This window comes from Carassius auratus, chromosome 22 (assembly GCF_003368295.1).
Source record: "Carassius auratus strain Wakin chromosome 22, ASM336829v1, whole genome shotgun sequence".
Lineage (NCBI taxonomy): Eukaryota > Metazoa > Chordata > Actinopteri > Cypriniformes > Cyprinidae > Carassius > Carassius auratus.
Window position 1 is genome coordinate 20,061,981 of NC_039264.1, and position 72,089 is coordinate 20,134,069.

Genomic DNA, 72,089 nt, shown 5'->3' on the forward strand with positions numbered 1-72,089 from the left:
CAGACTGTAGAAGGCCCTGCTTAACAGAGATGCAGCATACGTGTTATGAAATTTCCCTTTTGTATTCCAGAAACACTTTTAACAAGTTTCCAAATGAATCCTGTTCTCTGGTTTCTTTGGATTAGGCACAAAAAACTTACTGTTTTTGTCATTTAGGGAGCCACTGGGGAGATGAGGTAGTGGTGTTTCTGTGGAAACAAATCAACACAGTCACATGGCTTCATACTAATGAATATTCTCACTGGCTCTTTCCAGACCAGGCAGTTTGTTGGTCACTTTTGGCCTATGCCATCGCCAGCATGAGCCTAACGGGAATCGATCTGTCTCTTAACGGGACGGCCTTATTGAAACCAAATGACACAGGAGCACAAGCTGCTCTCTATGGTGAGTAAACTGTGTTTTAACTCATGAATGTGATCCATTAGCATTTGGCAATCATGGCATGTTTTCTTGAACAGTATATTTGAAACCAAGATAATATGTTTACGTTATCTATTTTTCACTTTCCTCACACAGAAGTCAGGGTGTTCAACATCACCCTTTCGTCGATAGCTCTGTGCGTCCTGACAGTGACAGGAATCATCAGCTGTATGTCGTACAGAAGACACAGAAGGTGAGTGAACAGACGTACAGTGTGACAGAAAAAGTGCTGGACACTTAAGCCAGAGTTAGATAATGTTTTGCTTAAATGTCCCTCTGTCAAAAGAATAATTAAAAACCTTGAATAATTTGGCAATGATACAGCGCAAACACTTTATTTTTGGCAAAATATTTCACATAAAGTTTCATAAAGGTTTCATTGTAAAACTATAGATATATTGTTCAAAATTAAAACAAAAATTACTTTTGAAAGAAAGAAATATGTGAGATGGGAAGAAAAATTATATTTCAGTGATATTAAGTTCTCTCAAAAAAGTATTGTGTCCTCTGAGAAATTTTTGCATTCACTTCCAAAAGCAGTGAAATAGTTTTGCAAGTGAATTCAAAAGCATTGAAATATATACTTTGTCATTGCTTTGAGTTTTTTTTTTTTGCAAAAGCTTTCAAATCTTATTTCCTCCTACCTAATATTATTTACAATCACACAAGTTTTGCAAATCAATGCAAAGTTTCTCAGGGGACACAAAATCACTGAAATATAATTTGATTCAATGCTGTGTTTGCTCACAAAACTTTTCAAGCTAACAAAGTTTCACAGGAAAACAATAGTTTTGCGTAAGAATGCAATGTTTCCCAGAGAAATGCTATTTTTTTGCTAGCGTTTGGAAAGAATTTAAGAGAAAAACTTTTTTTTTTTGCGAGCTAACAGAGTTTTTCAGGGAAATGCAATACATTTGAAAGTGAACGTAACTTTTGCGAGAAATGCAATGTTTTTGAGGAGAATGCAAAACTTTTACGCGAGAATGCAAACTTGGAAATGCAAAACTTGTGCGAGCAAACACACCAAATTCTTTTTTAATGGAAACGCATTACTTTGGCAAGAGAATGCTAATTTTGAAACATAAAAGTTGTGTGCGAAAACGAGAAGGTTTTCATGGAAACACTACTTTTTCAAGATAATGCAAAGTTGGTAATGCAAAAGTTGTTGGAGCAAACGCGAAGATTTTCAGGCAAACACACTACTTTTGCAAGAAAATGCTCATTTTGAAACGCAAAAGTTGTGCAAGCAAATGCATAGATTTTCCGTGAATATCAATATTGTTTGGAGAGAATGCTAAGAGTTACCGGGAAACGAATACTTTTGTGAGCAAATGCAAAGTTTCTTGAAGTAATGCAACACTTTTGCTAGAGAACTCAAAGTTACACAGAGAAACACAATACTTTTTGCAAGATAACGCAAACTTTCCCAGGGAAAAAGGCAAAACTTCTGTAAGTGAACGCAAACTTTATCAGGCAAACGTAAAAATTTTGAGTGTAGTTTTGTGATTGAAGGCAAAAGCACTGAAATGTTATTTTTCTTTTTTGGTCAAAACCATCTTATTGGATCCTAAGTGGTGTCTAATAGCTGCAATGGTACGTGTCTTTGTGTAACAGGAAGTGTAAACGGGCGCGTGTCTATGAGAGCGCCGTGGCCAGTGAGGTTCCTGAAGAGCCAGTGGGTGTTATGTGTGTGAGGAAGACCCTTAGTTTCCGTAACCCACTCGCCCTGTTCAGAAGACAGGAGGGGCCGAAGGACAACTCACGCATCCAGTACATCTACACCAACCCTCTGCCTGTGGGCCACGAGGAGGACAGGGTCCCCCCTCACACCGTGTCTATACACACTCCACTCACGCTGCAGGACTACGCCAACAACCCCAACAGCGGCATCATCCTGGCTCCGCCCATCTTTTACATGCAGCTGTAAAAATTCAGTGTTTGAAGAACAGTTTGCACATTGTCATGTCATCCCAAACCCATATCATGCGCTTTCTTACTTAGACCACAAAAAGAGACGTGTTGAGAAATGCTGCCCATCTTTTTCCAACAGTTTAATTGTCATAAAACAGCTGTTTAAAGCGTGCTTTACAAAAGAAGCAGAACGTGAATTACATCCATCAGAAAAGCAGATAGAGATCGAGACTGAGAGAGAACGACAGGGAAAAATCACTGGCGATCGTTACGATGATGACCAATAAAGTCAGTCAACAATATCTTTACACAATCGGCTGAGTTTCTCGGATCAGCCAATCCAGAGCCTCCTTCCTGCCTTGCCTCTCGAGCTCCGCCCCAATCGTCTCCCGGCATTTCTTGTGGTAGTCATTCACCCAATCACGCTGCAGGAAGACAAGCATGTATTAGTAGAGCAATCCATGCTATAATGAAAGTCATTTCACAGACGTTTAATGGAGAGGTTTCACTTCAAGTTTTTAAGTAAACTCTCAAGTACCTGTATGCGAATGCAATTTGATGTAAATTACCTAATGTTAAAGTAATGATGTAAATACTGTTAAACATGTTTTGATTTTTTTTGTGCTAGCTAGTTTTTGGCCATAAGGTGGCAACACTAACCTCGGCCTGTGGTTCCACATTCAAAAACAAAAACAAAATCTATAAAGGCGGGAAAAAACGCCTATGCAACTGGAGTATTGCTTTGAAAGGTTGTGCGCTCTGCTACACGTGTATGCTAGCATCCGTTTCAATAAGTTTACTTTGAGGGGTAGATAGCTTAAATCATTTTTAGATAACTTATTAGATTTCTTAACAAAAAATAAACACTTTGTAACAAGCAATGTTGTTGTGATTTTCTTTTCCAGTTACAAACAGCCTACAAGCAGCCCTAATTGCTAAAAACAAAGCACGGTGTTAGCATGCTAACTAGGGGGGTTTATAAAACGCAATTTTTTAACTAAAAACCTAAAAAGTATACGTTTTAACCATTGATTTACACAACGGCAGTGGTTTGGGAGCCTGAAAATGCAAATTGTTGAAAAGGATTTACAAAGAGGAAGTTTCTGAAAGAAATATCATCTTAATGTAAAATAAAAATAATGTGATTTTGTAAAACCTGTGATTTTTCTCAATATATAGGTATCTATTAGTGTTTCACAACAAGGTGACATCAACTACTGGCCTGGCACAAATAATACAGCGTTTTAAGTAGCTTTCATTTTTAGCACATTGTTGTCACGTAAACATATCTTTATACTTAACTAAACCAAATTATATTTTAATATGAGAACATCTAAGGGTCTGCTTTTACCTCTTTCTGTGTGAGCAGGTCTGTGTTCATCATCTTCAGCTGGATGGGGACCAAAGTGAGGGGTTCAAACGTCAGACTACCACGGTTTCTGTAGTTATACTGAACGAAAGGAAAGGAAAAGCTGAAATATCATACTTTCGGTCTCTCAAAAGTACATGAAATAGTTTTTTAGTTTGTGCTACGTCTTCGACTCAATACTGACACTCATTGGTGTGGATGAAGCAACACACACATGCAACAACAAAACACAGGGACAAAAATGAACCCAGTGCATCTTTGAAATAAACTGCATTAGAAAATTAAAGTAGGCTATTTTTTCTACGTATAAATATGAAGAGATTAAGCTTTGGTTTGATGCAGGCTTTACCTTAGTTTTGGCGGGAATAACCAGGACAACATTTTCTATCCGAATGCCAAAAGATCCATCTTCATAGTATCCGGGCTCTTGAAACAAACAAAAGACTCACATTAACCTCAGAAGTAATTTACAATGTATGAGGTAACGATATCATTTAAATAAGGAGAGAAAATAGAAATGATTAAAGCACGTATGCGTTTCCGTACCATCGCTGACAATCATCCCAGCCTCCAGAGGTTCGTCTGCAAACGTTTTGTAGCTGATGCCACATGGACCTTCGTGCACATTAAGGAAACAGCCGACCCCGTGGCCGGTGCCATGAAGATAGTCCAACCCAGAGTCCCAGAGAGCAGCACGAGCAAACGAGTCCAACAGGTGACCTGAACCCAACAGCACAGCCCTCTGAGACAAAACATCTCTCTCTAAAACTCTTCAAGTGTCTGATTTTAATCCCTTACCTTTGGTTCCATTGGGAAAAACGGCAGCACTGACCGCGATGTGTCCCTTCAGGACATACGTGAAGCACTCCTGTGGAGATCAGAGGTGGAAGCACACAACTGTTAGCATCAGAATAGCGTTTTCAGACTGTAAAGTAGGAACAGAGTTTGATCTTGAAGTAAAATAATAAGAAAAAAGTAGTGGAAATGGCTAATCCAAAGGTTGTTGGAGATTATTTACCTTCTCATAATCCGTGGGTGTGCCGAAGTGCACTGTACGGGTCACATCTGTAGTTCCATCTCTGGAAACCAAAGATACAACAAAAATAAATAATAAATCCAATTTCATAGTAGATATTATTTGTATTTATTTTGTATTCATTTATGATTAAAAAAGCGGTGTCCGTGTGCTTACAAGTACTGAGCTCCGGAGTCAATAAGATAAATCTCATTTAGAGAAAGAGTCCTGTTGGTTTCTGGGAGAGGCCTGAAAGACAAGAACAAAAAGGACACTTCAAAATAAAACAAAACTTCAATATGAAATACTAGATTATTAGGAGAGCTCACATGTAATGTATTATGGCCCCATTTGGTCCCACGCTAGAGATGGTTGGAAAACTCAGCCCGACAAAGTCTTTCTGTTGACTAGATAGAAAGAAAAGGAGATCTTTTCAATTGAAAGTAGATGGTTTTGCTGCCTCGGTGTCTGCAGTTCCACAGATCACCACAAGAGGCTCCACAATCTCACAGAAGACAAAAACAGCAGCATGGTTTTTCAAGAAATATATAGACATTTCATTTATGTGGATGAATTCATCATTTGATTCTGGTTACAGGTCAAGTGCAGCATGTCTGACTCACCTTCGCAGTTCTTCAGCTTTATCTGCCACTGATATCTCTGTGACCGTACCTTTGGGAATCTGTTCAAAGGACAAACACAAGCTCATATTCATAAATAAAATAAATAAATTGCAGGCACGTTAAGAAAAACTCCTAAATATATTTCCAGTGAATATATTGTACACAAGCATACCTCTTTCTCCAGCCAAGCAAAAAGTTCACACAGCGCCACTGCGTCTTTGATCTGTGATAAACATATCGTGATCCATAAAGCAAAAGCGTTTTAAGATTTCTGAACTAGCGGTAGTTATGTGGACTTACGTGTGCCATCTTCATGCCTTGGATCTCTGTGGGGTTCTTGACGGCTTTAGCCAGACATAAGGGTGTGTACGGGATTGCAGATCTGTGGGACTGAACGCTTACCATTGTTTAATCAATGATATTTAATCATATTCAACCACTTTAGACGGAAAAAGTCAAATATCAAGACTTACTGAAGCAATAGTTCACCTCAAAATTTATATTTGGTGAAAATGTACTTTTCCACAGGTCATCCGAGATGTAGAGGAGAAATTTTGAGAAAATTTTGAGAAATGTAGCATTAGATCACTTGCTCATTAAAATGATCCTCTGCAGTGAATGGGTGCCATCAGAATCAGAGTCCAAACAGCTGATAAAAACATCGACAACTAATCCACATCACTCCAGTCCATTGGTTAACATCTTGTGAAGTGGAAGTAGCATATTTCTTAGAAACAAATTAATCAAGACGTTTGTACATCAAACTAAAATATGAGTCCTCTCTATAATATTGTTTTAATCCAGTTAAAAAGTTGTCTTGTCTGAATCAGGAGAGAAATATGCACAGATTAAACAAGTGAAAACCTCATGAAACTGTTCAGAAATAATATTTTGCTGGGTTTTGATGAGAGAGGACAACAAGGGATGGCCTTTTTCACTGGAAGAAGCGTTATCATTCATTATTAACTCGTATAATTGCCTAAGAAGGTTCAAAATTAACATTAATAATGGATTTGTTTCTTATGCAGCTTTCACAAGACATTAATTGATTGACTGGACTGGTGTGGATTGAGATTTTTTAATCAGCTGCTTGGACTCTCATTCTGACGGCACCCATTCACTGCAGAGGACACATTAAGTATTAGCAAGTGTAATGCTACATTATCCTAAATCTGTTCTGATGAACAAACAAACTCATCTACATCTTGGAGTACATTTCCAGCATAATTTTCATTTGTGTGTGAACTATTCCTTTAAGGTTTATGACACAATGTGCATTGCCATTTAACTTAAATAAAAGGACACATTTCTGAACAGAATATTCTGCAAGAAATAACAGTAAAAACTTACACAGTCTCCACAAGCACAAACGTATCTTGACTGACCTTGGGTATGACTTGTGTAAGAGCGCAGCTGGCCTTGTCACAAATCCACATCTTCTCTTTGGGTGCCAGCGCCGCACAGACCGCCTGCAGCTCCGTGTACACAGACTCGTACGGGAAACACTGTATGGTCAGTTCTGGTTTGCTCGGACTGTCCAGTTCCAAATGCTCCCGGACCGCAGGGTCCAACAGACGCTTGCTGTCCACAAACAACCTAAAACAAGATATGGACCGGAGGACAACTGTGAGTGTCACACTTCATTTGAAATCAAGAACATTTTCTAGAGGAATGCAGTTTTACTTTATGTTGCTCATGCCGATGACCGCATAGGCGAAAAACACGGGGTTGTACTCGATGTCTGACCCACGCAGGTTAAAAAGCCCTGTAGAGAGAAAGGAGGTTTTACTTTTATATTTATATCAGTATTAACTCATAAATCTTCTATCACGCATTAAAAATGCCAAAGAATGTGAATAACACATTGGTGCACATACACAAACTTACAGATATATACTAGCATTTAAATTCTAAATATTATTGCAATTTAAAATAAATACTTATTTAAATATATTTTAAAGTGTAATTGTATTTCAGTAACGGTAAAGTCACATTTTCAGCATCATTACTAAATCTTCCTCCTAAATATGGCAAAACGAGCTTGTCCCTCGTGCAATCATGTCCATAATTATCAACATCTGACACAAGAGCTCCTTAATAAGAAAGTGGAGAGGGAACAAGTGCTAAGTCGTGATCTGAGCACTAAACACACACACACACACACACACAAAGCGTGCTGTGAGGCGATACGTACATGCGATCTCATCTAGAGCTGTTACCACGAACCAGGAGATCTTCCTTTCAGACATTTTTCCTCTCAGAGCTGTAACTTTATCTTGCCAGGTGAGACCTTTGTGGAGAAAAAGCAACCGCAGCATTTTATCTTATTTTATGGTGGCACGATCCTGTGGATGCTTCATGACTGACCTGTAGGATCATATTTGTATACTGTAAATCATCCAGTGAGATGTGCTGACCGGTGTGTTTGAGGCCCAGGGCGATGAGTTTGGTGCTGGGCCGAGCAGGACGGTCCTGCCAGATGACGTCGATGAGATTGTCCTGCACCGCAACCAAAGAGTGTCCCGCGCTGCTCAAAGCCTTCGACATGTTCTTCCACTGGTCTGAAAAACACACACCACAGGCACATGATGCATCTGGGTGATGTCTGTATATCTGCATGACATTTTAAATGAATTAAAATAATTGCAATAATGCAAAGCTACATTCATCATGTTTTTGTTGTTGAATTCCTCACCGGCAGCAATGATCCAAGGATCGACTCCCACTTTGGAGTTTTCTGGAAGAACGCTGAGGAGCCAGTCCTCCTGAGACGGGGTTTCCTTCAGTCCTGACAATACAAAAGGTCATAATTATTTTCGGATTGCTCTTTCGAACACTGTTGTATATTTTACACTAATCAATGTAAAGCTCAAAACTCAAATCTAGGAATATATTCTAATAAACGTTTTGCAATGACTTATGGAAAGCAGCACTTTGGCCGACATGCTTTCACGATTATGTAACAGCAATCCGATAACAAAAGAAATGAGCTTGCAACCGCACGTCATAAAACTATGCTAACAGTCGCTGTACCCATTTTCATCAGAGTCCAGTTATTGTCCATCTGTTGGCTGGCCTGCAGGAAGTACCGCCCATCTGTCCATAAAGCAGCGTGCTGTTCTGTCACAATAGCAGTACCTGGAGCAAGCATGTTTATTAATTACAGCGCCTACTTTTATAAATCACAGATTCATTGTTTAAAAGGCTTAATGTTTATAAATTGCAGGGTGCATATTTACAAACCACAGGCTGTATATTTTTTAAGTTACAAATGTCTATACATCACAGGCTGTTGATTGCTTATAAAACAAAAGCTGAATGTTGAATATTTATGGATCACAGGATATACGTTTACAAATCACAGGCTGAGTGTTCATAAAATCACTGGCTGTATATTTTTTAAAAACATATTGTAGATTTACAAAGCACAGTTTGCACATTTATAAATTCACATGCTTCATATTTAAAAATCAAGGGTTTGAGAAAGCAGAATCTGTCAAAAACATAAGCTATGAACCTCAAACCCCAGTTTTACTCATCCCTTCTTTGAGTAAATGATATTGGGGTGGGGTGAACTGTACTTTCTTGTAGTGACACTGTCAAGAACGGTCAAGTTTTAGTTTTTTGGGGGGGATTATACTGTATGTTTATGATCTAGTTCTACTTCTGTGAGTAATCTCTCTTGTTATGAATGCCATTGTTCCTATGTATGTGTTCACCTATGAAACTGTATTTCTATAGTTGATAAATCTCCATTGTGATTGAGTAAAAGAGGTATTAAATTATACTGCTGTCATATCACAATTATATAAAAGTGAATACTTTGGAGTTACACACACCTGCAGAGCCGTTGAATCCGCAGATGAATTCACGTCTGCAGTCACAGGGCGCAATGTATTCACTCTGCAGAATGGATGGATGGATGCAGTGGGGAAAAAAAGAGAGATATGAAGGGAAAAAGTGAGATCAGCTCTGTCAGCAATCAGTCCTAATTACTGCTATTTTAACCAGCCAGCAGAATGAAGGAAACCAATTCAGGTCGTCACACACACACACACACACACACACACACGTAATCAGAGGTGACTTCATAATCGCAGAGCCAGAGAGGATGGGGTGTGTGAAGCCCATCACTCACGTCTCACACAATAGAAATGAAAAGGCACGACAAACACACACACAATTTCCCTGCAGCAGCTGAAGTCAATGATGTCATTTGGTTCTAGAGTGCGGAATGTTTAGAAGATGGAATGTTTATTCATCACAAGCTGTATATTTTTTTAATCACAGGCTCAATGTTTATAAGCTGGAATGTTTATAAATCAGTCAGTATTATTATTATTTTTTGACATAGTCTGTACGTTTATAAACCAGGTTGAATATTTATACATAACATGTTGCGTTTATAAATCGAAGGTTCAATGTCTAGAAATCACAGGTTATATAAATCACAGTCTTCATGTTTATAAGGATAAATGTTTAGAAATCACATGAAGTGTGAATAACACATTTATAAATAACAGGTTGAATGGGTTGGAGTTTAAATGCTTAAATCACATGCTATATGTTTGTATATCATGGTGTGTATATTTATATGCTTTACAGGCTGTTTAGTAAATCTCAGGCATTATGAAATGTTTATAAACGTACAAAACATTATTTATACAAATGACAGTCCATGGATTTATAAATCACAGACTATATCTTTGTAAATCACAGGTTGTATTGTCAAAAGGCTGAATATGTATCAATCACAATCAAGATGAGTCTGCATGTTTCTGAATGAGTGGAGCCCAGCTCAAAGGTTTCAGTGTGCTGATATATCACCTGATGTGCATCTCCTGATGGGACGATGTAGGCTTGGATGGGCTCTGTGATGTACTTGCTGTTCTTCATGACCTGGCGGAGCTGCCTGAGCAACTCCACTGTGATCTTCGGAGACATAGCGTCTGTTGAGAGAAAAAAGAAAGTTAGACTTGTTGTAATATTTCAATCAATATCTAATTCTTAGGAATATGACCTTTCACTTTCAGACCTATGTTGACCAAGACCAGAAAAAAAAAAACACTATTCTGTAAATTTGTTCAAAACATTGTAAAAATGCATCCTTGATATTAGATTATCATGAATTAAATCCGCTGCTAGTGAAATCAGATCAATGATTTCACAGTTAACAAGTTACCAAACCACTGAGAGATCAGACATCTACATGTTTCTGACTGTGCAAGTGTGTGCATAAGTGCAAAAAAAAAAATAAAAAAACACGAACAAGGCTTTTGTGAACATAAAGAATTACCTGCAGGCATTTTTCCCTCTGTGAACTAGAGAGCTTACTGGTAACGTGGAGCTCAAAGTTGGAAAGATATGAGATTGTTAACCTGTACCTTGCACAGACGGTCTCTCGAGTGGCATAAAGCGACCATCCCATAGTTAAAGATTTACTGTCTACTTCTTCTTGTTCTGTGATCATGCAACCATTTATCACCAAACAACCACAAAACCTTCTCTTTTTAAGAAAACATTTTCTGTCAGCGTTATCAAAGAATGAGGGAATCAAATTAATTCATGAATGAATTAATGTGTAAATAGATATTCCGATTCAAGTTTACACTATTCCTATGAGAGACTATATTAACAATAATCGCAGTAATGTTGTGGGAAAGCATGGTTCCTATATTGATTATAATTATTTATTTATTTATTTTAGATATTTCAAATATCTCTTATTAAAATTTAGTTTTATTTGTATTTATGTATACATATTGTAAAGAGATTAAAATAGATAGATAGATAGATAGATAAACACTGTGGCCTGAGCTTATTCATTCACAAAATAAAAGCTACAAAGCTCAAAAGCTGCAGCACAGACAGGCCAGTGTTGCATCATCCAATCACGTCCCTGGAATTATCATATCGACTGCTGATTGGATAGAAGCGCTTTACAGTTCAACAATATAAACAATCTATATTTAAACGGTCAGTTTTTAAGCATTAATTTAAACGGGAGATGTGCACTGTACGAGGACATAACAACGTATCAGTAAACTAAAGTTAAGCCCAAAGAAAATTTCGTTCAAATGTATTTTTATCATGTTTTGTCTGTTGTAGGTGTGGCAGTATCCCATTCCGTTCATCCAAATTCAATGCTTTAAAAAACATAATAGATATTAATCTGCAAACATATTTGTTTTTTATTTATGTTTCACTCACTATGTATTAAATACTTGCTATTCTTATCAAAGGAGAGAGCTCGTGTGATCTGCGCCGACGCTTCTCCATTCATCAAAACACACGCATGTTATTATGCAAGCAACAATAACAATAACACTCGTGCTGGCCTCACGAGCCACAATCCACGACTGTCTTCTGAGCGTGGAGCACACACACTGAACGACTGACATCAAACAGGCGACCAGTTACCTGACAGAAGCGAGCCTTGAGATGTAAACAATCGGTAAAACTCGGCTGTTCCGTGTGTTATTGTGCGAAGGAAGCTGCCATTACAGTGACGCTGACGAGTGCGCTCACGTGACAGACTGCCTCCTCCAGTCACATGGCGCGTGCGGAGACGCGCCCACTTTTAGTCAAAAACGGCAGTCTACTAGACAGCTGTTTTTGATTAATATTTTGAATTAGATTTTATTTCAATTTTGTTTTGTATTTTAGTTATTTTTTATTACGTGTATGTGTGTGTGTTAATAATTAGTTATTAATATCGCCTATTAATAACTACTGAACAAGGTATATGTGGGTTGAGTTAAGAAGTTTCATATGAGACTGCGTTTGTAGTAACAATTTAGTTTATAATAAAAAAATAACTATTTTGATTTTCATATATTTTAAAATTAATACGTTTTAAAAAAATTTTTTTGAATCATTACTCCGTTGTTCAGTGTCACGTGATTCCTGCTTGTTTTGGTTGCTTATTATCAATGTTGATATTCGTGCTGCTTTTCAGTATTCTTTGATATAAAGTTAATTTGAAACATGTATTTTTAAACAGTGTAAAAGTCTTTAAATCTTTGCTGAATAATTCATTTTATTTTAACACATATAGCCTCAAACATTTATATGAGTGACATTCTGGGTAAATCACCTGCCAGACACCCATGAAAAACACACAAACAGAGTAAGACGTAAGACTTCATTTCACAGGCACACATAACACATTATAGAGTCGTGTTGCATGAAAACAAGGGTTGTGTTGTATTCACACTGAATGCATCAATCAAAATATACAGAGAATAGAAATAAATCAGGGAAACAGTATAATACAGTATTAAGTTAGGCTTTTGAGCAATTTACAATGAATACATGTCCATGAATCCCATTCAGAACAGAGCAGTAAGATCCAGAAGATTGTGAAACATGATCATATCCTTTTCTTTTAAGGGCGTAGGTTTGAAACCTGATGAAATGAGAAATGTTCTTTAAGGTTTGGGTTGCAATATTGATCATTTGCCACATTCTTGGTTTTGGTGTTGAACATATCCTGGTTTATTATAGTAACAAAGTGAAGGCAGTGTTGTGATATATCAGACAAAGCTCCATCTAGTGCCTCAGTAACCCGAGCAGACAGACTGCAGCCAGCACTATGGACAGTAACATCCTGCAGGGGACCAGCATCAGTCCAGTGTTTCCAACTGAGGGACAAAGAAATTCCAGGTGATAAAGTGTAAAACACTTGTAAATAATATAAATAAATGTGGTTAAACACAGAATTCAGGCTTACTTGGAGTGCATGCCTTTGATTCTTCAAAAACACCCATCTTTTCACTCAACTTAACTGTTTTCAGCTTCTCTAGATTCACCTCACCTGGAAAACAAGTTGTTATAATAACATCTATTCAACTTTTGGTCATTTCAAAACTTGGTTAACTTGGTTTTACTTTGAGGAAGATAAATGAACAAACCCCTTGGTAAAAAACTTCAGAATAAAGACATATATTCAAATTATTAAGTTCAATATTAAGTTATTAGCTTAAAAGTGTGTGTGTGTGTGTGGGGGGGGGGGGGGGGGGGCAGTCTTTAAAGATATGTAAAGATATGTATTACAATTAATTTATTGATAAAGTGCAATTAAATAATCCCTTTTTTTTTGCATTTTGCTTTACACTAGTAAAAAAAAAAACATAAAAAAAACCCCAAAAAGGCTGGAAAGCCAACTCACCCGCCCCCCAACTCAAAACTCACAAAAAAAAAAACTAATCTAGCTGTAGGTGTACAACTTCAAAGTGATTTTTATAGAACACTCCATCAAAACTAAATAAATAATAAAAGAAAAATAAATAACTCATTAAATACAATGTTTCTGTTGTTTCCTCGGTTGTCCTGTGGTATAGAACTCGGTCATATACCACTCTCCTGTTTCACAGGGTCTCTATGCTCCAAACGCGCATCAGATTACGGTGCAATTTTTCCTTTTTTGTGTCTTTTGAAAGGAGGGGATTGTTCATTGTTTTGACAGACAAAGCATACAAAGTAAGTTCAGGAGAGGAGAGCAACAATCAAACATCCTGCAAAATATATAAAAGACACACTCAAACCCTCAAAAGATTTTACATAAGAGTGGCTCATTTCTGCCTGCTCTTGTACTGGAATATATGTATAATATTAATATTAATATTGTTAATATTGATGTTAATAGTACTACAGTATATAATATGGATATTGTCAGGGTTTTAAGCGGGGCATGCACTGCGCCAACACTCAAGTCCTACTCTCACTGTACAAATAAACTGCATGTGTTGTAAAGCCAAAGCTCAGGATTTATGTGCTCAAATCCATCGTCGAGCTGTAACTTAAGTGCTCACACTATACATAATTCTGTAGTACTTTGAGTTGGTTTGTCTCTGTCATTCATGGTTTGAGTTATCCTGTTAGTTTGCACTGTTTCTAAATCAATTTCCTTTGTCTGTATTTATCAGTTACCATGGTTCCTCACTGGTTCATTTAGTCACACCTGTCTTGTTTTACCTTTCATTAGTTTGTGTATATCTAGCCGTCAGTGTTTGCTAGAGTTTGTGCATTATTGTCACTGGTAATGTGGTAGTTCTGTTCGTGGTTTCAAAGATTGCTGCGTAACCTGTAAGTTCTTTCTTGATTTTGGTTTAGTTACAAATACAAACTGTTACACCATTTTATCCCTGCTGCAACCCATATGTCACAGAACAACGGACCAATAAAATGGATCTAGCAGCAGTGAAATTTCTCCTCCTCTCACAAGGGCAACAATTCCTCAAGAGACCCATTCAGGCTCTTCTAGATTTGCACAACCTTGTCCACTATAACAACGATAACTTGTGTGTTTTTCCGGACAGGACTCAGCACAAAGACAAGAGCACACCCCAGAAATATATATATATATATATTTTACAGTACTAATGTAACCTCTTGGGGCTAACTAGGACTTTAAAGACCATAGCCCCTAGCGTCAGTCGTATTGTAACACTTGAGATCAGGGGAATCCGGTTTACCTGTGCAGCAATTACCAACTGGACTCCATTACCCTCAACCCCCTAAACCTCACTCCCATCCGGGTCACGGCACCAACGTAAGCCCTCCAGTTCTAACCGCCTTGCACTACAGGTACACACCCAAGTGTGGGAGGGTCACTGAGTAGTGGCCTTTTAACTGACAATGCCACACCTTCTGATTTTGGCTAGACCGATTAAAAATGGTGTAAATTAAAGTGGGAGAAGTTTCTATGTTTGGAAGCTGGATCATTTGCATGATCAGAGTGGGCAGGCTGCTTTGTGCCCTTTTATACTGTGATTATTATATCAAACATACAATGCATGTTATGAGGAGCTGGATAGTGGACTATTTAATATTTCTTTTCTGATTTTGGTTTAGTTGCAAAAACATAAATAAAAAATTGCTGCACCTAGATCTGGTCTATATAGATATATAAATATTACACACATTATTTTTACATTTCACAGCTATTTTTAATTGTTAGTCAATGCGTCAGATGAGCATCTCACTGTTTTTTAAAGTATCTCACGATATGGGCCTCAAGTTTTTAAGATGTTTCGTGAAGATGAAAGCAATTGCTTAAAAAGTTAAACATTCAAATTCTGTGCTCTTTTGTGTTACCTGACACCAGGTAATTGACCTGCTGGCATTTCCCACCAGACACTTGTGAAGGAGATTCAGGTAAGATAGAAACTCTGGATATGTGGAGGTTCAACACATCTGCCACTCTCTTACGGAAATCATACCTGTAAACAACAGTAAGTGTGTCACAAACAAAAACGTTTTGCTTATGCAAAAATGTAGTTTATATATAGAATGTAATAAGTAACGACCTGCGATAATTCTGTTATGCTTTAAAGGATTAAAAAACACATTTTACAGCATGTACTAGAAACCATTACAGTAAGGTGAAACATTGTGTGTTATCTGAAACCAGGAGTCATCTGAATTATAATAGTCATTTACAATCAATTTTTTTTCCTTTGTTGTTGTTGTTGTTGTTGTTGTCTTTATGAAATTCAACCAGCAAGGGTTTAAACATAAAACGTTCAGGTATCTTTCTAAAGACGTTGATACAAACAATAATTCAAGTTATGAACCATCAAGACACTGGCAATGGCATAATATGTATAAAATTGGAAATTTAATTGTTATTTCTTATAGTAAAAGCATGCAGTTTTCACCTTTTTTTAAAGGTCTTTTTTGATACAGTTAATATTTCTGAATATTTAAACCAGTTAAAAGCATAAACATTTATGGAGCTGAAGAGTATACCTGCTGAAGGAGGCTATTTTGGGGAAGATCTGCGTGGCAGAGGGAGATTCTGGGAGAATATCTGCACACACGCTTGTGGTGTTGTTGAGTTTGAGAACTAATGACCTCTGGACAACTGCAGGTAAAACATTGAGACCATGTCTATGTATAAGATCAATTCCAATATCATATCACAAGTGTTACAGTTATTCATCTCTGCTACCTGTGAAGTCTCCGGCCAGTTGCAACAGGATGTCACTGTACAGTTGTCTCCTGGTGAGACTTATGGGTCCATGTCTTCCCATCAAATCTCCAACCATACAGGACAGAGACCTGACCTGAGAACAGCTGTTCATCTGAGAGAGAATGATTCGGTCTTAAATATTTTGGATAATATTTTAGCAATTTGATGAGAAAGTAGGCCTCACTCACATTTGTCATGTTGAATGGATTAAATATTTCATCTTCACCAGGACATGTGCCATCGGACCCCACTGGCTCATATGAGATGTACCAGGAAGCTTCTGTAAGCTGGAAACCAATAGCAGATTTCCTCTTATTCAATGGAATTTAATTGTGATAGCTTACATGACTAATAAAAAAGCTGATAAAATATTACTTACATTTGGTAATTTTGATGCCCGCACATCCACCTCCATTATAACGTCACCATAGCTGCCATCTGGAAAGGTTTGCTGGGACTAATAACATGTAGAGTTTATCATTAAGCATTCATTTATTACATTTGAGTCATTCCGTGTCAAATCAACCAAATTTCAAAAACTTCCCTAGCTCAAATTTAGGATTTTGAATTTCTACGCCTATGTAATTTGGCTCTGAAAACAACCAAAATGGAAGCATATTGAAAACGGTAGTATCTCTGGAACTAAACAATACAGGGCTTTGAAAATGAAGATGGCAAATGGAAAGTTTGTTAAGGCGCAATGTCTAAAAGGGCATTAAAAATATTTAATAGTTATAGACATGCAAACTTTGGAGGAAAAACTAGCAAAGTGCTCCTTCCACCATTGGTGATTTTCGCAGACCTACCAATCCCTGTGTAAAAAAATTATATGCTGCCATCTTTCTGAAGTCATTTTTACAGCACTGTAATTTGGCTCTTTTGCCATTTTAAAATGGCCATTTTGACTTGCCTCTACAAAACAGTGGATTACTCAGTAAATAATCATCTATGGAATTTAATATTTTGGCTTTCATCATTATACATGTTTAACTTTCTTCAGAAAAATATGAAAAAAATCCCAAATTAAAGGCAATGACCTCTGGTTGAGTTGACACGTAATGACCCATTTAATATTTGTTTATATACATAATAGAAATATAATATGCAAACATTATAAAGTACTGTATAAGCAATATTTCAGGACTGGGTGGAGGCAAAGATAAAAAAATAAAAATAAATAATTAAAGACATGCTTTGGGCAAGATGTAATAAATATACAATTACTACTCATTGCTGTAAATCATGTGTATCGTTCTTCTGCATCCAACACCAAGACCACAAGACAGCTGCTGGTTTGCTGTGTGGCATGTGACAGATCCATCTGCCTGCATACCGTCCCAGCAGGACAAGAGCTGTACCCCTCCACAACCACAGCCTCACCCAGTTACCCATCTCCTCTCTCCACCCCATCCTCCCCTATCCAGCATTATTAGCAGTGTCATCTTTTTGTGGCAGATTTAAAGTGACGGTAGATTTAAACCACTTTAGTGTGGGAGAGAGTAGAGATGAGGGAGATACTTATTTTTCACAATTCCCTCCCTCTAATTTAGCTACCATAGGAACAGTGAAAACAATTCAAGCAATTTAGCAACATGGCCTTGGCAACCAACCAGCAAAACCACAGAAGTTATAAACAGGCAAGCAACACCTATAAAAATCTGCTTAAATGATCTAATTTCCTTTTACCATCATCACTGTCCCAGTTACAGCACTACTAAAATTGGCCTCGGCCTTCACCCAGTTTCCATCTGGGGAGTCTTCTGCTGAGACATCTGCACACCGCATCCTGTAAATAGTGGAAGAAACCATTTTAAGTTGATAATGTTCAAGTAAGCTTATACTGTTTCCTCCCTCATTCCTGGGTGAGTCAAAGAAATCTGATGCAATACTTGCACAGATAATCAATAAATGATGTGTGTAGAGGAATGAGCTGTGTGAATCTCCCCACACATGGTTTTCATGACAGTTTTGTATTTAGGTATTTCAGATATCTGACAACTTAAAAAAAAAAAGTATCTAGTTGTCAGTCAAATGTGTCTAGAGCAGCAGATTACCAAAGAGGAACTGAGACAAAATGCAGAACTGGGAATCAATTATATCATAACCTGCACCTGCAGTTGTTTTCCTGTCTCACCTGTTTATGGTTCTGTTTCTAACAGAAGAGAAGCAAACTAACATCTTATATTTATTTCTTAAGGAACTAACCTTGAGGTGTTGGTGTAATGTATGACCAGAGAACGGCCAATTATGCTGTTTGGTCCTGAAAGTGGCATATTTCCATCCATGTACTGATTCTGAAAGTTAGTCTGACCGGCCAGGTCCCCAAACTTCCCACTGATGTCACCGATCTCATACTGGTCAACCGTGCCATTCCCCGGAGCTGGAGACGAGGATGTGTTCACAGAAAACGGGTTGAAGTGTCCCATGATGTTGGTGTCAGAGCAAGGTTCCTGTTTGCTTTTGATTGGAAGAACATGGATGTGGTAGCCAGCGGCTCTCGTATTAAGCCCGGTAAAGGAGATATTTAGGATTGTTGGTCCTTGAGGAGACACTTGGAAGAATCGGACTTGACCTTCAGAGGTTCCAGATCCATACCAAGAATCAGAACGAGCGGAGGGAAAACGGTACAATGTGAGGTTTGCACAAGCGATCCGTTGACTTGTTTGGTTTGGACCATGTATCACCACAGAACGTCCAATCATTCCAGACACCCAAGAAGTGGTGTCAGTAAAAAAGTTCTTGGTGACCACTGTTCCTATCTGAGACTGTAGGTCCACAGTTTTGTGCTTGCCAGAGATGTCCCCAACTTCACAAGCAAAAGGACTGTCGGGAGCACAGTTTACAGCGTATGCACTCACTGTGATGTCCATGTTGTACGGGTTCCAGTGATCTCCAGTGGACAGACAATACCCCTTGTCATTATCCATCTCTGTGCTGATGGGATAATTGTGGACATGCCAATTGTGATTCACCGTAGAAGGTGCAGAAAGTTGTCCGTAGGATAGGTCCATGAATACGGAGACATCAGAATATGGGTCACTACTGAGTTGGGCGAATAGGACCGTCCCCACAACCACACCACGAAAGTCAGCCTTGGCGACAATCACTTCGCCTGGGTAGCCGATACTTGCACAGGCAAATCTGGTTGAGTTGGGCATGTGTATCACGACAGAGCGACCCACAACGCTATTCCGCCCAAATAGGGGTAGGTTCCAGTCCGTGAAAGTGGCTTGAAAATTATTTGCATTCTCCAGAGACCCATGTCTGGCGCTCAGATCTCCGACCTCAAAGAGGTCATGAGTGGAGCCTCTCGGTGGTGGATATGCTGGTGCCTGAGTATTCAAATTAAAGGGGTTCCAGTGACCCCCAAGGTTGTTGTTACTGCAGCTGCTATCTGACGGAGATCTCATTTGGGGAAGAGGAAACTGATGAACGTGGTACGGCCCAACTCTTCTGTCCAGGTTAGTCAGGTTAACAGTGATGGTAGTGAGATCAAACGGAGACGGTTGACGGAAGGAGAAGGAGCCTTTTATCCCTTGCATGCTCACAACAGCACTAACCACCTTTATTGCGACACTTCGGATCTCCGCACACATGTAGCTTGAGGACAAGTCGAGAACAGCGAAGCGGGCAATAGAACTGAGATTTGATATTTCCAATCGAGATTTAACAGGTTCTAGAGGTGATCCCACATTCAAAACACCCAGCTTTGTGAGACTCTTGGGATCCAGACTACCAAGAAGCGCACTGCAGCTGTTGACAGAGCTCGGTGGGACTAAAATCGTGACGTTTGAAAAAGTCCGGTTCTGATTGACGTTTCTTAGATCTGAGAGAACCCTTGCTCCTGCTTCTCCCATCACTTGCCGGAGGTAGACATTTCCAGTCACGGGACTGAAAAACCGTGCCCGCCATGTTCTTACCTGGGACTCCGAAGTAAGTCCGGCACAAACCCTTGTACCATTACATGTGTTCACCAGCACAGAGAGGGCTTCCAGACTAATGTGCTGTTCAAACAGCTTGGACACGTTCACAGCAGCCTGAGGCTGATCCACAGTAAACGTGAACACACTGTCTCCTACGTGTAACTTTAGACAAGGTGAAGCAAAATGGCCATACATAACTGGGAATGTAGTGAGGGAGATATTGTATCGACATGTGCCAGTTCCTGTGAGATTAACGGTGGCCTTGGAATCTGAGGAGTCGAAGAGGATCGAACCAGTGACTCCCATCATATTGAAGTCAGCCCGATACCGCACACAAGATGCAGAACCTGAATAGAGTCAATGGAATAAACAAAATGCCATAGGAATTAATATAAACATTTAATTCTCCTCAGGAAGTCTACAATCTATTTCAAGCATTTAAATCATAGCAGATCACATGCAGATATATCATTTCAGATGCTGTGTTCTGTATCATTGAAATATTCATCGTATAATCTAAGAAGTGGAGTGTGTCATGTTTCCAGTGTAAGATTATACATTATTACTCATGTCAGCAGCTCATCTGTTATGTCTACACTTGTCAGACACCAATAATGCTGATTAAAGGACATAACTATCAGCTTTAGAAGCGCTCAGATGACGGGTAGTTTCAGGTGTCGGTGTGGCACCTGCAAACATGACATTTCTAAGAGATTCTCTACGAGGAACATTGATGGTTGTCCCGTTGAATTCAGGGAATTGTGAGGTTTAAGGCATGAATAAATAATGTCACAGCTGAGCTGAGTCACACTGAGTAACAGTGCCAGAATCAGTTAACTTTATTCAAAACTCATGGAAGCATGATTCATGGAAGCCATGGAAGTATGATTTTTACTTTCCTCAAGTAACAAGTACGAAGGTTAAATTTACCTCTAACTCATGCAGCTTAACTATGGATACACTTTAAATAAGTTGACTTAAAATTAGCAATATCTGAATGCTTTTACATGCAGTAAAAACTTAGCTTAGTACATTTTCTCACATACATCGACTTTGAAGTTTGTTCCTTGTATTCATTAAGCATTATGTTATTCCTTAAGTAACACCAGGTATCACATACAAACAAAAAATATCACTAGATCACTGAATAATTTAACCATTGTTAAGCAATTATAGACTGTCAAGTGCTAACATGCTAACTAATAATGTATAATCTTAAAACAGTTTCCAATAGAAGAATGTAAAATATCTTAAAGTGACACAATATGATGCAAATTCATAAATTTTTCCCTGTACTTGGCAACAGTTTTCCAGAAACTCAAACTTGATTGACCAAATGCTTTGGAAATGCAGTGTTGGGATGCAAATCACAATTTTTATGAAAAAAAAAACCATAATAATAAAAACAACTTACCCAACAGGATTAACAGGATCAAAGCTCTTGGCAGCAACATGTTGACAGCTGTTGCTTGTGTGTGTGTGTGTGTGTGTGTGTGTGTGTTTTCAAGCAAGAGGTAGACAGTGCTACAGGCAGTGTGTGAGTGGTTTCACAAGTGAAGCCCCTCTGTGTGTGTCTGTAACCCTCTGTACTGGAGCACGTCTATACTGATGTTGCTTGTCTGTGCGCATGTGTGTGTGTATGTTGTGAATTCCTAGCCGTCTCAGTCTGTGGCAGCTTTGAATGAGTCTCTGGCGTGTCTCTACTGTGGTCTTAAGGGAGGGCAGCAGAGGGAGTGGCTTCCCAACATCCTGTGTTCACACTTTTCTCAAACCACACACCGTTTAAAACCATTGAAACAGGGTTTGGCAAGATTTTCCTAAACAAGAATTTATGGAAGTGATACAGGATAATAAATACTCATTAACATTTTTGTAAACAAGCATAAATTAAAGTGCATCTTGTGAAAAGCTGTAAAAAACATATCCATTATTAAGGCATTTCAACTTTAAATCATCGCTTTTGACTAAAATACGAGTCCATAATCCATAATAACGTCCTCCTTCAGTTTTTTGGGTGAAGTATCCTATTAAGGACCAAATTTAGCAATTATATTTTATTATATTATTATATGTTTCTTGTTCATGTTTCTTGCTGTTGTACTGTTTCATTTCTCTTCAGTGTTGCAAAGACATAATATTTCCTTGCTAATTTCTTTTTTTCTCCTTGCTAAATTTAGGATCAGGGTATTTTGGCCCAAGCTGTTTCAAGAAGCTCTTGAAGTTCTTCAGTTGGTGCTATTTTAGAGAATGACTGTTGTGGCCTCAGCGAGGAGATGTGACGTAGACAAGAGTTGACTCAAAGACATAATTATAGCTGGTGTATGTAGAAGAAATACTGCGTGTGTGATTTTAAACGTGATCCACAGAAGCTGTGGATCAAATCTCTACTTTTTTACTATTATTAAAATGAGAGCAGGCATTTTTTTTCATCAGATGTCCGTTCTGTTAATTGTTTGTTAAATGACTCATCTGTCAACATAAATAAGCATATAAACACATTGAGACACAATCGTTTATATGCTTTAGAATAGTGATAGTGGTCTGTGCTTCACTTCACAATAATATACTTTATTGTGCTATACTTAATAAATAAGGATAAGGTTGTTTTTTGTGACATTTTATGGTTGCAAATCTTTCAGCAGTTCAGAGTGCCCAAGCAATTATGGATAGCCTGTACATTATCACTTTATGTGCATACTGTAAATACAGCATGTAACTGTATATTGTATTGTTTTGTGTAGCTGTATTTTTTTGGCTATATACATAGATGCTCACAGCATTCCTTATTCTCCTGAGCATGACGCAAGTCCAGCTCATGTTTTAACCGGGTGTCACATGTCATTATATTATCTTAACGAGTTAACCTGATGGTTAATGGGAAACAAAGTTGGCTTGCTGTTCTCAATAGAGGCTTGAACCCAAGGCTCAGCTTGAGTTCTGAGTTTAACCCTCCATGCTGTACTACATAGAGGGAGAATAACAGAAATAGAGGAGGAGATGGGGAGGTGGAGGGATGCCTGGGACAGTGCAATGACTGCTTATTTAGGCTTGTATTGCTGATTGACAGGACTTAATGATTAGGCTCTTCCCAAACCTAGGTTTGGAACTGTATTTAATATTCTTTTCTGGAAGGGTGAGGTTGTTTATCTTGAGAATGGTTTAAGCTCTAACACATTTGCTCATATTAGGATCAGACAAGCTGTCAATAGGCCACTGTCACTAATAGAAGTTTCTCCACTCATGTAAATCACAGATTCACTAATTTTACTAAAAAAGGCACTCATTTACAGGTATTGTTGATGTTGTTCCAGACTGTGTGGATTTGTTCAGATAAACATGATTATATATGAAGGATTCTGCATTTCTTGAAACTAATTGCTGAGTTAAATGACTGAGGATCTTTCTGGTTCTACATCTAGTGTAGTATCAATTAAATGAGTTGAGTTTATATCACAACAGAAAGTAGAAAATGTTTCCATCCTCAGATCTCTTGCACGCCCCCATACTGAATGAATGAATCATTTTTCCTCCACCGAACTTGACTGTTTTCTGTGTGAATCTTGGGTCATGGAGAGTTCCAGTAGTTCTTCTGGAGTATTTGTGGAGACTGGGATGCAGTTCAATAGATGATTCACTTTTCCACAGTCTGTCCTTCCTGCAAGCTGTGGGACTTGGCAAATGCAGCAAATGTTTTTAGTTGTCTTCTGTTTCATGCTGGTTTCTGAGCACTAATTTGGTGATTGGGACCACTGTGCGAGAGAATTTGACAAACTGTTCTTGTAGATAGAGAGGTTTCTGGTGACCAGTTCTTCTGTAGCTCTGCTGCAGTTGAAACACTGTCCTCTCACACAAACAGTTGTCTTACAGGGTCTGCTTGACCTGGGATTTTTGTCAGGGAGTGTATTATTATTTCAATATGTATTATTATGATTATTTACAGAGTCACACTTTATTACACAGTTCACTATAACAGTGCTGTAAATCTCTCTATATCTCAGCAGTTCCTCTGCTGCCCTCTGTATTTCATTAATGAAAGTTCATTGTTATATCATAACATAATTGTATATAACAGTTAATATATAACTGTGCAAATGGTTTTTAAAAAGTAGCCTGAGCTGTTTAAAATGTTTTACATGTGTTGTGGTATTTCTTAATGAAGGATTGTGGACGTGTGTTGTTTTTGTGCTATTTGCTATTATTGTTTTTGTTATTTATTTGGATTAATGGCATGGAAAGCTAACAAATTCAGTTTATTAGATTTATGGTCATAAATAGTCATAACCTCCTGGGGTCACTGCTTTTTACAGATGAATAAAAAGGAAGTATTTATACAACCACAACACTCAATAAGCATCACTTGAGAATCAACAGGACACAACTGCAACAGAAATGATGTCCTGAAAAATTTGTCGTATTGACCATAATCAATCACAGCAATTAATTATTTGTTATTTATTTGATAGGGACAGAGCATGTTGATGAACACTTGTACAGAATACAAATGTAAAGAAGCCGGATTATAGCAGTAATGCTAATTTACGTAATTTAAAGCTATTTATCAAGGTTTGGCATTTGTTGCACTTGGTAGCACCCTTACCGAAAAGAAGTAGCCTACTTCAAGTTTTTTTTTATTTTTTTTTATTAATTACAAGTAAAGTTCAAGTATATTTGAAGTATACATCACATAGTAAGTATACAAATATCAGTTTGCTAGTATACTATTATACTCCTTTATAGAGTATTATAGGCCCACTTTCTAGAATACACAATTATATTTTTAAGTACTATACTTAGTAGTAAACTTTGAGTACACAACTAGTTTAGCTCTTTTTTTGCAGTTTGTACTATACTAAAATTTAACTTATAGGTAGTTTACGAATGAAATAGCTGTAGCATTTTAGTAAACTTTGAAGTAAAGTCTCAGTAAACCTCTTGTTTAGTAGTTTTATACTGCAAGTATACTCATACGTTTTCTTTAAGTGAACTTTAAATCATACTTTGAGTATACTACTATGTCCCTATTTAGGTTTTAATTTGTATTTTGTTGTATGAATATCTGAGCATCCAAAAAACATCCAAAGAAAGAACAGGGTATCTGCTTGTAAACAAACACATTTTATTCTAACTTCATGCATTTTGTTTTATTTTTAATAACACTTGAATGTTAGTAAGTTTCATAAATAATAACAATTATAATAATAATAATAAAAATAATAATAAACAAAGAAATAAACAACATTTAAAAAACTATGAATTTAATTCAGAATGATAGTCAAAATGTAGATGGTAGTCGATCAAAACCCCAGAGCTGTAATTATTACCTCTTCATGGGTCGACATTTCATTCCACAACTTTACACAGTTTTGATGCTGTTTATGTCTGATGATGTTCGTGCTGTGGAAGCATCTGTTGTTTCACTTTCTTCTTCGCTAGCATTTTGGAAATTCTGTACAAGATGATGTGTAACACTGGAAACATGGATCCCGGAGCACAAGCATGGCTCAAATTAGGATTTTTCTAAGTATGAGTCAAGTATACTTAAAATCCATTTTAGGTATATTTCTGAGAAGTGCTAAAAAAGTAGACAAACAGACTTATTTTTTCAGGCTGCACTGTTTCTTTTTGAGGTTTAGTCAACTGTGAGAAATGAGATACATCAATGTATAAAGGTATTGGAAAAACACTGTACTCAGTTTAAGGTGAAACCTCCACTCTAAGTGAGTGACCCTTTTTATCATTGGCTGTGCCAAGGCCAGTGGAACATATTTAGTGTCTTGGTTGATCACTTCAGTTTAACCACATCATTGTGCTGTGTGTGTGTGTGTGTTACATGACCTGGCTGGTGTCTTCCAAAGAACCACCTTAGACTTCTTTTCTTTTTTATTAGTTTAATTATTATGCATTTCAAAATAATCTGACAAAAAACTGTCATAAGCATTGAAAGCATTATAAAATAATTTCACAAAAATAACAATTAATTAGTAAATAATAGCTTTTATTGTTTCTCTTTTTTACTTTACTAGGATTTTTAAGCACTAGAAGCATATCTTCTAGTTAAAATGTCTTCAGTCAAAACCTATACGAATGATCCTAGATGCATGTGAATTTGACAGTTATAGTTATTGGACATTCACAGCAATATAAACCTACGTTTTTTACAGCATATTTGTTGAATGATCTGATATTGAATGTATGGATCTAGATCTACAAACAAGGAGCATCATCCCACGAAGTGCTTAAACCACAGCAGACATTGACATATAACTAAAAACATGTATATAAAATAGATTATGTGACATAATAATTATTTAGTAATAATAATAGACATTAATAATAATAATTTATAATGAACTTTCACCATAGATCAACAGATTTAAGACAGAGAGTAAATTTATTGCTAGATACAAGTATATTTTAAATGAAGCAGGTTTTCACACCAGACCTAATAACTGAATGACTATTTACCAATAAATGTGATAATGACATTTAATATGTGTCTGATTACACAGTCATAAACTCTATCTTTTTCCTGGTCTATACACAAATCCACTTTCTAAATTAGTCTAAAACAACAACAACAAAACATACAGTACTGTAAAGAATGACAAAAATCCTCAGTCTATAATACTCCTACATGCTACAATGTAAGGTAATTTATTCTTGACATAAGGTAGGCTACATTAAGCACACAATAAACTGTATGATATTTTAAAGCATTTTATATATTCGCAGAATGCCTGGTTTCTGAGGGTTTCACATAAATGTACCTTATTTTGATGTTAATCAGTTTAAGTCTTGGAATTTAGATACAACTCGTGTCCACTGAACATCAGCATTATACAAGTGTTTTTCCAACTGCTGGGTTTTTCCAATGGCACAAACTATAATGAGACAAAGAATTCAACAGTTATTAAATGTTACATGATCAATTGCAGAAATGCCAACTAATAGGCGAAATACTAAATTATGGAAACTACACAACTACAATGTCACCTGTCTATACCTGTCTAGAGCACTGATTATTATTTTTCTTTAAGAAGAATAACTTACCAATCAGCAGAATGAGCAGAAGTCCGTTCATCAGAGCAGATATGATGATAATAATCTGATATTGTGTTTGATTCTGATTAATAAACTCCAGCACTGTATGATTGTGACACTCAGTTAGTTGAGCTGATTCTGTAAAGAAAGAGTTCACAATTAATATAAGACTACTCCATTATAGCACAATGACTGCAATATCTGTAGAGTGGAGAAATCCATGGTGGGGCAAATTATGTCTTTATTTTCTAAAAAAATAAAAGTAGTCAATAGCATATTCTAAATTCTATAATTCTATAGAGTAAATGAACTCACCGTTGAAGTATATTCTGGTGCTGTTGCTGAGTTTTGGAGGTGTTTCTGTGTTCATACAGTAATAAACTCCTAATTCATCAGCAGTCACATTATTAATAACCAGACCATGTTTAAACTGCACGGAATATTTATTTCTGAAATTATTATTCAAGTAAAATGGTGATGTTGTAGCTGATGTTGTTCGTAGAATGACTGTTGGAGGATCTGCTGTTTTCAGTAAAATCCAATAAACCTTATTTACATCAAGATCACAGTTTATGATCACATTTGATCCCACATCAGTTAATAGATCTGACACTGCATACTGACAACAGATTAATACATCTGTAAAAATAAATAAATAAACGATAAAAAATAGATTAGCCTACCTGATTAAACACTTTGAAACTTTAACATAAAACAATTTATGAATAAGTGCATGTAAATACATTTGTAACATGTATAAACTCACAGAGCTGAAGCCGAATGCTGATGTGAATAAAAGACTTCAGAATTAAATATTTTCTCCAGATAAGACGAAGTCACTGCAGCTCTGAAGCAAAAACAGGAAGAAAAGTATTTCCCACATCAAGTCTGTGGTCGGATCTGGGTGACTCGGGTGGAAAAACTACAATTCACAGCCTCTCGAGGGCAGCACAGAACAACACTGCTGTATCTCATCTGTGCTCCCAACACAGTGCATTTTGCATGTCTTAAACAACTCATTCAGCTCTACAGCTCATACTCCAATGTTGTGTTCGAAATCACCCCCTATACCCTCATTCACGATTCCCTACATTATTCCACTAATGATGTAGTCGAAGGAGTATTGTAAATGAAAATGAGTGAGTGAACTCAGTCATGGAAACTAGTCTGTATAAACATCCATTAAACTATTAATCAATTTAAACTAAATGTATACATGTATACTATTATACAGTACCAAGAATCGACCAGTGGTTTGAAAAATTGATGAATTCTCTAGCTGCTGGATCGGTTGTACACTCATTATTTCGGTGCATTGTGAGAATGAATGAATTTACCCAATAATGTCACTATGGTTGCAGATGTGAGAGGCCTTCAGGAACATGATTGGGAACCAATGAGCTACAGACATGGTGTTTTACTTTACCTTTTACTAAATATGTTGGGAGCATTTTTATATTAATAAGTTTCAGACAAGATTGTTTTAACAGTGTAAAAACAAAAGGAAAAAAATATAATTTTTTTGTATATTAACTTTTACATATATGATAATTTTGTAAATTTTTGTAAAAATCCTAAAAGTGTTTTATTTTCTTGATTAAATGATATTGTGAATAGCAGATTTTCAGTGTGACCCTGATCAAGTCCTGTCAGTCGTTTGTCTGAGCCGTTCTGTTGAATATAGAACTGTTTATAAACAGTATTTTCATTGACTAATTTAATAAAACAGTCTGTGAAACATTGATGGTTACTTGCCACAAAAAGTCCACAGGTACAAGGACTTCCACAAAATACACATGGATGTGACTTTTTCTTTTTATTAAATTCATGAAGATACTACAGCTCTTTTTTTTTTTTTTTTGCTGCTGCTGCTGGTTCTGCATGCCTTCTCTCTCTCGTGCCAATACCTTCCCACACACCAAACTGCCGCCCCCTGCCCTAGATAAACATGAAGCTACTTTGACAGTTACAAGACAATTGTTAGATGCTCTTGTATTAAATGTGTGTCTACAGTATTTACAGAAACAAAGAGCATCATCTGGTGCATACTGTTAATATAATGTCTCCATATATTGTATCATTCAGTGTTGCAATATTTTATTAGCTTTATACACGTGTTTACATCAGAAAGTTTTAACCTGCTGTCACATGCCATTATATTAACTTCATACTCTTCTCTGAAAGGTGAAGTTGTCCATCCAGAGAAAGCTTGAATGGGTGAATTCACCCAAAAATGAAAATTAGGCTGTGGTTTACTCACCTCCGAGGCATCCTAGATTTATATGACTTTCTTCTTTCAGATTAATCCAGTTGCAGTTTTTGATCTTTCAAGCACTGCCATTGCAGTCAGTGGGTGTTGCACTGCTTCAGTCCAAAAGAAGTGAAATAAAAAATGCCCATACATAAAAAAAAGTGTCTCACATAGCTCCAGTGGTTGAACAAATGCCTCTTATATTGGCTTAATGCATTTTTGTAAGAAAAATTTACATTTTTAAAACATAATAATCACTTTAATGTAGCTTGCTCCAACAGTACACAGAAGCAGTTTTGGGAGCATGACGCATGAAATCTTGTGAAAACCAACGTTTATTTAAAGGAGCAATAAAAGCTAAATTTCCTTACTTTAGCAAATAGGAATAAAGGTCTCTTCTGTAGTGAATGCATGTGTTTGGTAAGAAAAATATCCATATTTCAACTGTTATAAACCCTTTTCTCTCACTTCCGAAGCACAAAGGCGCAGTACACGCGCCTCTGAAACATGTTGGTTTCGCAAGTTTGTTAATAAGAGCAAATGAAGCAAAGTTTCATTACTTTAGCAAAGGAAAACATTTCGGTTACGTATGGTAACCCTTGTTCCCTGAAGGAGTGAATGGATACGTCGCGTCGGTGACTGACTAATTGGGATATCGCTTTGATAGACCAATCTACTTTGATTGTAAACTAAACGAGCCAATGCACATTGGCATGCAATTATTGCAACCAGCTGCCGCTGATCACAGCGTGAGTATAATAAGGCAGCAGTTTCAATGCATACCAGATTTTTGCTAAGGAGCCTAGCCGGTGACCGGCGGCTCAGCGGTGGTACAGCAACCGTGGCGATGGGACATGGTGTCTCCATTCCCTTCTTCAGGGAACGAGGGTTACCATACCATTACCATTTCTCTCTCTACGTCACATCATTGACTGACTAGTTGGGATCCCTGCGAAAGCACCATGGGTGCTGCCCCTTCCAGTGCCCTGTGTGAACCGCCTGTGCCCCTATTAGGTGTAGGCTGGGGCTCGTAACAAGTAGTTACACTCACCACTGTCAAAGCACTACCTCACTGCGTGAGATTGGATAACACTAGGAAACGTACCAATTCCACTTGGAACAGGGACACAGCTGAAGCCCCAAGCTTCCCAAAGGAAGGTTTTCGGAAGGAAATACACATATAGAATCCTAGTTAGATGTATATGGTGAAATTTGAGGTGATTAAAGCCCTCTTGAGAAGGCAGAAGTCTGCCAGGGAAACAAGGGCTATACACATATGAGTACTGCTTAGGTCTCAATATGGAACCCAGCCTTCCATGGTTCTCATGGATTCATCATGAAAGCTTGGCACCGGACATTCCAATGCATCCAGATGCCTAGGGGGATGGAGGATCTCAACAGGATCTACAGTACGGACATTCTGGAGAAGTTTTAGCAAGCCGTCACTTATTGCGGCCTCTCTGTGCCACTACCCATTAGAGGTGAGAATAGGATACCGGCTCTACGTGAAGGCTATAGAACCTAGCGAACGCATTAGGGGTACCACGAGCCAGCGCACTGGAGGATGCAACACTTCTAGCTGAGTGAGCTCAAACCTGAACGGGCAGGTCATACCCTGTGCCTGATAAGCCATGGTTATGGCATCCACAATTAGGGTTGGGTACCGAAACCTGGTGCCAAAATCAGATCTCCATGTGGAGCACTGGCTATTGTCAGACTGCATGTGCATTCAAAAATTTTACTGGATTATTATTAAAATTAATGGCAAAATGAACTTTTGGAAATGTAAACTGATCTTTCCTGCTGACACACCAGTGTTAATTTTGACACGAAATTTTAATTTAGTTTTAGTCTTAGTCTTTTGACTATAATTCTTTTTAGTTTTAGTCAAGTTTTAGTCATCTGATTTGTTTTAATTTTAGTCTTATTTTAGTCGACTAAAATTGCTTGGTATTTTAGTCGACTAAAATTGCTTGGTATTTTAGTCGACTAAAATAAGACTAAAATCAATAACAGATTTACTAGACAATTTTTTACAGCTGGTATAGGAAACAAACTTAACCAAAATATATAATACACAAATTCAACTTTATTTCAACACAACTGTGTCTTTATTTCGATTCAAAAGCTTTTATGCAGCAACAAACACTGTCATGATAATGTAAACAATAACTAGCTGCCAATTGACCATCAATAAAAGAAAAAAATAACGTTAGGTCTGATCATTAATTTTTTTACAATATTGCTAGACAAATTAATACCTTATAAAATCTTGTTACTTTTGTTTACCTGACCTTAAAGCTTACAGCTGAGCTGAACAATAAGTGCATACATTTAAAGTAAATATTTAATAAGTTGGCAGCTAGGTGGATAAAAAAAGTAACAAGATTTTATAAGGTATTCATTTGTCTAGCAATATTGTATGTTTTAAATACTACAATATTGCTAGATTTGTATGTATAATGATAGGATGTGAACATTCATGTTTCACATGACTAATATAGAAATATTTGTGATATTGTCAACAAGTAGAACATTATAAAATATACTAAACATTAGTATTAATCAAATGTATTTATCATGATATTACGTATTAGTATTGTGCTCGCATCTAATTTGAAGAAGGGGCTATTTTACAGTACTTTTCAGTTCGTAATATTTATTTATTTAGCTCAATAAACAAAAGAACATCGTTGTAAAATTACATTTGAGAAAATGTCCGGGTGGCTCGTCTGTAAATGTCTTTTCAAATTGGTTGTGTTCTTGCCACGAATGAGCGCTCTGCGTGCTTTACACTTTGTTTTGTTTTGTTCGTCGTCAAACGTGAAGTGAGCTGTGGACATTTTGTCGCTCTTTTAGACAGTAGGGACTTTAAGCAACAGCTGCGAATGGAACGGCTACAGCGACCGGAAGTTTGCCGTCACACCGCTGTAGCCAAGAACGTAAAAGTCACTAAGCAACGGTAAAACAGAACAGCGCAACGCAGCATTAATTCATTTATTGAGATCCAAAAAAATATATAATTTAAAAAAGCAAGAGAAGGATTGCTTTTGGCGTTAAATGACAATCTTTTGTCAGAAGAGGAGTTTTTAATATTGTATGATGTAAATAAGTCTAAAAACATAACATTTATTTACCTAACCTCTCACGTTGTAGCGACTCCGGCAAATCAGCTGTTCTCTCGTAGTAGACCGTTAAATTAGAACGTCACAAAGTAGCAGTTAAATTCGCGCAGGCGCAATACAACGCCAGAATGGCGTTGCCGTTCCACCAGAGGCTGTTGCTTAAAGTCCCTATCACCTCTTCGAATGCCGACTTTCCGGGAGCTCATAAAAACTGAAAACCTTCGCTTCACGTCTCAATAAGTCAGGCTCTGATTGGTTCTCCTTTCTCATGCAGTCTGTTCTGTTTTGCCGGTTCTTTTGCTCATTCCTCGCATCTCTCCCGTCTGCTGATTTGATTTTCGTCACAGTCTATTTTCGTCTCGTCCTTTATTCGTTGACGATAATGTCAATCAATTTAGTCATAGTTTTAGTCTCCATCAGTGCCTTCTATTTTAGTTTTCGTTTCGTTTTCGTCGGCAAAAATATATTCGTGACGAAAATAATGACGAAAATATTTAGTCAACGAAATTAACACTGTGACACACTACAGCAAAAGATATAAAAAATTGCTTAAAACCCTTTTTTTGGGTGAAAATACTAATGTGCCTAAGACTTTTATACAGTACAGTACTTTACAAAGGACGTTGTTGCTACTTTGTGAAGAATGACCATACAGTTACTCACAGAACTGATTAAAGACAGTGACAGACAGCACAAAATTTTAACTAAATATCTGAGTGATTGATAGAGATACAGTAGAAACATTATGTGTGGTTTTGTATTAAACAATGACCCAGATCATGAAATACATTTATTAGCCTTAGAGTAAAAGAATCTTGGGAAATGAGAGTGTGGCAGAGCAGGAACTATAGGGTGAGGCGGAGCATTAATTGCACTCATGCTCAGCACTCCGGTTGATATCACTTTCCAACTATGCCACGTTGGGAATTTCGCCCAAGGAGTTTAAAGACACACACAGGTTCTATTCACCAGCTGAGTCAGGGACAAGCGTAATCATACTAAAATATTTTATCGACAGTAAAAAAAAAGAGCCAGACAGCCAGACAGCCACACTCATCTCATTTAAGAAGTTCAATTATTACTGGCAAGGGAATGGGAGCTTACCAACAGGGGCAGTAACAGATAGAAGATCACCATTAAATAATGAAAATCACCTAAGTCACTGTGCAAACACACACACACACCAACTAATGTCAGTGAGAAGCACAACACACAGTGAAGGATGCCACCACCCAAGAAGGTCACTCGTCTGCCCCCGTGTACCCAGATCCTGCCAACAACAAGAGAGCAATGGACATTTAGAGCTTAATTAATCATAGCTCCAGACAGGAACCAACTATTTGGTCCCGCCCAAGTCTACACGAATCAAAACCCTATTTGACAAGAAACACAAAGCATGAACAAACTCCAACTTCAAAAACCACTATAATCAAATAGTTAAAGAGCCACACAGATGGGAAATCAAAAATTACCTGTATTACAGTGTATGATGTAGCTGTCCATCAGTGTGCGAACAATGTGCAAAGTAATTAAACCAAAAAGTACACGATTTATAAAGTTATTGGCTTCTAAAGTAAGGAGTCGACTCTGAATTGCTGAAACGAGTCGTTATAGATTTCAAATCTTTTGCCCATCTCTATGTACGTCACTAGGAACACTTTGCATAATAATCTCCGCCTACCGTCTTGGGAGAAACCAGTCCCTCCAGAAAAACGCGATTATGCAATCGCGTGATTTAATGCATAATCAGCCAAGGCCGCATATTTATGCGGGGGTCTCATTTTTTCAAATACGCCACACTTTTGCCGCATAAATTGCCGATTTCAGGAAGCAAACTATGCGGAGGTAGCATGATTTCATAATAATAATAATATTCGTTGCAAAAAAGTCACATATATCTTAGCAGAAAGTTGAAAAATGTTGCGTTTACTTCACACAAGTAAATCGCCATTATTTTCCAATGGGAACCTTAGTGACGTAATTGCGCGACGTGAACATCATCTGTAAAGCCCGCGGTGAAACCAGGGTGAAGGACACAAATCATTCTCATCTGCCAACAAAAATAAGCGCAAAAGACCGCGCGAAGGAGTTACCCGGTGTGTCAATGGGGGCAAATTATTTTGAGAGAGGGATGAGGATGAGGTTGGCAAATGATAGGCCAGTGTTAGAGGCTACGTAGTTAGTTTTCATTTTCACAGTGGACTGTTGTAGTTTCATTCAGAAGTTGATGCACCTCTACAGTTGTAAGATTGTACTTTTTTGTTTCAGAATAGTACCAAAACCTTACAGTTGTAAGTATATTAGTAGCTAGTATGTAAAATAGTTTACGTTGCAGAAGAGATTGCACTTGGCAATTCCTGTAAAACAGCATTTGTATAGGATATTTGTGTGTATATTTTATTTGCATTCATTTTTACAGAAGTTGTTGAATATTTCTTTTGTAAAGCTAGAGAACTTGTTTGACTCAACGTTTTGTAAGTTTGAGCCATGTGTTAATTAAGGTCTGAAATAAAACAGAATGAGAACTTAAATATTCTGTGATTTAGTATGCTTGCTTATCATAGGAAGTCATAAGAAATGACTCATTACAGTAAAGTGAGAACAGGGTGTTGGGGGGGGGGGGGGGGGGTGACCTTTTTTTCTCTTTTTCATCAAACCGCAGTTTTTGCAAGTTCCCACAATTTCATCGCATAAGATTGCAAAAATATCCCGCATATTCCATCGCATTTTTTAAGAAAACCTGCCGCAAAATCAAGGATTTTTGCCCACAACAATCACAAAAATAATCCGCGTTTTTCTGGAGGGACTGAGAAACGGATCTCTGACCTGCCCCACCCCCCCACACAGACGCTCTGTTTGGTGTAAGAGCATCATGTCGAGGAGACCGTTTGTTTTATTATCACTGCCAAAGAATGAAGATCAGAAGAACCAATGGCTAAAATTCATTTTCACCACAATACCAGAGCAGTACAACAAATCCCTTCTGTTGTGTTCACAACATTTCACTGATGACTGCTTTTCTAATCTCGGTGAGTACAGCGGGATTTTCAAAGCGTTTGGCCATAAAAGATTAGAACAACGAGCATCTCCGAATCATAACGCGAAGTATGATTATGAAGTTACATGTTTGTTTTTTCCCGAGCGTCTTATCAGTATGTGTGCTGTCTGCAGCCTGTCTGCGCTGATCGTCATGTACAAACACGTCATTAAAATGAAGTGTAACCCCGTGAATACTCAACGAAGAGACATGAGAGAGATATCTATAGAAAGCTTGACATGTCTACTTTAAAACTAAACAAGTGCTGCTAACAGATATTCTGTGATAAAGTAATCCATAAGAAAACAACGCGATGTCTGTTTTTCACGTCTCCCTTCATTATATCTAATGTGACCACACCCCCACGATGAACGCGCTATTCAGATTCAAACTGAAGCGTGCGGCTTGAATAAGCACACACAGAAGAAAAAGCAGCGAGACTGTTCAAGTTTTTTATTTTACAGTTTGCTTCGCGATGAGAGGAATAAGACATAATTCATCCCAAACAGATGCTAACCTATGATGCTAACGCATAGTTTACCGTGGAGGTGTGTGCGGAACAACCAATCAAACCTGACTATGTCAGTTGACCAATCAGAACACAGTATGCTACCGAAAGGTGGGGTTTAAGGAAACTGAATCTTTTAAACAGCTTTGCGCGAACCTTTTGGGGATCTCTGAGAATTGAGGTAATTTTAAAATGATATTTTGACAAAATGACAATGTTTTTTAACCTTGGATGGATTTAAACCTAATGTACAGGACTTATAAACAGTGATAGGAAGCTTAGAATTTTCATCTTACTGGCTCTTTAAATTGTGGCAATATAGCTCAACCATAATAATGGTTAAATTAAGTCAATATATTCAAATCACAATAACGAATTGAGACCAAAATACCAAAGTCAGAAATACCAAACCATTTGAAACCAATTAAAGAAATAAAATAAAAAAAAAGAAAAAAAAGAAACTTGAAGCTCATTGGAAGCATATCAGTTCCGTGCTAAACATGGAATAACCCAATGGAAACAGAACAGCAACTTTGAGAAGGCACAGAGCATCGCAGTTGATCAGAATGCCGCCAATGCCTTTATCACGTGCCTAAAAACAAACAGAAAATGTTACACTGCCATTCATTCTCTCCTGACTTCCGGCTTGTTGAAGTATACTCACGATAGAATGTTGCACTGGGATTAATATCCCGAATTCTCACGACACATGTGGCCAGATATCCCAGATAAACTCACCAGCGGAGAGAGCAAATAGACTTTAAACTATTGTAAAGCATACAAATTATTACCCACCCAGTTAAAGCAACCTCATTACACAAACATCGTATACATACATGCTTTCCTTACTGGCTCAACTGTCCACATTCAATTCTCCAACCTGCAACACACCAGTAAATGGCACAGTCAGTGGTTAAGCTTCAGGGGTCTTAATGACTAACAATAGCTGTCAACTCTCCACTCCAACACAAGCAGTATGGCGCATCAATGATGTAACGACCCCGGAAAATGACACACACCTGCAGCTTGCACCCCGTGCTCTTATGCACCCATGTTTAGCCAGTCCATTGAAATCATGAAATTAGGAAGGGGAAGTAGCCCATCCTGCCACAATCTTCCCCTCCCTTTTGCATTTGTGCCCCCTTGATGATGGACCCAATACTGAGCCACCAACACCCTCATGACCAAGGCCTGACATAAACAAGACTGACATACCAGCAGTGGTTACCTCAGAGCCAACGGTGATCCTTTTTCCCAACTATCCTACTGTCAAGGGAAGATGGTGCAAGTTCCTATGCCAACCAGCTCCAATTCGGCCTGTCCGCTGAGGGGCGACCACTCAATCACCCTGGAAGGTAGAAGACACTGTGGGTTCCATTACCACCAGTCCCCTGCCCGGTTCGCCTAACTCTCCTCCAACTGCACCTACAAAGGGGTTATCTGATGGCAAACCATTCGTACCAGAATTGGCTCATGCTGGATGACCGGTCGCTCGAGCAACGCAAGGGGTCTCCGGCACCAGCACAACCAAGTCCACATCATCTCCCTCATTTACCTGGGGTTCTTCGCGATCTTCTACCCCAACACTAAGCAGACCATTCGGCAGGACATTTTTCTGGCCACAAGCCTTCAACAATGAGTGCTGGACACATCGGACTTTGCTCAGATCCTGCACAGGTGCAATAGTGTACACCACACCTCCCGCCGGAGGAGGACAAATCACTTGGAACAACACCGGGCTCCACAAGTCTTTAATCTTATGATGCCCCCTAAATGCATGATCTTGTAAATAAATAAAAAGACCTTCAATAACACCGACATCTAATCAACTCACTAGTACATTCAACTCCCTGATGACCATGTTGTTGATGCAGCTGTCTAAAACATCCTGCTTCATTAAATCGGGCAATACTAACTGATAACAATCTTCTCCCCCATCAAGACGGAAAATTTGGAGATACAGAATTCCCTCCTTCTATACCAATCAATCCTACTGTTGCAGCAGAGTAAGAACTGGCTTAGCCAGCTGGCGCCGCTCTTTGGGCATCGGCGCTTACCTGTTCCTCAAAACTTCAACAACGGACCAATGATGGAATCACCCTCCTGCATAGCGCGCAAGTCAGAGGCAGAGTAACTGGGTAAAACACTCATCTCATTTGCCATGACCTGCACAAAACCACGTGCCCTTACAGTTTGCTGTAGTAACTCAGGCAGCAGGATACCCACGACCAAACCAGTAATATCATCCAGATGCATGGGGCTCTGTCAGGACAGAGCATCCGCATTGCCATTTCTCCTCCCAGGCCTATACCTCACCACAAAATCAAAAGGCAGCCAGCTCAGCAGCCCAGCGCTGTTCAGTGGCCCCAATCTTTGCCTTGGTCAAGTGACTCAGGGGGTTGTTATCAGTAAACACCAGGTACTTATGTCCCAACAGATACTCCCTGAATTTCTCCACCATGGCCCACTTGAGGGACAGAACCTTACATTTTAATGGAACTATAATTATTTATGTTATGCTCCGTGGGTCTCAGGCTTCGGCTGACATAAGCTATGGGTTGCACTTTCCCATCAAGTTCTTGGGAAAGTACAGCACCCAAGCCACCATGACTAGCATCGACCTCCAAAATGAAGGATCGGGGAAACTCTGCATAAGCTAATACGGGTACAGGGATTAATTTACTCTTCAATGTCTCAAATGAATCCTAAAACTGTTGCATCCACTCCTGAGCTAAACTCCTTTTTGCTGACTTATCTCCAGTAACTGCAGTTACCGGTCTATGTAGAGGAGCTGCCAACTTAGCAAAACCCTCAACAAAGTGTCTGTAATAGCTTGCCAACCCCATCAGAGACTGTTGTTAGACAAGGCCACTGTGCCACAGCTTTGTGTCGATATGACATGCCCCAAGTATCTTACCTCCCATTTGAAAAAGTCAAATTTCTGCTATTTTACCTTGAGCCCTTCCCTCTCCAAATGGCCCAAGACCAATTACAACCTCTCTAAATGCTGGGCTACCGAAGCGGAAAACTCAAAAATGTTGTCAAGATATAACAGCACTGACTGACACTGCTGGTCACCGAATTAACACTCCATCAGCCTCTGGAACGTAACTTGCAACATTACAGAGGAGGAACGGCACTGTACTGCTCTCACAACACATGGACATAATCCAGCACCGATATATCATGGGAAATTAAATGAGTACGACCTAGAACTCCCTCATCACACGAAAACGCTGCTTGATACTTCTGTACGAAAACCCTAACATGACAGACAGACAAAACAGATAAATCAAGAGACTCGATTTGTTTAAGCAAAGAAGACTCCCCCTGAACTATGGGATTGTACTGTGGCCACTGTTGCCTTAACTTCAACAACCCCTCGTGGCAGGCTAACTAGATAGACTTCTGTCAAACTTCCCACCATGGTGGTAGGGCGGAGCTCCACATCAGTTGTGCCAACGCTTACCATGGGCACATTTACGGTACCTCGCTCGACCTATACCAAGGCTGGTGAGGCCAAGAGCCCAGTGGGAAGGCCCGAGTCAGGGGGCTCAAACAACACAGTTCTGCCCTCAAACTGGGCTGAACAGGTTGCAGCAACCCATTTAATTGTGCCTCCGGGGATGCGTTTCACTCTACGCCAATGCATCCGCACCCGCACCGAAGGGGAAGTAGCCCATCCTGCCAGAAGTGCATCCAAGGAGCGTGTGAACACTTTGGAGTTATTTTAAATATTTTTAATGTTCTTTAATGTTATCCATAGTTTTTTGCGGCTCTTTTTTTTTTTAGGCATCGGCACCGTTCACCAATGATGAACTGCCTTTAACTGTCATTTTTCATTATTAACACACTGTTTTCCTAATTAATGTTGTTCAGTTTCTTTGACGTAATCTCTTTGTTTAAAGCGCTATATAAATAAAGTTGACTTGACTTAAAAGTATTGAAATGGCACCGGTATCAAAAAAAGAAAAAAGAAAAAAAGAAAAAGAAAACGAAACTCAACCCTATCCACAATCCAGTGGACCATCCTCTGCTTAGAGATGGCATTCCCCTTCTGCCGGCCTCCATAACAGTCAAAGAGCTGGTCTGAGATCCTGAAGCTTTGGGTCCGGTCTACATAGCATCTCAATGCCCGGATGGGTAAGAGCAAAGCCAGGGCTGGGTCTGCCTCCTCCAGGGGCAGCACTTGCAGGTTCAACACTTGGTTTATGAAGGGTGTAGTGGGAACCTTGGGCACGTAGCCATGCCGGGGCCTCAGGGTTACCTGGGAGTCAGCAGGCCCAAACTCTTGGAGCGAATCGTCGACCAAAAATGCATGCAGGTCGCCTACCCTCTTGATTGAGGCAAGGAGCAGAGTTTTCAATGAAAGTTTTGTTTTGTTCTCTCTCCACATTCGTCACTAATCACGCAATGCTGGCATATCAAGACATCCAACGGAATGGTTTCCATGTATGACAGATAACTGAAATGAGAAAAAAAGTTTTAAATACGTTTAAAATATGGATATTTTTCTTACAAAAACTCATGGATTCAATACAGAAGGCCTTTATTCACACCCCAGAGCCATGTGAGGCAGTTTATATTATGAATGCGCAAACTTTATTTGACAAATTGAGGAATGATTGAGCTTGGAATAGCCACGACAATTTTCAATATAAATACGACTGGATTCCTCGGAAAGAAGAAAGTCATATACACCTGACTCGAGGGTGAGTAAGTTTTAATTTTTGGGTCAAGTAACCCTTTAAATGCATGAAAATGTTCCCCTTTTTGCATCTAGTTTGGTATCAATTAGTCGAGAAAGTCTAAGTGATGACAGAAAAAAAATATATATACTTTTTACAGAGTAATAACACAGTTATAACATTGTAACACTATAACACTGTAACATGGTAATTTTAATTATAAATGTCATTTTAATCAGTAATACATTGATGTGATACTGGACATTTGCTGGTAATGACATACAATTAATTTGAATGTGTGGCGGCTAATTCATACAAATTTGTAAGACCTCACTCGTATGAATTCGTATGAATTTGTACAAATGACCTACCCCTTACCCCACCCCTAAACCTACCTGTCACTGGGGTCTAGACAAATCGTACAAAATCATATGAGCGAGGTCATACGAATTTGTACAAAATAGCCACCTTGTGACACACATATGATTTAGTCGTGAGATAGCGTTGGTAGTTCCTCTGCTGTCTTCTGTATGTCACTGATAATAGTTGACTGCAGAGAAAACTTGCACCAGCATATCTAGTTTAAAAGTAGTCTAATTTATTTAGATTTGTACATGTGCTAATGTATTACTTTAAAGTAAAGATTTGTGGATGTGTTTTATCCTGACAGTCTTCTGGTTTTGTTATTGAAACTATCCTGATTTTAATAATTTGCATTGATGGCAATAGTTTTCTGAAGAAGCATAGAAGACAAAGAGACCCTCAAAAGAAGTGAAAAGGAAATTTATGAAATCTGTCTGCAATCCCAGGATCAACTGAGCACAGACTCTGCGAGTGTTAATTCTCCACTTGACTGTCAGTATTGAGTCACTTACTTTTATGGCACTGGAGTTAAGAGACACTTCAAACTCAAGAGAGAACTCCACAGGAGCTGAGTATTTAGAACACTTCAGTGTGTCAGTGTAACATTACTGAGATTTGCTATAAACATGGTACATCTGTACACGAGGTTACATGTGGCTACCTGGTTTCACACCTTGGTCTTGTAGGGGGACCTAATACTTTAAACAGTACTGTGGAGGTTTAGCTCAAGGGCCCTTGTGAAACTGGAAGTAGGCTGCTTCTTGTATGATTGGTGGGAAGCAGGGGCCGCCCAGATCACAACCACAAGTTCTGTATGTCTGCATTTTGTATGATTTTCTAAACACGTACCATGATGTTCTATGGAAATGCAATGAACATGAATCATAGAAATACTTCCATCTAATGCATCAATGTGTGAAACTTGACTTTTATAAACAATATTAGCCAATCTATATGGAATATGTTTTCCAATTTATTTAAAATCCTTATATTCCATCAATCCTTCTTCAAACTGCAATAAGTATAATACTTAATTTTATGTTCTTTTTACATTTTTTCTTTTGCTTTTCCCCATGAGCCCTAGATCTTCACCACCCACATCTTCACTATGATAAAGCTTTATTATTTATTTATTTATTTTTTAGTCTCTGAGAAAGACACTATAGATCTATTTGAAACGGCTTTGACATTTGGCATCTATTCAAAGCAATAAAAAGCAATAAAACAAAGAAGAGTGAATGTGTAATAGCACTCAGTATCAAATGATTTGACAGTAAATATGTAGACCTAGTACATCAACAGCCAGCAAGCTGCAACGCTGCACGGTTTCCACTTGAGGTTTAGACAACTGTGAGAACTGAGATACATAAACGCATAAAAGATATCAGAAAAAAACTGCTCCGAGTCTAAGGTTAAACCTCTACTCTAGACAAAGTTGACAGACCCTGTTTGTCATTGGCCAAACAAGGGGAACATATTTATGGTTTTGGTTTAGCACTTCAGTTTAGTTTAACCACACTGTGTAGCGTGTATTTTTGTATGCAGTGTTTATCATAAAGGGCCTATGCACACACAAAATAGGCCATACAACCTCATAAGACTTTTATTAGGTTTATTATTAATTAAATTATTTACCACTGTATCTGACAAGGATGGTTCAGCGTTCAGCATTTCGTACTAAATCCATAAAAGTCAGAAACATATTGTGACTTTATTTAATATGATGCTAAAATTGCATTTACTACTTTTGTTTTTATTTAAATACAATTCTGTTTACATTATATATTTCCATGACATTTTTATATTAAAATCTATAGTAAATATAATTGTAAATTGAATATAGATCAAAGAGTTAAAGGGATTAAAGGGAGTCATATTTATTTTGTTTAATAAAAAAAAAACAATGTTTTCCATCCAGAAAATATTTACAGATTTACATGAATAAAACAAATTACATTACATTAAAATACAGATTAATTCATACAGGTATAAATAAAGCATCTTAGCAATATAAGCAATTCTCTCTATTTAAAATTTAAAAAAAGAAAAAAATAATTGACCATTTTCTAGATATTTCTAAGTCTTATAGGTCAAAAAGCATTTAAAAACTCAAACAAACAGGCTCCACAACAATTATAAATGTTCACATTCTCTAGATCCTATAGATTACAGACCAAAGTATGATTACTAACAGAAGTTTCAACCAGTTTTTCTAAAGATACAGTTATTGTAAAACAAAGTTCTTCCAACTGAGAAATGACAGTAGACCAACTAGTAAACTAAAACACTCTTAAACACACGTATGTGACCCTGGAACACAAAATCAGTCATTCAGGTGACATTTTTGAAACTGAGAATTATACATGATCTCAGGGCCGTGCACAGACCTTTTGAGGGGCATGTGCTGAAACTGAAAAAGGGCACCCCCCCCCCCCCTTTTTTATATCAAGATTATTTATTAAGCCTGCATAAAAGGAAGAAATGGTCACATATTCATGACAAATTCAATAACACAAAATAATAGTCTCAAAAGTCATTGGCTCAAAAGTCCATGTATTGAAAATTGGATATTTATTTTCTATTGATAAGCTGTATGTTTTCCTGAACATTATTAGAATGATTTTTGACGTAAGTACTATATAAACTTTTAGACCTTTTTTATCTTTAGAGAGCAAAATGAAACAGTAATATTATAAAAATCACATTCAATCAAATTAAACATTTGTAATTCATTAATAAAAATAAAATAAAATAAAAACTCGATTTTTTACACTATATTTTTACAAATATTTCTACAGACCGATGTAAGACTGTTAGGTTGACTGTTATCTTGGAGGTTAATTTTATCTAACAGTCTGTGGTAAGACTTTTACATGAACATAAAGAAAGTAGCATCAGAGAGTCATGCACGTCTTTATGATTTCGGCAGGTTTAGAGCAGCATAGGTGCTGTTCATTTGGCTCGACCGAATATTTCTGCGCGTCATGGAAAAGTCCACCGCAGCGTACTGAAAGAACAATGAAGGAACACATTTAGCATTTCAGAAGTTAGTGGTCCCTGTAGCTAAATTTATTTTATAAAATACTATAGCTGTAACAATAGGTCAGCAAGAATCCTCACTTCCAGAAACAGAGTTCCCTATCTGTCGGTCACTACGAGTTATGTCGACCGACAAATGGGGTCTCACTTGGGAGGCCAATCATCTCTGATTTTAAGAGAAAACGCCAATGAAATTGGCAAGTGGATTAACACACCACTCCCCGTGCCAGCGGGTATAAATAGGGCGACAGGTGCATCCACTCATTAGATTTTTGCTTCGGAGCCGAGTAGTCGATGAAGAAGATCACTACAAAGCCATTCATCTTTGTTTTTGGTAGAGCTGTTCCTGGTCGGTGTGACGGCGCGTTACAGTGGTGTCCCTGCGAGCGGCGATTCCCCTGGGCGCTTCGGCTAAAAGAGACAGTTCTCTAAAAGAGCAAATCACGGACGATTCGCATCTTTTTCAAGATGCCGTTTCGTCCGTGTCCTTCTGGATGCGGTCGTTTCCTGTCTTCGGTTGACGGTCACGAGCGTTGTCTGCAGTGTCTGGGCGTCCAACACGCTGAGGCTGCGCTCGTGGATGATTCATGCGTCTATTGTGGGCGTATGAACATGGCAGCGCTGCGATCGCGTCTCTCACTCCTCAAGGGGAGTGCAGCAGACCCCTCTGTCGCCACCCGTCCCGGTCTCTCTGGCTCGAGCAGAGGGCCGCCGGCTGGCGCTCTGGGAGATCTGAGGATTACAGTGAGAGCTTCTCCGCCGGGCCACGCCCCACGGACCTCTCACTCCTCCCGCAGTGCCTGTCCCGTGCAGCTGCCGATTGATTCTGCTGGGCCGTCTCACGGCGGTCCCAGCGTGTCTTTCGGTGCGCCGCCCGAAGATCAGATGTCGATTGCGGCATCGGGGGATGGGTTATCGACCTCTGAGGATGAGGGTTCGGCGGGGCTGCCCCCCTCGGGTGTTGTCGCCACTGCCGAATCTGACTTGGAGCTGTCGGCCATGCTTGCCCGGGCAGCCGTGAGTATCGGGCTGGAGGTGACCACACCGCCCAGTCCCGAGCCCTCGCGGCTGGATGATTGGTTTATCGGCGCGGGACGCGGCTCACAACCTCGTTCTGCTCCGGTGCCTTTCTTCCCGGAGGTGCATGAAGAGGTGACGAAGTCGTGGACGGCCCCTTTCACGGCCAGAAGCCGCTCGTCTCCCTCTTCCATCCTCACCACCCTCGACGGCGGGGCAGCCAGGGGGTACGTGGAGGTTCCCCAGGTGGAGAGGGCGGTTGCGGTGCACTTGTGCCCGCAAAACGCCGCCACTTGGAGGAATCGTCCGCGTCTCCTGTCCAAGGCCTGTAAGCTGTCGGCCGCGCTCGCTGCCAAGGCTTACAGTGCTGCGGGCCAAGCTGCCTCTGCCCTGCATGCCATGGCTATCCTGCAGGTACACCAAGCCAAGGCACTCAAAGCTATGCACGAGGGTGGTACCGACCCGGGGTTGATGCAGGAGCTGCGCACGGCGACTGACTTCGCCTTACGGGCGACGAAGGTCACGGCGCGGTCCCTCGGGAAGGCGATGTCCACGCTGGTGGTCCAGGAGCGGCATCTCTGGCTGAACCTGGCTGAGATGAGAGACATGGACAAGGCTCGCTTTCTCGATGCTCCCATCTCCCAGGCAGGCCTGTTCGGCGACACTGTCGAGGACTTTGCCCAGCAGTTCTCGGCGGTGCAGAAGCAGACTGAGGCCATCCAGCACATCTTGCCCCGACGTGTCTCTCCGGTTGCCACCGTTCCGTCGCGGGTAGCGCCTCAGCCTGCTCGTCGCCGTGGGCGCCCCCCTGCGTCCTCCACACCAGCTCCGCCCCGTGCCGAGAGTTCTTCGAGGCCGGCGCGTCGAGCCCCGCGCAGGAGAGCGGCACCCCCCGTGTCACTCCCGGCCGCGAAGTCCTCGAGGAAGTCGACCAAGCGGCCCTGACACGGGCAACTCGGAGATGCGGAGAACTGCTCTTCAGGAGATGGCGAAGACAGCGCCACTCCTTCCCCCGGAGGAGGGCCGGGCGGAGAATCTTCAGTTTCTGTTTTGTTCTGTTCCGCCACTGGCCACATTTTCAATAAAAGAGCAAATTCTCCTTCCTCCGAGTTGCAAGGCTCGTGGCTTGACAATGAGCGACGCACAGCTTCCTCACTCTCACCCACGACGCCCCCTTTCGCCAGCGGCCAAGAGGTCGCGGTTCGGAGACGCAACGCCTCTCCACGCGTCTCTGGCCAGTTCCTCCGGGAACACGAGGAGTGTGGTTGCGATGACCCAGGACGCAGTGCCTTCTGGGCCTTCCGGCATGAATCCCCATCGCTGCACCACTGCGGGTATGTCGACTGTCCCTTTGGTGCCACTTGTACGGTATCTGGGAGCGTGGCTTGCGCTGCCCAACCCGTCACGCTGGCTCATCCGGACGGTTCGACTCGGCTATGCGATTCAATTCGCCCGGCGACCCCCCAAGTTCAATGGCGTGCTCGAGACTTCGGTGGCAGTCCAGGACGCCCCTGTCTTGCGCGAGGAGATTGCTGTCCTCCTGGCGAAGGATGCAATCGAGCCGGTCCCTCCAGCCGAGATGAGGACGGGGTTTTACAGCCCTTACTTCATCGTGCCCAAGAAGAGCGGTGGCCTTCGACCTATCCTGGATCTGCGAGTCTTGAATCGGGCCCTACACAAGCTCCCGTTCAGGATGTTGACGCAGAAACGCATTATCAAATGCGTCCAGCCCCAGGACTGGTTTGCAGCGATCGACCTGAAAGACGCGTACTTTCATGTCTCTATCCTCCCTCGTCACAGACCGTTCCTGCGCTTTGCTTTCGAGGGTCAGGCATGGCAGTACAAGGTCCTCCCCTTAGGGCTCTCCCTGTCCCCCCGTGTCTTCACGAAGGTCGCGGAGGGCGCCCTTGCCCCACTTTGGGAAGTGGGCATCAGGATCCTCAACTATCTCGACGACTGGCTCATTATGGCCCGGTCCCGAGAAGAGTTGTGCGATCACAGGGACTTCGTGCTTCGGCACCTCAGTCAGTTGGGGCTTCAGGTCAACCGAGAGAAGAGCAAGCTCTCCCCTGTGCAGAGAATCTCTTATCTCGGTGTGGAGTTAGACTCGGTGAGTATGACGGCACGTCTCACCAGCGAGCGTGCCCACTCAGTGCTGAACTGCCTGAGTTCCTTCAGAGGCAGGACAGTGGTACCGCTGAAACACTTTCAGAGGCTCCTGGGGCATATGGCATCCGCAGCCGCAGTCACGCCGCTCGGATTGCTTCATATGAGACCACTTCAGCACTGGTTACACTCCCGAGTCCCGAGATGGGCATGGCGCCGCGGTACACATCGTGTCACCATCACACTGATGTGTCGCCGCCTATTCAGCCCTTGGTCGGACCTTGCCTTTCTACGGGCCGGCGTGCCCTTAGAACAAGTGTCCCGGCACGTTGTTGTCACAACAGATGCCTCCAACTCGGGCTGGGGCGCGACATGCAACGGGCAGGCAGCCTCAGGGTCCTGGACAGGACCTCCACTGCTTTGGCACATCAACTGCCTGGAGTTGCTGGCAGTGCATCTAGCTTTGCGACGGTTTCGTCCGCTAGTGCTGGACAAGCACGTGTTGGTCCGCACGGACAACACTGCGGCTGTTTCGTACATCAACCGACAAGGCGGTTTACGATCACGTCGCATGTCTCAACTCGCCCGTCATCTCTTCCTCTGGAGTCAGACGTGGCTCAAGTCGCTGCGCGCTGTCCACATCCCGGGGGAGCTCAATCGTGCAGCCGACGCGCTCTCACGACAGCTCACTTTCCCCGGGGAATGGCGACTCCATCCCCAGACGGTCCAGCTGATCTGGAGTCGATTCGGGGAAGCCCAGGTAGACCTGTTTGCTTCCCACGAGTCCTCCCACTGCCAGCTGTACTATTCCCTGTCCCAAGCCCCCCTGGGCACAGATGCACTGGCACACAGCTGGCCTCGGGCTTTACGCAAGTATGCGTTTCCCCCAGTGAGCCTGCTCGCACAGACACTGTGCAAGGTCAGGGAGGACGAGGAACAGGTCCTGTTGGTTGCGCCTTACTGGCCCACCCGGACCTGGTTTTCGGAACTCATGCTCCTCGTGACAGCCCCTCCCTGGCGCATCCCCCTGAGGAGAGACCTTCTCTCTCAGGGGCTTGGCACCATTTGGCACCCGCGTCCAGATCTCTGGAACCTCCACGTGTGGCTTCTAGACGGGACGCGGCAGACCTAAGTGATCTGCCCCCAGCGGTGGTAGACACTATCACTCAGGCTAGAGCCCCTTCTACGAGGCAGGCCTATGCTCTGAAGTGGAGTCTGTTCACGAATTGGTGTTCTTCTCACCGAGAAGACCCCCGGAGATGCCCGGTCAGAGTCGTGCTTTCTTTCCTGCAAGGTAGGCTGGAGCGTGGGCTGTCACCCTCCACCCTGAAGGTGTATGTGGCTGCCATTGCAGCACATCACGATGCAGTGGACGGCCGGTCCCTGGGGAGGCATGACCTGATCGTTAGGTTCCTGAGGGGTGCCAGAAGGTTACATCCTCCTAGGACACCCCTGATTCCCTCCTGGGACCTCTCTATTGTCCTGGCGGGACTTCAGAGGGGTCCCTTTGAGCCGCTGGATTCGGTTGAGCTGAAGTTCCTGTCTCTCAAGACAGCGCTCCTGATCGCGCTCACTTCCATCAAGAGGGTCGGGGACCTCCAAGCATTTTCGGTAAGTGAAGAGTGCCTTGTGTTCGGGCCGGCCTACTCTCACGTTGTCCTGAGACCCCGGCCTGGATACGTGCCCAAGGTTCCCACCACTCCCTTCCGAGACCAGGTGGTGAACCTGCAAGCGCTGCCCCTGGAGGAGGCAGATCCAGCCTTGTCGTTGCTGTGTCCCGTAAGAGCGCTTCGCATATACGTGGACCGCACCCAGAGCTTCAGAAGCTCTGAGCAGCTCCTGGTCTGCTTTGGAGGTCAGCAGAAGGGGAAGGCTGTCTCTAAGCAGAGGTTGGCCTTCTTCTCCCAGTAGAGTTCCCCGGTTGGCGTACCCTGGTCGAGCATCCTCCAGCACCCTCGGCGTCAGACTTGGCGGAGCAGTCTGTCGCCAGGCCCAGTACTGGCGTTAGCATGCCCGGAGCCGGTCAGCCCCTGTACTGGGCTAGGTGTCCATATGGCTGGGTTCCCTACGGGTAATCCCATATGTGTATTCTTCCACGGTAAGGTTTCCCTCTTGGCAAACCCGTGTCTTCCCTTGACAGATCGCTCTGTCAGTCTCTTCTGGCAGCCGTTCCATCCCTACTCCAAGGTAGGACCTGCCTCAGAGACCCTTTCCATATGTAGTACTGCCCCCTGGGTCAGTCCATATCAGTATATCCACATGTCACCTCCCTACGGGTAGGATGTGGTCTCCGTAGCGACCTTTCCTAAAGGCTCGCTTCCCCGTTGTCTTGCCAGCTGAAAGAACAAATAGGGAAGATTTGAAGCAATCTTTCACTGAAGGTTGAAATCCCTTCCATTTACTTTATGTGGGCGGAACAGCAGCATGGCCTTCTCCAGCAGCGATGTACTCACCCTTTGGCCCCTTCGGTACCAAGGTCAGTGAATTTGCGCTGGGGCTTTGGGAAGGTTACGACCTTAAGCGTAGCTTTTGTGGCACGCCAAGGCTTGTCAACAATTGCAGCGCCTCAGGGTTGTGACGTGGTTCAGGTTATGGCGTTTTCCATAGGACCCCATTTGTCGGTCGACATAACTCGTAGTGACCGACAGATAGGGAACGTCTCGGTTACGTACGTAACCCTCGTTCCCTGATGGAGGGAACGGAGACGTTATGTCCCCATGCCACAACCTTGAACCATTCGCTGTTGCCGGGACACGTTCTCGGCTCCTCAGCGTAAAACCTAATGAGTGGATGCACCTGTCGCCCTATTTATACCCGCTGGCACGGGGAGTGGCTCAGGTGTGTTAATCCACTTGCCAATTTCATTGGCGTTTTCTCTTAAAATCAGAGATGATTGGCCTCCCAAGTGAGACCCCATTTGTCGGTCAATTCAATTCAATTCAATTCAATTCAAGTTTATTTGTATAGCGCTTTTTACAAAACAAATCGTTACAAAGCAACTTTACAGAAAATTATGTTTCTACAATATTTAGTAGTAGCTAGTAGTTTGTGCACATTTGACAGGATTTTAGAAAAACTAAAAAATAATAATAATACAAGACGTAGTCAGCTAGACGATGAACTATCAATATTATTAATTAAGTTATTATATGATTCAGTCACACATTTAGGAATAATTGTTAGTTCTGTTTGTTCATTCAGGGTTAGCATCATCTGAGGTCCTCTGATGGTCAGCATCATCTCTTCTCAGGTGTTCTGGATCCAGACTGGAGCTTGTGTAAATCCTAGTTACCACGGGATGTGAATCCCGTGGCAAAACATAGAACACATAGAAACAAAATACAGACATCATTAGCATAGCTGCTGATCCAACAAAGTAAAATTAGTTTAACCCAAGCTAATGAATAAAAATGCACCTTTGATCAGATGCAACTACACTCACAATTAAAAAGATACATTATTCGAATGCTTGGCGAAAGAGATGTGTTTTTAATCTAGATTTAAACAAAGAGAGTGTGTCTGAACCCCGAACATTATCAGGAAGGCTATTCCAGAGTTTGGGAGCCAAATGTGAGAAGGCTCTACCTCCTTTAGTGGACTTTGCTATCCTAGGAACTACCAAAAGTCCAGCGTTTTGTGACCTTAGGGTGCTTGATGGGTTGTAACGTGGTAGAAGGCTAGTTAGGTACGCTGGAGCTAAACCATTTAGGGCCTTATAAGTAAGTAATGATAATTTGTAACTGATGCGGAACTTAATAGGTAGCCAGTGCAGAGACTGTAAAATTGGGGTAATATGATCATATTTTCTTGACCTGGAAAGGACTCTAGCTGCTGCATTTTGGACGACCTGTAGCTTGTTTATTGAAGAAGCAGGACAACCACCTAGAAGTGCATTACAATAGTCCAGTCTAGAGGTCATGAATGCATGAACTAGCTTTTCTGCATCAGAAACAGATAACATGTTTCGTAGCTTGGCAATGTTTCTAAGATGGAAGAATGCAATTTTTGTAACATTGGAAATATGATTTTCAAAAGACAAATTGCTGTCTAATATAACACCCAGATTTCTGACTGTAGAGGAAGTAACAGTACATCCGTCTAGTTGCAGATTGTAATCTACAAGATTCTGTGTAGTGTTTTTTGGTCCAATAATTAATATCTCCGTCTTATCCGAATTTAATTGGAGAAAATTCTTTGTCATCCAATCTTTTACATTTTTAACACAATCTGTTAGCTTAGATAATTGGGAAGTTTCATCTGGTCTCGTTGATATATATAGCTGAGTATCATCAGCATAACAGTGGAAGCTAATTCCGTATTTTCTAATAATATTACCAAGGGGCAACATGTATATTGAAAATAGAAGGGGACCTAGGACGGATCCTTGTGGCACTCCATATTTTACTGATGATAAATGAGATGACTCCCCATTTAAGTAAACAAAATGGTAGCGATCGGACAGGTAGGATCTAAACCATCTTAGAGCCTGCCCTTGAATACCTGTATAGTTTTGTAATCGATCTATGAGTATGTCATGATCTATGGTGTCGAACGCAGCACTAAGATCAAGTAAGACTAGAAATGAGATGCAGCCTTGGTCTGACGCAAGGAGCAGGTCATTTGTAATTTTAACAAGTGCAGTTTCTGTGCTATGGTGGGGCCTAAAACCTGACTGAAATTCTTCATACAGATCATTTTTATGCAGGAAGGTGCTCAATTGAGCAGACACAACTTTTTCTAAAATTTAGACATAAATGACATAACGTCTCCGTTCCCTCCATCAGGGAACGAGGGTTACGTACGTAACCGAGACGTTTCTAAACCTAAAAGTTATGATTGTGGTTTCCCATAATTTACCTGTAATTGGTTTGGGTCCTGATGCTGTTCTATGACTTGCACCTGCTTCTTCAGACCTTGTTCTGTAGACCTTCTTTTTCCCACAACAAAAACTTTGGTAACACTTTAGTATAGGGTCCAATTCACACTAATAAGTAGTTGCTTATTAGCATGTCTATTATTAACATATTGGCTGTTTATTAGTGCTTATAAAGTACATATAATGCATGACATCCATAATCCTACCTAATACCCTAAACTTAACAATTACCTTATAAACTATTAATAAGCAGCAAATAAGGAGTTAATTCAGGCAAATATCATAGTTAATGGTTAGTTAATAATGAGTATTGGACCCTAAAATAAAGTGTGACCAATATTCCTAAAATTAACAGTGATTTAGTCAGATTCAGTGTTTACTAGGGGTTTTGTATTATATATACAGTGGGGAAAATAAGTATTTAGTAAGCCACCAATTGTGCAAGTTCTCCCATTTAAAAAGATGAGAGAGGCCTGTTTTTCATCATAGGTACACCAACTGTGAGAGACAAAAAAATAAATAAATAAATCCAGAAAATCACATTGTAGGATTTTTAATGAATTTATTTGCAAATTAAGGTGGAAAATAGGTATTTGGTCAATAACGGAAGTTATTTTTGGGCAACACAGACTTTCAACTCCCTCCAAAGATTTTCTATGGGGTTGAGATCTGGAGACTGGCTAGGCCACTCCAGGACTTTGAAATGCTTCTTACGAAGCCACTTCTTCGTTACCCAGGCGGTGTGTTTGGGATCATTGTCATGATGAAAGACCCAGCCAAGGAGGTTTCCACTCAAAATCTCACGATACATGGCCCCATTCATTCTTTCCTTTACATGGATCAGTCGTCCAGGTCCCTTTGCAGGAAAACAACCCCAAAGCATGATGTTTCCACCCTTATACTTCACAGTAGGTATGGTGTTCTTTGGATGCAACTCAGCTTTCTTTCTCCTCCAAACACGACAAGTTGAGTTTTTACCAAAAAGTTCTATTTTGGTTTCATCTGACCATATGACATTGTCCCAGTCCTCTTCTGGATCATCCAAATGCTCTCTAGCAAACTTCAGACATGTACTGGCTTAAGTAGGGGGACACGTCTGAAACGGCAGGGTTTGAGTCCCTGGCGGCGTAGTGTGTTACTGATGGTAGCCTTTGTCACTTTGGTCCCAGCTCTGCGGGTCATTCACTAGGTCCCCCTGTGTGGTTCTGAGATTTTTGCTCACCGTTCTTGTGGTCATTTTGACCCCACGGATGAGATCTTGTGTGGAGCCCCAGATCGAGGGAGATTATCATTGGTCTTGTATGTCTTCCATTTCCTAATAATTGCTCCCACAGTTGATTTCTTCACACCAAGCTGCTTACCTATTGCAGATTCAGTCTTCCCAGCCTGGTGCAGGTCTACAATTTTGTTTCTGGTGTCCTTTGACAGCTCTTTGGTCTCGGCCATAGTGGAGTTTGGAGTGTGACTGTTTGAGGTCGTGGACAGGTGTCTTTTATACTGATAACAACTGGAGGACAGAGAAGCCTCTTAAAGAACTTGTTACAGGTCTGTGAGAGACAGAATACTTGCTTGTTTGTAGGTGACCAAATACTTATTTTCCACCATAATTTGCAAATAAATTCATTAAAAAATCCTACAATGTGATTCTCTGGATTTTTCTTTTTCCTTTTTTTTTTTTTTTACATTTTGTCTCAGTTGAAGTGTACCTATGATGAAAATTACAGGCCTCTCTCATGCACAATTGGTGGCTGACTAAAAACTTATTTTCCCCACTGTAACTATTTAGATATATAAGTCCCATAAATGGAAAAAATAGCAGTGAAATAGTTACAATTAAGAACATTATATGTGTTTTTATAGATGGCAGAAATTAACTCACCGATCAGCACAATGAGCAGAAGTCCGTTCATCAGAGCAGATATGATGATGATAATCTGATATTGTGTTTGATTCTGATGAAGTCATAAACTGTCTGATTGTGACACTCAGTTAGTTGAGCTGATTCTGTAAAAAAAGTGTCCATAGTCTATGAAAGTAACATCTGTTACTATTGGTATAATGGCTGTGGTTTTGTTAAACTGAAAATGCAGATATTATATTGGAAAATAGATGGATATAATTATGTTATTCATAAGTATTTAATAAATAAAAATTTTGAGACAAAAATGTAAGTAGTTATCATCAACATGTCTTGATCTCTGATGACGTAAATGAACTCACCATTGAAGTATATTCTGGTGGTTTTGCTGAGTTTTAAAGGTTTTTCTGTGTTCATACAGTAATAAACTCCTAATTCATCTGCAGTCACATTATTAATAACCAGACCATGTTTAAACTGCACTGAATATTTCTTTCTGAATGATTTATTATGGTAAAAAGGTGAAAAGGTTGAGAATGATCGTAGAATGACTGTTGGAGGATCTGCTGCTTTCAGTAAAATCCAATAAACCTCAGTTTCATCAAGATCACAGTTTATGATCACATTTGATCCCAGATCAGTAAATAGATCTGACACTGCATACTGACAACAGATTAATACATCTGTAAGATAAACAATAAACAATAAAATAAAAACAGGAATCATAATTATGATTACTCTTTTACAACCACTTTGAATCATAAGAGAAACTAACACAAAGTATGTGTAAATGTGTACATATATACATAATGTCATAAACTCACAGAGCTGAAGCTGAAGTCTGCTGCAACTCTGAAGAAAAAACAGAAAAAGCTTCTGCCACATCAGTCAGAGGAAGTCAAGTTTGCTGACCACACTTTACAAACTGTTTTCAGCACCTGATGCCCAACACAAACTGTAGTCCTAAAACACCTCCATCATCACTTTATTTAACAAGTTGAGCATGTTTATTTTGTGTGTATGTGTGTACCTGGTATTCCCTATGTGATGGGGTCCAAATGTCCCCACATTTATAGTACATTTATAGTTTGCCTTTTGTGAAAATGTTTAGGTCCCCATGAGAAAAACAGCGTATAAGTCATAAAGAAATTTTGAAAATCAAAAAATAGCAGAAAGTTTTGTGTGAGTTTTAGCTTTAGGGGTATGTGTAAAGGGAACACAAAACCAGTACAGCTACGGAATGTCCCCACAGTGATAGGAATACCAGTGTGTGCGCGTGTACACACACTGTTTTTCCATATATATATATTTAAACATATTAGACAAACCCACCTCAATAATCAAAACTAGCAACAAATTCCCATTACCACCTGGCCCCACTCACATAATGAACACAAACGAGTTGCATCAAATAGGGATACAGCTAAAAGAAAATTATTGCCCGAAGCTGAACAAAATGAAACACTGGGTCAAAGGCCGATATATATATATATATATATATATATATATATATATATATATATATATATATATATATATATATATATATATATATATATATATCATGGAAAAAGATAGATTACTCTTTATTTCTTTGTGTTCATCTTCAGTTCTCTCTTCACATCAGTTCAGTCAGTGTACTTTTTGAGTAAATGAATTACTCCAGGATATTGGTTTGTTTGAACTCAGAGGGAGTGTCAGACACATTAAAAAAGTAATTTTTTATGAAAATTTGTAATTGATGTGCATTGGAGACGCGAACCGTTTAAAACAATTCAGTTTGATTTGGTGAACTGGTTCAAAAAGATCCATTTACATCGAATGATTCGTTGGCGAACCGGATATCACAAACTGCTTTGTATTGAACTCTCTCTCTCACAACAGACACGGAAGAGAAGACAATGCTGAATAAAGTCATAGTTTTTGTTATTTTTGGACCAAAATGTATTTTCGATGCTTCAGCAAATTCTAACTGACCCTCTGATGTCACATGGACTACTTTGATGATGTTTTTCTTACCTTTCTGGACATGGACAGTATACCGTACACACAGCTTCAATGGAGGGACTGAGAGCTCTCGGACTAAATCTAACATATCTTAAACTGTGTTTCGAAGATAAAAGGAGGTCTTACGGGTTTGGAACGACATGAGGGTAAGTTATTAATTACATAAATTTAATTATTGGGTGAACGATCCCTTTAATCTTCAACTGTCAAACATACATTTAGTGTTCCTGTACTGTAGCTCAATTGGTAGACCAAGGTTGGGGGTTCGATTCCCCGGGAACACATGATAGGTAAAAATTGATAGCCTGAATGCACTGTAAGTCGCTTTGTATAAAAGCGTCTGCTAAATGCATAAATTTAGTTTTAATTTTACATTTATGGGACTATTCATTGGCTGAGCCAATTATGGCCAATGTGTGGCTCTGGACTTGTCGGGTGACCCTGATTTCACCAAGTAAAACATGTTCCTGGATCGACATCCTTGTTGATCCTGGAACAAAATTCCAATCAATAAATCAGAATCGAGGGATAACTTTTCAGAAAATATCTGATTTAGGCTTGCAACCAGAGTTAGGTGTTTCTATAATTTCTTCCTGATTTTAGGAATAAATTATAGGGTTAGGTTTAGGGGTAGGGATCGGGTTTTAGTTCATATTTTTGGACAGTAATGTTGATCCAGGTACATGTCTTACTTGGCAAAATCACGGCGACCTGACTTGTCTGTTATGCAGATCTTGGCCACAACAGGAACATCATTCTTTATAGAGTAAACTGCTTGCAAACTGTAAATGGAACAGAAAAAAAAAAAAAATACTGGTTACTGTTTTGAAATGTACTGATCTTTCACGTAATGACTACTGAACCCATCAGAACCATTTCTGAAATAGATTTACCATTGTGTATGCTACTTAAGGTACAGTGTGCGTGACTAACTAGCTATCCAACCTCTTTTGCAATGAGGAAAGTAAACCTTTGACCTTCACAGCCTCTGGAGGGCAGCAGAGGACAATAGCAATTTAAAGAATAAGGAACATTGGTTTTTGCTGAAGGTGAAATGGTGTTATACTAATAATAGTTGTTAACAACAATAACATAACATAATGCAACATTTTTATATTTTCTGGGTCAAGCATTTAGTGAAATGTGATACTACTGTAGAAAAAAATGTTTACTATTTCTTACTCAGAAGAGTTGGTGATGTTAATAACATTAGAATAGGAAATTGATGGAAAAGGCAGATTGTATTTCCCTGTTATTTTAAATAACTTGTTTCACTCTCTCTCTCTCAGGATGGGAATGGAATCTCAGCCAAACAAGGCACACAAAAGTCAATGGTATCATGGTGTGTGTGTGTGCGTGTGAGGGAGTAAGAGAGAGAGTGAGAGAGAAACAGATCCAGGTTTATGGAAAATAAGAACATCTTCAGAGCAGGAAACAAAATTCTCAAACATTTAACTTAAATAAACCTTGCTTATTTGGTAAACTTGTTTTATGAAACAGGCAGCTCCTGGCAAAAAATCCTAAAACCAATAATTGAACCAATCCATTATAAAATTTGAAAGAGCATCCAAAAAGGAAATATCAAACAACACATGAAAAACTGAAATAAGACATACACTTTATTAATCACATAAAAATGATCCCAGTTCATGCAAAGCTGAAGTCCTACAATGCCAGAAGCAGAACATGAACATTAGTTTTCACTGGAAAGATGCCAAGAAATCACCGTCCAGAAGCAAGTACTGAAATTGTGGACTTATTTGGGAGAAAACTCCAGCATGGAGCAAAATAAATATCAGGCTAAAGCATAGTCAGGCAGTGGAAACTACAATCAGAAATAAACATCTTAACATGTCTGCATGTATGATTTTTTAAAACATTATCTTAATTTACATAAAATTACATAGTTTTGTTCATAGTACGTTCCAGTAATAGCTGATGCCATGGCAATACTATGCTACAAAGCTTTATTTGTAATGACTTGAATGGACAGAGAGAGTCGAAACAACAGGGAAATACAATTTGTATAATACAATAAGCACGTAGAACTATAAAGTAGAATGCTTGAGAATCACACTTATCTTCAGCAAACAGTATGGATCAGGAATTAATGAATCAGATTATCCATTAAATAAAAATAAATAAACGATACAAAATAGACGTAATATTTGCAAACACAACAAAGAAAATAAAACTTGTGGAAAAGAAACATAATTATTAAGCCACTAACACATTATCAGAATCAGTCATCCTTCAATTTTAAACAATTTCCTGTTTCAATATCACATATGCAATGTGACGCAAACAGCAAGAATATAAAAGTACAAAACAGTTCCTGACACCAGAATGAAACACTGAAAGCTGTAACAATTACTTTTGAAACTTTTACACATTTATTTCTGTCTGTTCTTTTTTTTCAGTCATGACAGGAGAAATTAAAACAGCTTTAATTTTTTTTCTATAGAGGAAACCGGCTATGATCAATATTACTATTACTACAGGTGCTGTGATGTAAACCCAGAGTAAAGACGATGATTTCACCACATCTGTTCCTGGTTTTTGGGTTTCTTGACCAGCTGATATAGTTACACTTTCTGTTGTTGGCACTGCAAAGAAAGAAAGAAAGAAAGAAAGAAAGAAAGAAAGAAAGAAAGAAAGAAAGAAAGAAAGAAAGAAAGAAAGAAAGAAAGAAAGAAAGAAAGAAAAAGATAACTGCAATGTGACAAATGCAACAGATCTGTCTGTAATGTTTATACAGCAACACTCAGACTGAAAAGAACATTACTAGTGAACTTTTTTAAAAATGAATATCAATCAACCATTACTACACACCGTTGATGATCAGCACCACAGTCTTATATTCAGATGAGCGTGTGATGAGACAGATGTATCTTCCTGCATCCGCTTGATTGAGATCAGTGAGTCTGATGCTGAAGTTTCCTCTCACATACTCTTCAGAAAAAGGTTTAACTCTGTTCTTGTATCGTGGATCCTGTTGCTCTACTGAATCTAAACCATTGATTATATCAAACACATTCTTGGTGTCATTCTGTCTCCAAAACACATTCATGTCTTGAAGTTTATGATCAAGTTTAGATGAAGAACACGGCAGGAGAACAGAACCACCAAAGAAACCATCTACTGTGACCTGCAGAGAGACTGAAATCACACAAACTGTAACTGTTAATACACAATATAACATTCATACACTTTTTTGCATGTTTGTTTTAATGCCATGTCAGATTATTTGGCAATTCATGGCAAGAAAACATACTTAAGTTAAATTTTAGATACAAAATATATGACACATTTTGCTAAAAATTCTAAAACAGGTATTAACTTGTTTAAAACCTTTTCACAAGGTATAAACAAAATAAAACTAGAAGACATCTAGAAATATTTTAAACCAGTAACTGTTTTATATGAATATTAAACGTCATTCGGATGTTCACCTTTGTGTATCATCAGTGCAGACACACAGATGAAGTAGAATCTGTAGAAACAGAAATAATTTCCATTAATTTCTTGTTGCTAAACCAGTAGATCACCACATTAGCAATAAGATCATCTGAGATAATCACATAATCACCATGACCTCCACCCCAGTTAGTCTAAATCGCACAAAACATGTGTCATTCGTTTGTGCTTGATTTGTGCCGGTTTGTGCTGTTGAAATGAACGTCATATATTTCATCTTCTTGGAAATAACAAAAACAATTCTGGGCAGTGATGTCACTCTCCACCCCATGGCGTCCAGATCTCTCCAAAACGGTGTCATTCGTTTGTGCTCGATTTGTGCTGTTAAAAGAAACCCTGTAACTATGACCGCTTTTTTAATATAACAAAAATAAACTTTTTACGAACAGTGACGTCACTCTCCACCCCACGGCATCCAAATCTCGCCGTTCATTTGTGCTGGTTTGTGCCCATTTGTGCTGTTAAAATTAACATTCTGTCTATATCCCCTCCTTTAGAAATAACAAATATAATTCAGGGCAGTGACGTCACTCTCCACCCCACCTCATCTAAATCGCACCAAACCGGTGTCTTTCATTTGTGCTCGATTTGTGCCGTTGAAAGAAACACTGCAACTACGATCCCCTCTTAAACATAAGAAACTTTTTAAGTTCACTTACATAACTGTCCTCCCCATATGGTCCAAATCTTTGCAAAACTGTGCTGCTTGTTTTAGCTTGATGTGTGCAGGTTTGTGCTGTTACTAGGGATGCACGATCATGATTTTTCATGGCCAATTCAGATACCGATTTTTTTGTTATTTCTAAGAAGATGAAATATATTTGACGTTCATTTCAACAGCACAAATCGAGCACAAACGAATGACACACGTTTTGTGCGATTTAGACGAACTGGGGTGGAGAGTGATAGATAGATACATTGTTTGTTTTAACGGCACAAACGGGCACAAATATCTCAAACACCAAACCAGCACAAACATTTGTTTCTGCGGCACAAATCAGCACAAACGCAGCACAAACGAATGGCATAGTTTTGGTGATTATTTCTTTTTATGGGGTGCCAACTTCACGGAGGAAATCTACTCAAAAATATGTTGGTTAAAAATACTCAATATTGCGATCAAATACTCTTGTGAGAGCCAGATGGTGTAGTTTGTAGAAGAAGCTTCAGTTTACTAGCTGCACAAACTAAAAGCATGATGGGAAATTCTGACGATACACCTTAACCCATATCTCTTAGAGTAAAAATTTGGTTTGGTTTCATAAAACATGTTAGTCTTTTCCTACTTGAAATAAATTTTTATAAAATGTTCTCCTGTCATGTACATTCAAGACGAAGTGTTTGGCTCCTAATGCCAAGTAGGCCTGTCGAGATTGTGGATGTTTACATCGCAATTGATATTGCATTGTACTTGCACTACTGCTTTATTTTAATACAGCGCAGCATATTTTGCAAGTAACTTTGTTGCCCTTTCTGGCGAAATGGTCCCACATAGTAGCCTACTTTTCCATCTATTCATTTGGCTTGCTCAGCTAAATATGTCTGCAGTCATGTGGTTGCACGTGTCAACGTGCCCAGTGAGTTAACACACACACACACACACACATATATATATATACACAGTGGGGCTCGAAAGTTTGGGCACCCCTTGTAGAATCTGTGAAAATATGAGTAATTTTCAAAAAATAAGAGAGATCATACTAAATGCATGTTATATTTTATTTAGTACTGTCCTGAGTAAGATATTGTGCATAAAAGATATTAATATTTAGTCCACAAGACAAAAAAAATGCTGAAATTATTAAAATAACCCCACTCAAAAGTTTGGGAACCCTTGGTTCTTAATACTGTGTGTGGTCACCTGATGATCCTCGACTGTCTTTCTGTTTTGTGATGGTTGTGCATGAGTCCCTTGTTTGTTCTGAACAGTTAAACTGAGCAGCGTTCTTCAGAAAAATCTTTAAGGTCCTGCAGATTCTTCAGTTTTCCAGCATCTTTGCATATTTGAACCCTTTCCAGCAGTGACTTTATGATTTTGAGATACACCTTATCACACTGAGGACATTTGAGGGACTCAAACACAACTATTTAAAAAGATTCAAACATTCACTGATGCTCCAGAAGGAAACAAGATGCATTAAGAGCTGGGGGGTGAAAACTTTTGAACACGATGAAGATGGCCAAATTTGTCTTATTTTGTTGAAATATAATTTTTTTCCATTTAGTTCTGCCCTTCGCAAGCAACAGAAGATACTTGTATGTTTCCCGGTACACAAATTAGGTACAATTTACCTTGATCTTCAAATTCTGAAAGTTTTCACCCCCAGCTCTTAATGCATCTTGTTTCCTTCTGGAGCATCAGTGAATGTTTGAATCTTTTTAAATAGCTGTGTTTGAGTCCCTCAAATGTCCTCAGTCTGAAAAGATACATCTCAAAATCATAAAGTCACTGCTGGAAAGGGTTCAAATATGCAAAGATGCTGGAAAACTGAAGAATCTGCAGGACCTTAAAGATTTTTCTGAAGAACGCTGCTCAGTTTAACTGTTCAGAACAAACAAGGGACTCATGCACAACCATCACAAAACAGAAAGACAGTCGAGGATCATCAGGTGACCACACACAGTACTAAGAACCAAGGGTTCCCAAACTTTTGAGTGGGGTTATTTTAATAATTTCAGCATTTTTTTTGTCTTGTGGAATAAATGTTAAAATATTTTATGTACATATCTTACTCAGGACAGTACTAAATAAAATATAACATGCATTTAGTATGATCTCTCTTATTTTTTGAAAATTACTCATCTTTTCACAGATTCTGCAAGGGGTGCCCAAACTTTCGATCCCCACTGTATATATATATATATATATATATATATATATATATATATATATATATATATATATATATATATATATATAATTAACATGCAGCAAAAAAAAAATCACTTTTGCTTTATTTGAACAAAGCTTTATGCTGGAGAAATATATTTTTTTGCATATGGCCTGTTGAGGCTTTGTTTGTTTGTTTGTTTGTTTACAAATGTCCTAACTGGCATGTCTGAGCCTAACGTTTAATATTTTAGTAGTTTAATTGAAGTGCAATTTACATCCATTCTATTTATTGTTTTTGGTATTCACTCATGTGCATTCTTTTTAACAGAGACTGAGAGTCCATTGGTTTTGGTTGTTTTGTTCATTGTGGACATTTAAAATGTTTTTCATTTTCAGTGTTTAATATTATTCAGAAATAAACTTTTATTGATCTTTGGAAAGAAGTACCTGCATTATTATGCCATTATCATTATATTATTTGAAAATGGTCTTAGAACGACAATATTATCGTTTATCGCAATAATTTCTTGGACAATTTATTGTCTAGCAAAATGTGTTATCGTGACAGGCCTAATCTCAAGTTCTTTAATTGTCATATAACACTCATTAGGACATTTTTATTCACTGATACTGATTATTTATAATGACATCTGTGATACCAATAGTTTGTGGTTCTGCTTTTTAACATGGTCTCAAATTAATGATATTTACACAATTATTAAATATAGTGTTTATTCTCCCTATATCAGCAGTTTCACTTCTAAACAAAAAACACATTATTCACATTATCATTCTTAACTTAATGTTATTTCTCAAATTTCAAATATTTCTTGTAGTTTTTTCCATGGTTTAACCATAGTATTATAGTATAGTATTTCGTATATATATATATATATATATATATATATATATATATATATATATATATATATATATATATATATATATATATATATATATATATATATATATATATTGTGACGAGTCAGCTGCCTCCTCCCTGATTATCACCGGCACCCCGTCCTAAATCGCCGCCCTTCACCAGGCTCCCGACTGGAGTGGGTGTGTGAGAGGAGGGGCGCTGGACGAGTCAGGGCTGGCGGCGTGTGATGGGGCACACCTGAAGGAAGTGGAGCCTCATCACCGCCGCTGTTTAAAAGCCCAACGCGCCTCTCCTCAGGAGACCGGTCTCTTCCCCGTGCATGCACGCTGGTGTCCTTGTGGGTCCAGGAAGGGTGCGTTGAGGGACTCCCGCGCCACAAGAGACGTGAGCAGCCGGACCCGCGATCCGGAGGAGAACCGCACCCGTTTACACGGCCGACGGGCCAGGATGCCGGGCCGTCCATCCCCTGCCAGCGCCGCGGCCGACGAGTGAGATGCGGCCGCTAGAGGAAGCCGCCGCCCCTCGCGCCCCGGACCGAGGAGGGGAGCGCGTGCGGCCGCCGGACTCCGCCCCTTACCTGGACCCTTCCTCCATGAACACTGCCCGACCTACACAAACCCCGCAGCACGACGAGGACAACAGATTCCCTGTTATTTTGTACACTTTTCCCCTTTGGCCACTTTTATTCCCTGTCATTTTATGATTTCTGTTAATAAAAGCCTCTCCGAGGCCTGACGCCACGCCCACTGTGTCTGTCTTGTGCTCCTCCCGTGACTATATATATATATATATATATATATATATATATATATATATATTAGAGCTGCAACTAACGATTATTTTTTCTGTCGACTAATCTAATGATTATTTTTTCGATTAGTCGACTACTCTAACAATTTCTATTACAATAAATAATTACTCTAATGTTGTTTTTTTATTAGCTAATGAATCCTTTGGATAACTTTACAAAAAAATATAAGTACAACTTCTAATATAATATTTCAATCTTTATTCGTTTAACCAATGTGGTTTAAGTTTTTACAGTATACAAAAATAAAGAGACAAAGAAAATTATTTTACTATGGTAAATATGAGTTTACGATAGTGTTTATAATTAAACCACAGTAGCCACAAATTTACAGTTGTCTGAGACGTCATGAAATCTTTAGCATCACAAACCATAAAATGTGGTCAGGGTTCTGCTATGGTTTAGCATGGTTTCCAGAAATCAGGAGCTGATTCTGGGTCGCTAGGTGGTTTGTGACTGTTGTCTCGCGGCACGCTGTCTTTTAAGGAGCCGTTCACACATCGCTTCTTTTGCGTACTCAAGTTCGTTATTTCCAATGTAGGCGTGTGGTATGCGCGCTCATAATGGAAGCGACACGGTCATGTCGCGCACGCAAAAACAGGCACGTCCGCACCGCATCGAGTTAAAAACATCTCAACTTTTCAGAATGCCACAAGCGCACCGTGGGTCATGTGACAAGAACTAACCAATCAGTTTCATTCTTTCCCGTAACAACGTTGAAAGCTCAGCTAAGATGATGGAACAGCTGATCATAGCTGTATATGTATATATATATATATATATATATATATATGTGCGCAAGCGATTTTTAGTGCTGCAAATCCATTTATCCTTTGCTGAAATTTCCGCGTCTTCATGGAGAGAGCATGTCATGTCAACAACAGACATCCCAGGGGCGCAACTGCCCGAGTGCTTTGGAAAGAAGGCAAAAGCGGCGTGACTAGCGTTTTCCACGCGTTTTTAGGCGCGATATGTGAACGGTCCCTAACGCCACCTTCACACTGGCAGTTGAAATCAGCTCCGATACGGCTACAAAACGACCAGAAGTCATTCATTTCCTATGGAGATTCGCAGACCGCATGCGAATGGCTACAAACCGGGTCCGAACGTGTGCGGTGCGAAAAAAAAAAGTGTCCGTTGGTCATCCGGATGTGTTAAAATATTTTAACTCTTGCGAAAGGCTACGAACGGTTCCTATCCGACAATTCCAGCGGAAGTTGGCGTTGCTATGGTACTGATAAAACAAACCTGAATTCATAACTTTTAATAAAATAAATGATGATTTTATAACGATAAGTTGTCATGTCATTTTTTATTTTCATGATTTTCTAACATTATAAAGGGCAGTTAATACAATTAAAAGGAATAATTAAATATCGTGCCCCCCGCTCTCGAACACACTCGGTCTCTCTCGCTCGAGTGCAGGGTTGTTGCAGCCCTATATACCACTATATCACATTTAGCTGACCTGACATGCACATTCAGATACAGACAATATCAATCGTTCTAATCTCTCTGCCATTTTTGTTCTACTTGCTTCCGAAGCTTTTCAGCGGTGTAGTGCGATGTCCACTGGGGGAGTATTGCGTATTACAGAGCGGATTTCATCTGCCAGTGTGAAGGCGGAGTAATGCGTGTTCGAAACCCGCGCCAACACACTTTTTTTTATTTTATCCTTACTTCAGCCGCTACGGGTGATCATACCAATAACTTGTAATCTTTACAAGAATATCAGAATCATGCAATGAGCAAGTCTGCGTTTATTAGACACTAAATAATATCACATAAATTTGTGCTTTTAGAATCGCTGAATCTGCTGCAGTCGTTCCATCATCGACCTGAACCAGGAAGTAGGTCACCAGATCACACGGTAACCAGTTAAACCTTAATTCCGGAGAGCGCCAGGATGTTTTTCTCTGAGGTGCTTGTTGCATCACAGTTGTGCTGCCGTGATACACCATATTGGTTTTGCAAAGGGAACAAATGGCCATTTTATTTGGCCTCTGTTTAAAGTATTCCCATACTTTTGATAACCGTGGTCTCTGTTTTTGTGATAGAATGCAACTTTCTCCATTCCCAATATGCCATTACGCGAGATATAAACAGTATGCATCAACGCATTTCACGCACTTTAACGTATTTTTGTAGTCGACACATATATATATATATATATTAGAGGTGGCATGGTTCAACTTTTTCACGGTTCGGTTTATTGCACGGTTTTAATGTCATGGTCTTCTGTACAGTTCGGTATGTGCTATGTTTATGGAAAAACAATACTTTCTAATAAAAAAAAATTATAATATTCTATCCGAACTAAAAACAACAGCACAAATAAATACAATAATGTAAAGATACAAACAAAGTGATTTTCAGGGTTTTTTTTTAAGGCAGGTCTAGCATTAGGTACAGAAATTGAATAAAGTAATCAAATGTAACCCAGCATTGCATATTGGACTGTATAAATTAAAGATTGTTCTTTATTAAAGTTACAAAAGCTTTTTAATCAAGAGCAGTGAGTGATTTCTTTGTTGTTGCTGTTCGATTAATATAAAGACTGTCACTTTAAGAGAATGGACTGATAAAGTGGCCTGCGTTCAGCCGGCTATGTCTGCTGTAGGATACTTACCAAGATGGGCATTTGGACATATTTTTTGTCTGAATATGTCCATTTAAACACAATACTTCTGCTGATAGTGAGCTACGATCGTTCTTTCAATAGAAAAAAATATCCCACCTTTAATAGTCGTTCTCAGCCGTCTGGCTGAGGCCAGTTTAAAAAGACGTTCAGGACAGTTGACATAATGCTGCTGCGTGTCGACATGAAAGCGTATCATTTTCATGTGTTATTAAGCCTTACCACTTGCAAATTTAACCATTCAAAAGAGTTTAAAGCATTCAAACACAAGATGCGGAAAAGCTGAACTGAGTAGCTGGTTACTCGCGCGCTGTGCTCGGTGCGCATGCAGAGAGAGAGCCGCATCTTACAGACAGCAACGCTAAACCAACCTCTCGTTTGCACAGTTCTCCTTTAAGTTCCTCCTGCACCTCAACGAACAAAAAAAAAACTAAATCGCAGTTTAAACAAACAGAAAAGGATGTGTAAAAGCCCACTTCAGCATCGTGGTGTTCTGGTGTTCAGGGCTCACGCAGAGAGAGGCGTCTCAAAACACTTGAACACCGAATTTGTCTATTTTTGCTCTTGTACCGACAAATACATAAAAGAATATATGTGAAAATACCCGTCTTGGATAGTATTTTTGAAAAAACTCTCAGTTGTCTTAAGTTAAAGTAAACAGTTGAGAAAAAAATCGTATGTGTATTATATTGGACTCATTCATTGTCTCTTAAAGTGACCGCGACTAATAGGGCTTGGGTGCCGCGTTGCATTCTGGGACGTGGCGGGCATGTTGATGAACAAATAAACAGAACGAACATACAAATTAAACACATTCAAACAGGGCCCACTGGTACAACCTGAACCGTGGCCCAGCAAACCCCAACTATGTCCCTGTTGACAGTACAAACCTTGTAAGTGAACTATGGGGGCAAAAAAAAAAAAAAAACTGAAACAAAATAATCGTTCATTAATCGTAATAGAGGGAAAATGTTCAATCTACTTGAGGTTTAGACTTTAGGCCATATTCATCCAGCCCTAAGTGAATGGTTTTTCCAGGGTTTTTTTTTTTTTAATCTCTAATCTCTATCGTTGTAATGTCTGGGAATCCAGAATGCGCATCCATCAACAGAAACATATATTAGTTGAACCCAGTTTGTTTTAAGTGTTATTTATAGCAAACCATATTACAGATGCTTTGTCAAATTTAAGTAGAACAGCGGTCCCAGCCTGGACACACCTCTTTTGCAGTCCAGCACGTCCATGGGCGCACAAATGAGCGCAAATGCATTTGCTAATTAAACGACGTGGTGCTGTGCCTTGTGTCGCATTGCGCCGGGTGTATGATAGGGCCCTAAGTAGTGTTGTTACGGTACCAAAATTTCAGTATTCGTTACCGATACCAGTGAAAATCAGAGAATCCCAAAGCAAAACACAAAAATATGCTTATTAAAAAAAAAAAAAAAAACTTTTTAGCACTTAAAATAAAACCAATGCCATTCTTTATACTTATTTACAATTGTGTTTAAAGTTTTTCTACAAGTTATATAATTATGAAAAACAGTAAACAAGTTTCACCCAAATTTAATTGGTCTTTTAATTTATTAAATTTAAACATTTTATTTTTGGGGAAATAAAGGGGATTTGCTATTCAAATTAAAACATGGAATAAATATTGTGATTTATTTCTTTAAAAAAATAAAGTTTTATAATTTTTTTCAACAGTAGTAGCAATATCACATACATTTTACTAAATAATAGTAATATTTCTAGCACAACGCCTTTTTCTAGCAAAATTAACTTTTAGGCCTAATGAATGCATATTTGTCATTTTAACTGAACTTAAGACTGGTGGTGATGCTAGATATTTTTGGTCATTGAGGGTTTCTGTTAACAAAATAGTAATAGATCATATTAATTATTATTAAAAGATAATACTACTACTAATTCTACTATCATACTAATGTATATACAATGCACTATGAATTGATGAGCTGCTGGGTTCATGAATATTAATCACGTTGTCTGCGTTCGGTCGAACTGATTTGCTGAAATCAAAACAGGGACGGTACAATATCAGCATCAAATACAGGTGCGCTGTGCGTCCATTGAGATGAATTGAAAAGTTCAGATCGCTTGATAGAGAGAGAACTCTGCGTCATGTGCTTCAGTCTATGTAGTAAACAAACCCGCACGTCTCTGCCATTCATTAATTCACACAGAGACACACAGAACACGGATTTATATTTCAAACTTCAAACTTTTGCGGCTTAACATTTACAGATACTGGTCCATATGGAGATTTGATTTGATTAATTTATGCCAACTTTGACAAATTCCATGACTGTCCATATTAAAATGTGAGTTTCATTTTCATGACTGGATTTTGAGATTCCGTCCTCATTTTCTGCTTCGCGGAAATCAAAGCGCTGAACCGGGTTTGAACGGGACCTCGGTACTACCAGTACTTAAAGAAAACAGGTACCGTCACATTTAAATTTTTTAGTACCGACTTGGTACCGAAGTACCGGGTCTTTTGACAACACTAGCCCTAAGTGTTTGTTTAACACTGTTAGAGTGTTAATAATGTTAACACTTTCAAAAGTGTTAATTTAACACTTTACCAGTGATTACCATATTTTCTCTGGGTAAGTGATAATTTTAACTCTGAGGGAGTTAAATTCACTCCTAAATTTGCTGTGTACTCTCTATTGCTCTCCCAAATCCCGCCCTGCCGCTGATTCTAAGGCCAGTGACACACTGGTTGCGTGGTGTGAGTGTGGCGTTTCTGCTGCGTGTCAGCTGCGTGACAGCTGCTTCACGTTTCTGTGTCTTTAGACACCAGAACCGTGCCTGATGCGGCGCTGGAGCGCAGCTGCTACTGTAGGTGACATAGAGGGAGACCGCCGATAGACCAGGCTCTTGTCTTCATGACAACAATATCTATACTTCATGTTAAGCATAAATACAAAGCCTACTGATAAAGGACACCGTCAATAAAATAGACTATGTTGGACAGGTGCAAACGAAATCTGAGCAGGTCTAAAAACTGAAACTGTTGATGCTGCACTTTACACTTTGGAAAAGTTATATTTTGTAAATATGAGCAGGCCTACAAGCTGGGATTGGTAATGCTGCAGTGTAATCATAATTATCTATTTATATTTTTCATAATATTTTATTATATGAAATTGGTTTGAGTCTTTTATTTAGTGGAGAACTTTGCAGCAGTATTTTATTTCTTATTCTGTTTTATTTTATATATATTTTATTAGAAAGTAAAAAAAAAAAAAAAAGTGTAAACAAATTGTAAAAAAAAATGTTTATAGTAATCCACAACCTGCAGTTTAATGTTTGCATTTCTTTCCCTTACTGTACCGAAAATGAACCGAACCGTGACTTTATAACCGAGGTACATACCGAACCGTAATTTTTGTGTACTGTTACAGCCCTAACATCCAGGGCTCCAAACTGTGACTAAAACTGTCGCATTTGCAACCAAATTTGCGAGTGAAGTTTTTACTGAGGTCACCACTGGCGCTTACCCACCAAAAGCTCCAACTCAAAAACAAACAAAAAAAAAATTCCGGTGGCTGATTTGCTTTATTCTGGCAGTGGCCCGTCTGTAATAAAATTAACACAGGCCGAAGGTTAATACACACAACTAAACCGAGTGTGGACCTGGCACACGTACAACAGATTTCAACCAAGATCAGCTCAGAAAAAAAGCCGTCTGTCAGCCAGATGTGTTTTGTAGAGTCGGCGCGGCTCTGGACCATTTTCTTCTGTGCTGCATTTCAGCTGTAATCAGCATGAATGTACTTTAATCTGGGTATATATTTACATGTTATAACTAAAAAAAAAATGCATGTAATGCATTTTTTCATAATTGCTGTGTAATCACATCTTTTCCTATGTTCATGTAATAAACTGTGACTATGCGCCTCAAAGTTACAGTGGAAATAAATTGTTTCAAACAATCCTCATCTCACACACCTGCTCGAGAGAGAGAGAGAGAGAGAGAGAAATGACGGAGACTTGCCGAAGTAAAAGTGCAGAAAAGCAGCATCTATTTCGTGCTCAACTTGAACAAACTACAACAGGAAAAGCTAGATATTGGCAATGTCGTCAACAATTCACTTTTATAATCATTAATAATATGGCTTCTTAAGCTCAGTTCAAGGACAAGTAGCCCGTTTAATCCTTCTCTTTACTACTATTGTACATAATGAACATGAATTAACATCAAAAGATAGGCTATTTTATAAGAGAGCCTACAGTACAGCTTACTGAAATGTTTCATGTAAAAGCTCATTCAGTGTTTCAAATGGCAGAAAACGTCTAAAGCTTGTAAATACTGCAACGTAATATACATTTACCTCAGAATAACCATTCGATGTCCATAATAAGAAAAAAAAGATAAAAAGGAGCATTTTGGTTTATTTATGCACTATTGAATTTTAACATTTGTATTGAACCTGTTTTCTAGATTATTCAACTCCTATAAAATTGCATTTTGTGGAGAATGGCTCCTTACTCAATATTTTTGTTTGGAGCCCTGACATCCAATTTCTTTCTCTAATATTTACGTTCACTTAAGACATAACCAACAGTTTTTTGAGTATACTCACCAAGATGGGTAGGTATTTGTCCATTCAATCGCATAAAGAAAGCAAACTCTATTCAGTATTCATATGCTGCGAGTAAACATCTGCCAGTATTCAGTAATGCGATATATAACAGTAAAGAAAATGCATGATATTGGCCACTTCTAAATACCGTGAATAATTATGTTACAAATTATTCTGAATTTGGAATGCATTTTAAGAATACTATTCCCATCAACTGGTCAAAATGCACAACATTGCTGTATGTTGCGTGAAATATGCATGTGTAGCACGCATGAGAAGCACATGGGGAATACGTGAGAGACAAGCTGAATGAAAGCACATTCATTCTCTGACAGCAAATGGCGAAAATGCTGCAGAAAATGCTGCCTGGAAATCCCATAAATAAAGCAGCTGCGCTACTTTCTAAAACATATTTAAATAATTTTAAATAGCCATTCAGATCAAATACTTCAATCTTTAGACTTAAAAAAAAAAAATTCCCCATTTCAATCTGGACTACAAAATGCCCTAGATATTTTTGAAAGGGTTTTGATCCTTTATTGTTACTTCACACTGTTAGTTAACATTAGTTAACAAACTGCCAATGAAAAATTATACTAAACATTCATTAAATCTTAGGTATTCCAATATAAAATAACACGTTCAAATCTAAAGTTGCAGCTGTTATTTAATGAGCTAACATAAACTA

The 72,089-nt window shown here is 39.3% G+C and overlaps 3 protein-coding genes and 1 long non-coding RNA gene across 5 annotated transcripts in view; all 4 read right to left on the reverse strand.

Moving 5' to 3' along the window:
- Positions 1–2,447: 2,447 nt before the first annotated feature.
- Positions 2,448–11,874, reverse strand: xpnpep1 (X-prolyl aminopeptidase (aminopeptidase P) 1, soluble). Of its 2 annotated transcripts, none has more exons than XM_026198154.1 (20): positions 11,759–11,874; positions 10,166–10,287; positions 9,178–9,241; positions 8,372–8,476; positions 8,034–8,126; positions 7,756–7,899; positions 7,533–7,628; positions 7,022–7,103; positions 6,724–6,934; positions 5,639–5,728; positions 5,511–5,561; positions 5,339–5,397; positions 5,045–5,122; positions 4,893–4,964; positions 4,719–4,779; positions 4,499–4,568; positions 4,247–4,420; positions 4,050–4,126; positions 3,683–3,781; positions 2,448–2,756 (listed from the first exon to the last, which is right to left on the reverse strand). In XM_026198154.1, the coding sequence occupies exons 2-20, from the start codon at positions 10,280–10,282 to the stop codon at positions 2,637–2,639; spliced, it is 1,863 nt and encodes a 620-aa protein (XP_026053939.1). In that variant the 5' UTR covers positions 10,283–10,287; positions 11,759–11,874; the 3' UTR covers positions 2,448–2,636. The 2 variants fall into 2 exon arrangements, with proteins under 2 accessions (XP_026053939.1, XP_026053938.1); XM_026198153.1 differs by lacking the exon at positions 11,759–11,874 and adding an exon at positions 10,635–10,742.
- Positions 11,875–12,468: 594 nt separating this feature from the next.
- Positions 12,469–21,922, reverse strand: cusr (Copper-only SOD repeat protein). The gene is made up of 10 exons (XM_026198156.1): positions 21,651–21,922; positions 18,519–20,583; positions 18,000–18,099; positions 16,693–16,770; positions 16,502–16,600; positions 16,293–16,425; positions 16,091–16,205; positions 15,437–15,561; positions 13,071–13,154; positions 12,469–12,981 (listed from the first exon to the last, which is right to left on the reverse strand). The coding sequence occupies exons 1-10, from the start codon at positions 21,688–21,690 to the stop codon at positions 12,890–12,892; spliced, it is 2,931 nt and encodes a 976-aa protein (XP_026053941.1). The 5' UTR covers positions 21,691–21,922; the 3' UTR covers positions 12,469–12,889.
- A 4,749-nt stretch (positions 21,923–26,671) lies between these two features.
- LOC113040675 (uncharacterized) lies at positions 26,672–27,852 on the reverse strand. Its single transcript, XR_003275277.1, has 3 exons — positions 27,593–27,852; positions 27,287–27,415; positions 26,672–27,117 (listed from the first exon to the last, which is right to left on the reverse strand). It is a non-coding gene; the product is annotated as an uncharacterized LOC113040675 (long non-coding RNA).
- Positions 27,853–58,274: 30,422 nt separating this feature from the next.
- LOC113039969 (CD276 antigen homolog) overlaps positions 58,275–72,089 on the reverse strand; it is a 23,391-nt gene continuing 9,576 nt past the window's right edge. The window contains exons 2-4 of the mRNA XM_026198158.1: positions 59,605–59,645; positions 58,985–59,311; positions 58,275–58,758 (exon numbers count right to left, since the gene is read on the reverse strand). Of these exons, the coding sequence (XP_026053943.1) occupies positions 58,538–58,758; positions 58,985–59,311; positions 59,605–59,645 (589 nt within the window). The 3' untranslated portion in view covers positions 58,275–58,537. The remainder of the gene's footprint in view (positions 58,759–58,984; positions 59,312–59,604; positions 59,646–72,089) is intronic.

Coding starts and splice junctions, on each gene's coding strand:
- xpnpep1 (XM_026198153.1), bottom strand. Junction 7,629..7,755: donor CCTGGGCCTCAAACACACCG/GTCAGCACATCT, acceptor TTCTCCACAAAG/GTCTCACCTGGCAAGATAAA. Junction 4,965..5,044: donor GGGGCCATAATACATTACAT/GTGAGCTCTCCT, acceptor CTTGTCTTTCAG/GCCTCTCCCAGAAACCAACA.
- cusr (XM_026198156.1), bottom strand. CDS start 21,690: ATGTTGCTGCCAAGAGCTTTGATCCTGTTAATCCTGTTGG. Junction 16,601..16,692: donor GGGCATCAAAATTACCAAAT/GTAAGTAATATT, acceptor ATTGGTTTCCAG/CTTACAGAAGCTTCCTGGTA. Junction 15,562..16,090: donor AAAATAGCCTCCTTCAGCAG/GTATACTCTTCA, acceptor TGTTGTTTACAG/GTATGATTTCCGTAAGAGAG.